Here is a 72,089-nt window from a genome sequence, read left to right as displayed (position 1 = left end):
GTTACACAGATAGTAAAGTAGTTCTGGGTTACATCTACAATGAAACTAGGCCTTTCTATTTCTATGTCAATAACAGAGTGTTGAGGATAAGGAGGTCCCCCCATCCAGAGCAATGGAATTTTGTGCCTACAGACTGCAATCCTGCTGACCTAGCAACCAGATCTGTTGCAGCCAGCCACCTCAAATGTACTTTATGATTCACAGGTCCCACCTTTCTGCGCAGTCCCGACTGCAACACTAATGACCTTGCCACATTTGATTTAATAGATGTAGACAAGGATCAGGAAATCCACCCTCAGGTTTCTACCTCAGTCACAACAACCTTTCTCAACCACTTTAATACCCACCGTTTTAGCAGGTTCTCCACCTGGAAGTCACTAGTTTAAGCTATTACTTCCCTAATCCACATAGCTCAGTCAGGGCCAGATTAACGTAGGGGCTATTGGAGCTGCAGCTCCAGGCCCCTACCTTTATATAGGCCCCAGGTTGGCCATATTCACTGTTACCGCTCTTCTGTCACTTGTAAACACAGAAGTCTGGCTTCTATGCTCGCTTCCCCAGGCAGCTCCCTCAGAACCTCCCCACACAGCACGAAGGCCAGACAAGGAGGGACAGTTGCCGATGCATGGATGTGTTTATGGGCTTCAGAGATAGCATCCCATGTGGAATTAGGCATGCATGGCTGCACCCTTCCTCCTCTGGGTGCATGCCAAGGCACGGCCCTTAAGGCCCTTCAAAATCCTCAGCACCAAGCCCATGATGCTCTTAATCCGGCCCTGAGCTCAGTCCTACAAAAAGGAGCCACTAACTCATGACAACTGCAGAGGTTGGCACCACTGTAAAAATGTCCACACAGTAACAGACCTAGAACAATCTAAAAATTGGTTAATATCTGCTGTACAGAGATCTTTACCAAAGAAATCAATTGCATTGTTAACCAAAAACCTGTTCCTAAAGACAGCGTTTTAAAGAAACTTGATCCAATCCTTGATGTAAATGGCCTGTTGAGAGTAGGAGGCCGTTTAAAACAAGGCAAGTTAGAGTTTTCAGAGAAACATCCTTTAGTGATCCCAGATCACCATCATATAGCCTACTTACTTATTCAACACTACCATGACCAAACCAAACACACTGTTTACTGAAGGAGCTTTACGAGATGCTGGACTGTGGATAGTTGGAGCTAAGAGATGTGTGAGCAGGTTCCTTTTCAAGTGTGTCATCTGCCGTAAACTTTGTGGAATGTTACAGACACAAAAGATGGCCAACTTACCATCTGACAGACTTAGCATTGATCCGCCTTTCACAAATGTTTTTGGTCCCTGGTCTGTCACCACCCGCTACACCAAAAGGAGACATTAAAACAGTAAATGCTGGGCAGTCATATTCACCTGCATGTCTATCCGAGCTGTTCACATTGAAGTGATTGAATCAATGACCACCTCAAGTTTTATTATTGCTCTTAGATGTTTCATTGCAATTAGAGGCCCAGTGAAACTCATTCGCTCTGACAGAGGTTCTGACTTAGTAGGAGCAGTAAAGGAACTGCAAAATCCTTCCAACTTAGACATTCTCAGTGTAGAAAGATACTTGAGTAACCAGAGATGAATAGTAACGAAGTAGAACTACTTAAGTACTGTACTTAAGTACCGAAATGCGGTATCTGTACTTTCCTAGAGTAGAATTTTTTTCTCCTACTTCTACTTTTACTTCACTACATTTTTTCGATGATTTCGATACTTCTACTCAAGTATTTTTTTTTTGTGCTGCATAGTTACTCGTTACTTTTAAAAAAATTACCACTGCCAGAACAGTAGATGGCAGGTTGCATAAAGCTCAAAAAAGTGTGTATAATGTCATTTGTAAATCAGCGCATACGAAAATAAAGGCTGTGTATAATAAAAGCTGCTATACCAAATCTTTCCAATAAAAAGAAAATATGAAACAAACAAATAAATGGTGCTACAGCGCTTAAAGTGCATCAAGAAACTACTAACAAACACAGGTTAATCATTTGAATAAATCATTTGAAATAATAAAAACAATATGATGTTCAAACTTTTGACTTATTTCTTTAATAACTACATAACACAGTACTTGTACTTCTACTTTCAGTACTTGAGTAGAATTTTTTTTTCAAAACTACTGGTACTTTTTACTTTTAGTACTTAAGTAGCAAATTTTTTGAAAAAACTACTTGCAATACTTAAGTAAAAAAAATGTTGAATACTTTAGTACTTCTACTTAAGTAACTTTTTCTGCTAGCACTTCCACTTCTACTCAAGTAATTTTTTGATCGAGCACTTGTACTTTTACTCAAGTAGAAATTTCGAGTACTTTATACAAGTCTGTGAGTAACCAAGGCTGCACACGGACTTTCAACCCACCTCACTCTTCTCACATGGGAGGTGTTTGGGAAAGGATGATAGGCATAGCCTGCAGAATTCTGGCCTCTATCTTCTTGCAAGTAGGAACTGCAAGGCTTACCCACAAATGCCTAGTGACCTTTATGGCATAGGTCACAGCTATCATTAATGCCAGACCTTTGATGTAGATTTCAAGTGACTCTGAGGATCCAGTAACTCTCACACCTACCATGCTACTCACTCAAAAGACTGGCCTTGTTGGTGCTCCATCTGGGGAGTTTTGTGAGAAGGACCTTTACAAACGTCAGTGGAGACAAGTACAAACCCTTGCCTATACCTTCTGGAATCGGTGGAGGAAACAATATATCTCTACTCTTCAACCAAGGAGAAAGTGGCACATTAAAAAACCTAATCTTAAACCTGGTGATGTTGTGTTCATGAGAGATTGCCAGACACAAGAGAATCAGTGGCCTTTTGGTCTGGTCACCAGAATACTTCCAAGTGTGGATAAGCGTGTCCATAAAGTTCAAGTCAAGATCTTCCAACAGAATGAGACTAAAGTATTTTTAAGACCAGTGGCCCAAATTGTACTGTTGCTTTCTGCAGAAGACTCTTGTTAGTGACGTCACATGACGTCAGGCGGGGAGTATTATGCCCACCAGACTTCTATTCAGAATACTTGTGTTTATGTTACATGTTGGGTTTTCTTGATTCACACAAGTTAGTTATATGCAGAGCCCAGGCGCCACCTACTGTTCTTTTATGGTATTCCTTCAACTTTTCTGCAATAACTACATATTGTAAGCTCAGAATGTGTTAAATAAAGTTGTTAGGAACCAGAACATTGTGGGGAGATTTCCACAGGATGTGAATCAGCCACCATTTTGAGAAGATACAGTGGGGCAGCAAGGCATGTTTTCTCAATCTCTCACCATCACCCCTGAAAGAGCTTAAAAAGTGAGTTCTTTTTATTCCATCCTGTATTATAGATCATTGTTCTTTGTCGTATGCAATTTTGTACTGATTGATGTTTATTTTTATCAATTTGTAGTTTCACCTGGCTTGTTCTAATAAATTTAAGATCAAAGAAATATAGTATCTGAAGTTTATAGAGCAGGAAGGTATAGCTCTCTGTCTTAGAGACAGAACACAACCCCCCATCCCAAAGCACCTTGTCCCCATGTTGATAGGGACAAGGGCCTGCCTCTTCCTGACAACCCGGGGCTGTGGTGGTCGGGGTCTGTGGGTGGGGGGCTTAGCGGAATCTGGAAGCCCCCTTTAACAAGGGGCCCCCAGATCCCGCCCCCCCATGTGAATGGGTATCGGGTACATCGTACCCCTACCCATTCACCAAAAAAAGTGTAAAAAAATTAAAAACCACAGGAAACAGCTTTTGATAAGTCCTTTATTAAATAGAAAAAAATAGTGTACCTCAATGTAAATCCATCATTAAAAAATGCTTCGCCTCTAAAGAAGCTACCCGCCATATGCCTGATCTTCAGCTTTGACAGTTCTTTTATAGGCAAATGGAGGAGGCCACACGTTGGCACCCTCCCCTTCTGACATCACATGACATCATGTGACGTCAGAAGGTGCGGTGCCACCGGGTGACGTAGGAGTGACGTAAGTGTCTTAGGAGGCTAAGTCCGGCAGGGCGTCGTATTGTCGATGGATTTACATCAAGGGACATTATTTTTTTTCTTTTTAATAAAGGACTTGTCAAAAAACTGTTTCCTGTTTACTTTTTTACACTTTTACGATGTACCCCATACCTTTGGCCAATAATGGCTCTCACAGTACATTGTGCTGTGACCTGCAAAAGCATACAGGTCAGTTGCATGTTTTGGCCAATCATCAGCAATCAATTCACTGCAACAGTGCAGGGCATTATGGGGCGTTCATCGGCAGGCGAACTTCCCGCCAAGCGCCCCAATTATTTGAGTATTCAGCAAACACACGAACAGCTGATGTTTGAGTCGATCCCTAGAGGAGATCAAACAGGTCTGGAACAAGCCGGTGTTAAAAAACCCTACCCATGAAAATTCCCAACCCTCGTCATTCATCAGCTGTGCCGCATCCCACTGTGCATGCTCAGCCAGCAAATGATCTCAGGCTACCCGTGAAAAAACTCTACCCTCGTTCCCAGTGCGCATGCCCAGCCAGCCTGTACATATACAGTCATAGCAAAGGACAGCTGTTGTCCTCATTAAATCTAAATATATATATATATATATATATATATATATATTCCACTCCTTGACATACAGCTTGAACTCCCTCCGAAATTAGGTGCACCCAGTCACTATCTTCTCCAACTGAGGTATAAGGTCTCCTGGACAAAGCATCTGCATCCAGTTTCCCTTTCCCTGGCCGATACTTCAAACTGAACTGAACTGAACTCAGATAAAGCAGCCAGCCACCAATGTCCAGTAGCATCCAGCTTAGCCGTGGTCAGCAGATAAGTCAGAGGGTTATTGTCTGTCTTCACCACGAAAAAGGCCCCATACAAATAGTCTCGCAGCTTGTCCACTACTGCCCACCTGAGAGCCAGAAACTCCAACTTGTGTATAGGGTAATTCTTCTCAGAAGGTGACAGACTACACCTTACATAAGCCACAGGACAAAGCTTCCCATCAGTTTCTTGATACAACACTCCACCCAGACCGTCCCGACTGGCATTGACATGCAACTCATAGGGTTTGGCAGGATCAGCATAAGCCAAAACAGGGGCCTGGGTGAGACTCTCTTTCAGCTTACAGAATGCATGCTCACACTTTGTGGTCCACTGACCTTGAATCTTGGGATCCCCTGGGTCCCTTAGGACGTTGTTCCTTCACACTTGGCTGCACTCCTTCTTTGCCACCTTCCTTCTGTAAAAGTTAATTCAGGGGTTTTGCTATCTGAGCAAAGTTCTTCACAAACCTCCGGTAATAGGAGCAAAACCCAAGGAAAGAGCGTAGTTCAGTAACAGTTCTTGGTCTAGGCCAGGTGGTGACAGCCTCCAACTTCTGGGGATCAGTAGCTACCCCATCTGCTGAAACCACATGCCCCAAATAAGTGACTGACGTCTGGTAAAACTGGCACTTCTCCAATGACAGCTTCAGTTGTTCTTCATGGAGTCTCTGGAAAACCTTCTCAAGACAAGCTTCATGTTCTTCCAAAGTCTTGCCAAACACAATGATGTCATCCAGGTATACAAGAACCTCAATCATATTCAAATCACCCACAGTATTTTCCATCAGTCTCTGGAAAGTAGCAGGGGCACCCACCAGTCCTTGTGGCATACGATCAAATTCAAAGAAATCCAACGGACTAATGAAAGCAGTCTTCTCTCTGTCCTGAGGGTGCATGGGTATCTGGTAATAACCACTCTTCAAATCCAGCACATTGAACCACTTGGTTCCAGACAAGCACTGCAGGGCATCTTCAATCCTAGTAGTCGTATACTGGTCAGGTATGGTTCGCAGATTCAAAGTTCGATAGTCAATACTCATCCTAATAGTCCCATTCTTCTTCCTAACAACTACGATAGGGGAAGCATATGGGCTTCGGGACTCTCTTATGACCCCAGACTTCTTTAACTCAGCCAACTGTTCCCGAAGATCTTCCAGGTCACTCAATGGGATCCGCCGAGCTCTTTTTCAGAAGGGTTTGTCTTCACTCAACCAAATCCGGTGCTGAGCACTCTGCGCATCCCACATCAAAATAATTCTTTGAAAAGATGTTATTCCATCTGGCCAATTGATCTTTCACCCACTCCCCCCCACTTAAAAGAGACTGCAGGGCATCAAATTCAGACCATTTTCCTCACTCTTCTGGACCAGATCCTTCAGGGTCACCGAGGTGGTGACACTCACCTGCCCCAACACGATTTGAGGCTTCAGGCAGACTGGCTGCCCAGTGATGTTCCAAATGCTGATAGGAACTTTTCCTCCAGTCCTCCACAGTATGTTAGTGGGCACTATCCATGGAACCAGTTTTAGCCCTGTATCTTCTTCTAGTGGATTTCCTTCCAACATCACAAAAGGACCCGGCTGGTCCCAAGACAGCTTTACTGTGGCCTTCATACATGTCCTCTCTCCGGGTTGCAACACCCACTCCCAAAGCTTTCCTACCCCATCGGCTGGGGCCTTCTGCTCTTGAATCCCTTGTTGAAAGGCCTTCCTTAACTGGGGATGCACTTCTTCAACAGCTGAACCCCTTATAGCCAATGGAGTGAGCATTCTTCTCACCAGGTCTGTATTTGTTCTGATTATCAGGGAATTCTGCTTCATTCCAGGAGGCCGGGAACACACAACTGCCAAAGTGTCAAAAACTTCCATCTTCCCCACCACTGAAGGATCGAAAGTGATTTTGATGGGTATATACCCGTCATAGGGAAACTCATGGGGTCCAAGCCCCCAAATATGCAGCTCTTCCAATTTGCACAATGGAATGTGCTTCAGATGATTGTCATAGAAGTCTCTGTACAACAGGGTTACTTGAGCCCCAGTGTGCAACAAGGCCTTGGCTAGAGTCAGCCCCACCTGCAGTCCAAGTGCATCTCTCCAAGGGAAATCAGCAGATTGGAGACCAGATCCTTATCTTTTTCCTTGGAGGAGAAGATACATTGACCCCCTGTGTCTTTTCCTCGAACCAGGTGGCCCTCTTTGTGAACTGGGCATAAAGAGAGGGGACCAAGTGGAGGACCCCATCCCGCACCATTTTATTTGAGATTTTACTAGCGTTGGAGCTCTGTTTAATCTTGGGATGCTCAATTGGCTCCTCCACTGAGGTTCCCTGAAGTTGTCCACCTTCTTTGAGAAAGGAATTTATGTAAGGCTTTCAGCAGCTCTTCCAGCAGTCCAGGGCTAAAAGTTTGGGGGACTTAGCCTGGAAGTGTCCCACTTCTCCACACGCAAAGCAACCTCTGTCTCGAGAGGGAGAAAGACTCGGTCCTCTTGGACTCCCCTTTGGTTCTTGAAATTTACCTTGAGCTTCCATCACTTGCATTCGAGCCTGGCACATCTGGGTTTGGGCCTGCGCCACCTGGATCATTAAATCAGATGAGTTTGAATTGTCCTCAGGTTTCTTTTCTCCCGAACTCTCACAACGACCAAAGTCAACATCCGCTTCACTTTCTTCATCTGAGAGACTATTCTCCACCTGAGCCAGACGGGCAGAAGCCCTCTCTCCTCCCTTTACTGTTTAACAGTTCTCTAACACCTTAACTCTTCTCTTTCAACAAGGCCTCTTCCTCCCTTACTTCTCTCATCAGCTTAGGGTAAGTAGGGGTAGCTCGAACTCCTTTCAATAGCAACTTCAGGACTATGGGGTGGGTTTGGCTGAGCCCCTTGTAGCACTCTATCCAGCCGCACTTGATCAGCGTCCTTATGGTCTATGCCCTTCAAGAGGCACTGATGCAACATCTTGTCCACTCGGAAGACATAATCAGATAGTCTCTTTTCTCATTGTTGTATGATTATATTTATACAGCAGAACAGAGGTCCTTTCCACTCGGTCGAAAGCGGTGAACAAGGCATCAATATAGTCCATGGGCACACAATCCTTGTTGCCAATCCTCAAGTTCCTGATCACCGCAGCGGCTGGACCTCTCAAACCCTCACTAAGTCGTTGCCTCTTCACTGCCTCTGGCACACTCCATTCTTCTACTGCTTTAGTGGCCTGACTCATCCAATTCTCAAAGTCCTCCTCTCCCGCTAGGAGTTGATGTCTGGCCGGAAAAGAACCGCAGCCTTCTATAACCTTGCCCAGCACCATTGGAACCATTCTTGACCAAGATCTCAACTTAACGGCTCATATCTGTATAGAAGGAGACAGGGGGAACACTGAGCCCACTGGCATCAGAGCTTGCGGGACCAGGGCTGGCTGGCAAGGGCAGTGGCCCCTCTTCTAATGCTTCCTTTATCTTCAATTGAGAGAACACTCGGGCCTGGATCCTCTCTGTCAGGGTTACCTCCTCTACCTGGAAGCATGCAGGTACGTCTTCTTGTCATTCCAGCAATTCTTGCACGACGTCCAACTCACCATCTGCCCATGCATCCAATAGATAGGCCCTTTTTTCTGGTACCAGGGTTCTCACCCACTTCCGGATCTCTCTTTCCGTGCACTCACTCTCAGTGACTTCCAGGACTATGCTTCGCCCTAACCGGGCCCCTTGGGATCTCCCCCAGGCTCTTGCGGCTGCCGAGTTCATCGACTTTCCTGTCATTGGCTTGTAATGGGGTTGGCTCAGGGTTGGAGTAGCAAAGAATATCCTGCACGAGCCCCCAAATGTAGCACTGCCCCCTTGAGGGCTGCTGGTTATCGGGTGTTCCTCAGCACTCACCTGACCCTGTAAACGGCCTAACCCGCCTGACACTGCAGGTTCTGACATGGCAAGTATATTCTCCAAAGACACACTGACACAATTGAAATAACGTTTTGTTATTTTACTGAAGAGATAAACATGTATAACTCAAAGGGGAACAGGTATAACTTTGTGATTAAAGAATGTACCAGTGTCAGTCAGCTAATCCCCACCAAACTCAGTGAGATTCAACAGAATGACACCAATTTGAATGTAAATAGTTAATAAATATCAAAGATCATTAGTAATGCAAAAAACAGGATATCAAACAATGACTCTCAATACTTATGGCAATGTGATGACTATGGCCTAGAAGAAAGGTCTTAGAGATGTACTAAAGATACAATTGGTCCTTACTAATAGCAATTCAAAGTAATATAAACCTGTCCCCTTTAAGGCAAAAATAATTATGGGATCCCCTCTCCTAACAAGGCCTTGCTAAGTCGTAACCGGCAGTTGGAGCTCTTATCACTGTTCAATGTGATATTTGTAATCCTAAAGTTGTGATATATGCAATACTGACACTGCGGTCAGTGTGTTGATGAATGAGGATTATACTTGTGATTAGGATTTCACACAGGCACCCTTCCATTCTTTGATGTCTATATGTGATGATCCTGTAACACAGGCGATGCTCCCTCTCACACTCCTGCATCTGGGAGTGATCAATATTTGGCTGCCCCGGTCAGTTGACTCAGCCTCCGCTCGCTCTCTATTCAGCTCCACTGGATCAGCCACCTCTGTGTAGTCACCAGTATCCGCACCGCTGAGGACAAGCTCCAAACTCATTAGCCCACGTGCACTAGGCCCCAATCACCGACAGTGTCTGGAACCCCACTCAGGCTGGTCTGCACTCACTGAGTCCCGGAAGCAACGGAGTGCACACCCTGTGAAAGAGATAGGTTTATAGGCATTCTCATGGTCCTTCCCCAATGCTTCCTGGAACTATAGTTCCTTCGGCCATCCAAATAACAGTCTGCATCCAGTATAGAACCATATCTCCCACAATCCAATTCTTCCACTTACTGTGATAAACCGATCCTCCACTGAAAGCAGCCATAAAGGGGCAGTTGGATAACATCAATAATAACGGTAAACCAGAATATGTAGATATATTATGGTAGTCTGATCCCGGCTACACGTACATTTCCTGGTGGGAATTGCTGCAGCTGCACCCTCGCTTGTTTTCTATAGCTAGGGTTTTGGCCTTTCTACAAAAAATGGGTTGAGCAGTGGTTGGCTTTGGGCACTATCAAGTGCCAAGTGTCGGCCTTGGCCATTTGCTTCCAACGTCCATTGGCTGCTAATGCCCTGATAAGCACCTTTGATTCAGGGGGTGCGTCATCTGGCTCCCCCGCGCAGATCCCGGTTGCCTCCTTTGGATCTCAATCTGGTTTTATCCATTCTTCAAAAGCCTCCTTTTGAGAACATTAGGGAGATTTCTCTGCTTCTTTATCCAAGAAGGTTGCCTTTCTGGTGGCAATTACTTCTGCCTGCAGAGTGTCTGAGTTGGCGGCTCTGTCCTGTTGTTCGCCTTATTTGGTGGTCCAAAGAGATAAAGTGGTACTCCGACCTAATCCGTCTTTTCTTCCTAAGGTGGTGTCGGCTTTTCATCTAAATGAAGACATTGTGTTGCCTTCTCTGTGTCCTAAGCCTCAGCATTCCAAGGAAATTGCCTTGCATTCTCTGGATGTGGTTCTGGCGATAAGGGTTTATCTGGCGGTAACTGAGTCTTTTAGAAAATTGGACTCTCTCTTTGTTCTTACCAAAGGACCTGGCTGTGTCTGCTGCGACCATTTAGAGATGGATCAGGCAGACGGTTGTTCAGGCTTATTCACTGAAGGGTCAGGTTCCTCCTTTCCCTGTGAAGGCGCATTCTACTCGAGCGCTGAGTGCCTCTTGGGCTTTTCGCCATCAGGCCTCCGTAGTGCAAGTTTGTAAAGCAGCGACTTGGTCGTCTGTGCACACATTTACAATATTCTACAAGGTAGATTTGTTGGCATCTTCGGATGCTTCCTTAGCAGCAAGGTTTTGCAGGCTGCTGTTTCATAACAGAATCGTTTATTTCTCTTTAGGGTTTTTTTTCTTTCATGGGTGAGCTCCTGTTGTTCCTGGTTGAGCTTCTTATTACCTAGTTGGCTAAGTTTAGCCTTTGGAGTTTATATTTACTATCTGGTTGCGTTCTCCCCACCCCAAATGCCTACACTGCCTACACTGCTTTGGGACGTCCCAATGGTCTAAGAAGTATGAGAGCTGCGTCTGTCAATGGACGATAGAGAAAACTGGATTTTTGTAAGAACTTACCATAAAATCTTTTTCTCTTGAGTCCATTGACAGACACAGCACCCGCCCCTCTGATATGGGGATGGTTTTGTGTCTTCTTTCACTGCTTGCAACAAAACTTTTTTGCTGGAGCAGGGTGTGTGGGGTTTTGCCTATAAGGAGACCCCCCGTGGGCATGGTGAATTGCCTTTTTGTCCTGCCTAGTACTACTCCTGCAGGGGGCAGCATAACCCAATGGTCTAAGAAGTATGAGAGCTGCGTCTGTCAATGGACTCAAGAGAAAAGGATTTTACGGTAAGTTCTTTTTTTTTTAAAACTCAAAAAAAAAAAAAAAAATATATATATATATATATATTTTAGAGGGCCCCCGTCCCTCTGCACAGTGGGGAACGCACATATCGGTCCCACACTCATGTAAACAGAGCAATAATTCTAGCACCAGACCTATTGTGTAAATCTAAACTTGTAACCTGTAAAGGCTTTTAAGGCATCACCTATTATTTTAAAGCGTGACATGCTAGGTATATATTTACTCGGTGTAACATCATCTTTCACATTATACAAAAAAATTGGGCTAACTTTACTGTTTTGGTTTTTTTTTTGTAAATTCATTAAATTGTATTTTTTCCAAAAAAAATTGCGTTTAAAAGACTGCTGTGCAAATACAGTGTGACATAAAATATTGCAACAACCGCCATTTTATTCTCTAGGGTCTCTGCTTAAAAAAAAAAATATCATGTGCTGCCCACTGGAGTCCCACGAGCAACCCAGAGTGAGTGGACACCTAATTATAGGAACCGCTGCTGCTGTTTTGCATGTTGCTATCACTGGAGACTGAACCCTAAGGAACTACCTGAACAGCTACTTTATAGCACCATACTGCCTGCAGGCCTTGCTGGCTGTCTACAAGTGCACTGCAGTAGACATTTTCAAGTCCTGTTGTTCTTAGGGAAAGAAGGCCATGAATGCATATGCAGAGAAATATTTCAGTGAATATTTCTGGTTTTATTACAATGTAGCTGTTGTTTTATACACTCTTTAGAAATGGATCACAGTCAATAACAGATAAGAAGGATGGTAAAGTATCTAATATTTGTCTGGTAAACAACATTCATTCTGGATTAGTGTATTTCTAATCAAATTACATTTGTTTCATCATGCAGTGTTTGCAAGAGGCCCTTTGAAGACAAAAGGACAACTGCATAGTATTAGATGTGTGTTTACGTACTGTAACCTATTGGCATATATTAGGAATTGTTCCTATTAAGTTAGAGAAAACATTGGATTAAACATTGCTAGATGTCTGGCCTTACTTCCAGACAAGAGTACATATCTTCAATGCATAGTGACACTTTTTAGAGCAATAGTTGTAACCTTGTCATCTGTATAAACTTTTATACCAAGGGACAAGATGGATAATTGAAGAAAAAACATAGCCAAAGCTTTTTAGCTTATTCTTCTTCTATGGATCACAGGAGTGCAGTTAGTTCTGTGACCCATTTTCAGCTGACAGTGGGCTAAAGCTGTCGGCTGACGTCACAGACCCGGTCTAGATTCTGAAAAGATCCCAATCCCATATGGTTGGGATTCACCCAGAAACCTGAACCAGCAGCTGGCTCAGCCTCTCAGCAAGCTGCTCAGTGCCTGGGCCAGCTGCTCCCGCTCCCTCCACAGCCCAGTGCTCCAGTGAGAGCAGGAGGAGCAGAGCAGAGTTGGTGACTGACAGTCGCTTGCTCATTGAAGACCAAGAACTCTTTGAACACTCAGTTCTCAGTCTCAGGTGGAGGCAGGGCACAGCTGCAGTTGGGATTGGTGCTGCAGCCATCTAGGTGAGTATGATTGTATATTTTTTTTCTAATCCTATACTTCTCTTTTAACCACTTAAGCCCCGGAAGATTTTACCCCCATTCCGACCAGGGTTTTTTTTGCGATTTTTTACTGCGTGACTTTGACGGACAATTGCGCGGTCGTGCGACGCTGTACCTAAACTAATTTCACGTCCTTTTTTTCCCACAAACAGAGCTTTCTTTTGGTAGTATTTGATCACCTGTGCGATTTTTTGATCATGCGCTATAAACAAAAAAAAAGCGTAATTTTTGCAAAAATAATATTTTTCACTTTTTTTTATATGAAATTCCCCCCCAAAAAAATGTAAAAATCAAATTTTTTTAACATTTTCAGCCAAATTGTTTTACGCTACATATGTTTGGTAAAAAAAATCGCAAAAAGCGTATTTTGATTGGTTTGCGCAAAAGTTATCATGTTTACTAACAAAGGGAAAGATTTTTGGTGTTTTTTTTTTAACGAGTAATGGCGGCGATCTGCGATTTTTTTTGCGGTACTGCGACATTGCGGCGGACAGATCGGACCCTTGACTGACATTTTTGACACTTTTGGGGTTACCAGTGACATTACTGCAGTAATCAGTGCTATATATATGCACTGTTACTGCAAAAATGACACTGGCAGGGAAGGGGTTAACTGTATTGGACAGGGAGGGGTTAAGTGTGTCCTAGGGGCGTGATTCTAACTGTAGGGGGACAGGTCTCCTAGTGTAAAAACAAAGATCAACGGTTCTACATAGTAGAACCGTCTGATCTTCATTTTTACACAGGGGAGAATGACAGGCGGCTTGTTTACATAAGGGGTCCGCCGGTCACACGCCCACACTCCTTTGTGAACGAGCCGAGGCGGGCGCGCGCCTCGGCGGGCGCGCACCTGCCCGCTATTGTCTCTAAAAGGAGTGACAGGCGAGCAACGTAGACCTACGTCACTCTGCCTGGCCGGGGCTGACTGCCGCAGTAAATATACTGTGAGCAGTCGGCAACCGGTTAATTAGTAGAAATACTTCTAGTACAGTGCCAACGGTTATTGAGCCCCAATGTTTAGCCAGCTGAAAAGTCAGGACTAAGGACTGCATCTTAACGGTTTCTACCCAGAGACCTTCGCCCCTTTAACTTAGTTGAAGAGGTGACTCTTAGGAAATGCTGCACCATACCCCAGCCAATCCCTTAGAATCCACTCTAATCCAATTGTAGTGTTGCTACCTACATTACAGTTAACATTTATATGCACTGTTTATTGCTGAATTTGCTGATTAACATACTGATCCCAGTTTAGTGGCATAGAACCTGATACTTTGATATAGTTATTACTCTGTATAGCAGACTGTGTCCACATTTAACTACTGTGTGCTCATTTATGTTCAAACTGAATTTTTTTCTAACCTAACCAGTATCAAAAGATTAATTGCACTTACCAATAACGGGTGTGTGTCTATTTTCTGGTAGTAGCCCACAGCCAGGTTAAAGGTACTTACACTTGTGTCTTTTTACAGTTCATGCTAGCAGTAATTTTTTATTCAACCAGGTATGTCAGAGGGGCTGAGGTTGTTCTTGGAGTCAAGGTGCAGAAAAGAGAACCCCAAATTACCAAGCAACTCCTTCTGGGCTAGAGCTATTGTACATGTATTTTTATCTTTATGGATCTAAACTACAGATTAAAGCAGTCATTGCTTTGTGACCTCATCCAGGGCTGGGCAATAGCCTTGGGGGCTATGCTGTGGAGGTGCAGCTCGGACAAAAGCCTCTCCTCCCTCTGCATCACCCAGCTCTCTCCTGCACTATTCAGAACTGAGCTTTAAATCTGAAAGCTTAGCGTTTCAGACTACCATGAAAGATTGTTGCTTTCCATGTACAACAAGCAAGCATTCACTCCACTGTCAGTGTGATGGCCGTCCATTATATATCAGACTTTCAGTGTGGTTATCATGCATAGAAGACACTTGGTGTCACAGAGCTCTGATGATTACACAGCGAAAGCCCCTTTCTCCCCAAAATCTAGGTTCACACTAATGCAGTGCGATTTTGATCTGGTTTTAAATGTGATTTCCTAGTGCAGCTACAGTGCACTTTGGATATGTTTTAAATGCATGTTTTTACTACTGGGGCTCACCCCTGCTGTCAGCCAACAGGGTTAAAGGAGTTGTAAAGGCAGAAGGTTTATGCATGAAGATAAAAAGCCTCGGCCCTCGGCTCTCCCTTCTGATTGGCTAAGACACAGTCGTGGCTCCACTGGCTCCTGCGGCTGTCAATCAAACTCAGTTAGCCAATCAGGAGAGAGAGGGAGGCGAGCCGAACGCCAGCTCCGTGTCTGAATGGACACACAGAACTGCAGCTCAGCTCGGGTGCCCCCATAGCAAGCTGCTTGCTGTGGGGGCACTTGAAAGGAGGGAGGGCTAGGAGCACTGAAGAGGGACCCGAGAAGAGAAGGATCCAGGCTGCTCTGTGCAAATCCACTGCACAGAGGAGGTAAGTATAACATGTTTGGTATTAAAAAAAAAACAAGATTTTACAATCACCTTAAGTAACTGGTTGTTAAGGAGCCTGCACCTGCTGGTGTCCCAACAACCAGGGACTTAACCCCGCTTTCAGCAGCAGGAATGGGTCATCGGTTGCTAAGGAGCCGGTACCCGCCGCCTACCTAACAACAAGTCATTTCTGCTGGGGCCTCTCTGGGCCCCCCCCCCCCAATCCATACCAGGCCCTGGGGTCTAATATGCAATGGTGCAGCAGGGGGGGGGGGGGGGCAGCTGGTGGTATTGCCCTGGACGCAAATTTCAGGGGGGCACCATCCTGAGTGTGCTGCCAAAGCAGTTGCCTCTTGTCATGTCAGCAGGTTCGGTAGTAGCAGGAGCGCGGCGCAGCAGCGTCCTCGGGGTGCGGGCATCCATCCCCACACAATGAGATGGAGGCCACACGGCAGCTAGGCCTGGAAGCTCAGGAGGAATAAAATCTTTGCAGCCTCCTTGAAACCCGAAGAGGCGTGCAGCAGCGGACACAGCATCACTGGCGTCTCCCAAAGCCTTGACTCTGTCTCCTCCAACTTCCTCTCAACTCCAACATCAGCACTGATGCCCGGAGGATGAGGAGGGTGGGAGGTGAAGGCTGTCAGGAAGCCTCTGGAAGGAGCAGAGCACTGAACACCACTGGATCAAGAAAGACACTGGCATGGAATGTACCATGCACGGATACACAGTGACAGCCCTCCACAGTGACACAGACTGGGATGGGGGACAGAGAAGGAACTGCAGATAGGGACAGGGCTAGAGACAGGGGTCTCTCTCTCTCTTTCTCTCATCTTCCCCCTCACCTCCTCTCTTTCTCAGCCCTCCTCTGTCTCTCAGCCCCCCTCTCTCTCTCTCTCTCTGACCCCCTCTCTCTCTCTGACCCCTCTCTCTCAGACCCCCTCTCTCTCTCAGCCCACCCTCTCTCTTTCAGTCCACCCTCTCACCCGCCCTCTCTCTCTGACCCCCCTCTCTCTCACACCCCCTTCCCCCCCCTGTCTCTCTCACCCCCTGTCTCTCTTTCCTGTGAACTGGACTGGTTAAAGCGGAGTTCCGGCCACAAAATCGACATAATCGATTTTATGGCCATCCGCTTCCTATTTGTCACCTGAAAAAGAAATGGATAGTTATGATTTTTTTTTTTTTTTACTTACCTTGTTATTGTAGAAAAATATACTCACATTCCCTGCTAAACAGCTTCTGGGCATGCCCCCCCTCCTGAACCATATCAGGCCACATGCCCTCAGCATGGGTGAACACTTTGCTTGGGGGGGGCTTGTTGATGAGGAAAAAGGCCTCTTCCCAACAAACGAAAATAGTGATGCTGAGCACCCTGCTCCTGCGCTCAGAACTAGGTCCTCAGGCTGCCTCTATCACGGAACTCAAACTTGGCATCCACTATGGCTAAGCTTTGCTGCCCTCTACGACCGGGGTGGTCAACCAAACACTGCAAATAAAAAACAAAGAAAGGGGCGCACCAGCCTTGCACATTATCCTCAGCGGGCTTTTAATAGCATAAATTTAAAATCAGCTACTCACAAACATGCGCAATAATCCAGCATTTCAATTCCATAGAGCAGCATCTTTGTAAGAGTCCAATGTCTCGTAAAGACGGAGGGCTGACGCGTTTCGAGGCCGTGCTAACTCAGCCTGGCCTGCTGATTGTGGGGTGCCCCCAGATCCCGGCTTACCACATGTTATTGAGTAGGGTAGTAGTATGTATCTTTACTCATTAACCCCAAAAAATTCAAACGTCGCCGCCTGCCAAAACATAACTGTCCCATTGCTAGACACTAGCCAAATGAAAGCACTGCATCCCTGGCGGAATCACCCAGTAAAGAGACTCAACCCCCTATGATGTTTCAGGGGCAGGGTCGCGGGGGACATGTGTCATTATAGAAGGCAGAGCCACCTTGTGATGTCACCGGATGACCACGCCCCTATGACATAATGGGACAGAATCTCTGAGTGCTATCATGGGGATGCTACTGGGTGACCTTGCCCCTGTGTTTACCTATTGGTGGGAAACAGCACTATCATTCATCAAGTGTCTAACGACAAGATGGTTATGTTTGGCGGGCGGCAAGTTTTTTTTCCGTACGGGTTGGCGGGTGTCGTTCATTATGATTGACGATGAATTTAAATCAGGGGGCATGTTTACTTTTTTTTAACAAAAGACTCTTTCCCACAACCCTGACCAGTGGTTATCAGAATCTGAAAGTTTTTTTTAGGAAGGGAGCACCCAGATCCTTCCCCACCCCCACTCATTAACCCAAAAAAATGTCAAAAGAAAATAAAACACGTTTTTTAACAAAACTTCATCTGAACTCATGCGATTTCAAAGCTGCATTTCAGTCCAACTTCAGGGGCGACTTGAAAGACATCTGTGCAGGTTCATGCACAGATGTCTATTGAAGTTGCCCCCGAAGTCACAAAAAGCAGTGCAGGAACTACTTTTGGAAATCAGTGCAGTGCCGCAAAGGCGGCGTCGCACCGATTGGGACAGTGCCATTGCCAGCAAAAGGCTGCGGTTTGACATGCGATTTGACCTGTCAAATCACATGTCAAATCCAGACGATGTGCACGGGGGCTAAGTGTATCTTTTGAGAAAAAAAAAAGAAAATGAACTAGCACTCTGCATCCTCACGTCTCCCTAGGTCCCCGAAGCACTTACCTGTGCATGATAAGCTGTCAGTACCCACTCAGCTGGTGTAGCTGTGTGGGGTTTTATTCCTTGCTCTTCTTTTGATAGGGCTTCCAGAGTGTTTCTGATTGATCAAAGCAGAAAGAAGGGGAAGAAGAGTGGACCGCTACACCAGCTGTGTGGGCACTGACAGCTCATCACCCATGGATGTAAATACAGCTGAGACCAAGAGGGGTGGGGAGGGTGTGCAGTGTTTCATTTTTTTTGAAAAGTGAACTAACCCTTTAGAGTTCATTCACATTTGTGGGGCTCAAAATTGTGCGATTTCCATTGCAACTTTGAATTTCGACTTCGATCAATGTGATTGTTTGTCTTTTACAAAGTCACACTCATATTTATTTATTACAGGTACTTATATAGCACCATCAATTTATGCAGCGCTTGACATATATAGCACATTAACATCAATCCCTGCCCTCAAGGAGCTTACAATCTAAGGGTCCTTTCACATGGGCTTTCCACCCGGCGTACTACGTTTTGCTCAGCGGGGATCGATCTGCTGATCCCCGCTGAGCAGGCGGATGACAGGCCCGTCTCCGCTCACTGTGCTGAGACCGACCTGTCAGAGCCCCTCTCTCCTCTGTGTGAGGAGATCGGATGAAAACGGACCGCCTGTCCGTTTTCATCCGAACCTCCAGACTCCAGGATCGGATCGAATAGCAGCGGGTGTCAGCGGACATGTCACTGCTGACATCCACTGTTCCATAGGGGTGCATGGAGCATCCGATCAGGTCTGCCTGACAGGCAGACCTGATCGGAAAGCCTATGCGAAAGGACCCTAAGGTCCCAGCTCACATTCATACATACACATACTAGGGCCAATTTAGACAGGAGCCAATTAACCTACCAGCATGTCTTTGGAGTGTGGGAGGAAACTGGAGTGCTCGAAGGAAACCCATGCAGGTACAGAGGGTACATGCAAACTCCAGGCAGGGAGTGTCGTAGCTGGAATTCGAAATGACAACCATAGTGCTACTAAATGGAAGTGCTAACCACTTCTCCCCACTATCTTCACGGTAGGATCAGGCACCCGGAAGCTGAGAACATACACTGAAAAGATGTTTTTTATAAATGCCTTTATTAGCTTTCTGGTAACCAAAGTGATAATACCGGCCAGGCGCATGGGGGGGAAGGGCACATGATGTGACCCATGTATCAAAACTACTAAGGTAGGTGCCATAACCACCAAAATGTTGCTGTGGCATTCGTATTACAAATGTGAAGGCGTAGTAACTGGCACCTGCATGCATAATGAAACCACTTATTCAATGTGTACTGAAGGGGACCAGGTAACCTGTTATGACCCCACTTTTGCACCCTCGAACACGTGGTTAGCCGTTCGGAGCTTTGGCTCCACAGGCAAGCTGATAAACCGTACCCTGATAACTAATCCCAATACAGCAGCGAGCTTGATTTTTGATGTGTGTTCTGCCATTAACCTCAATAGCTTCCCCCGGGAGGTTGCGGGGGATTAAAAATGGGAAAAAGAGTACCTGACGAATTACAGATATATCTGTTCAGGGCAGTTGGGAGCAAGTTGCAATAACAAGGACTGGAACTATTGCCCCCAGTGGGGGTGTTTTGGTTGGGGAACATGGGGAAAGAAGACCTTAAAGAAGGACGCTATCTTGCAGTCCCTGCCTGGTCTGTCTACCTGTTCAGTAGGGAGTTGCACCTATGTAAATTTCACCATGTACAACCCCGCAAAATTCTTAACCCGTTTGGGGTAATAACTTCGGAGTCAACATATATGGGAAGGGATCAGACCCTGGGACAATTGTACATATATCCATGGAAACAGAAACTACCAAGAGTGCCACTCACCGAGTATTCCATTCCCTCTATGAAGAGCTAGGCACAGGCATAGAGATACCCCCTAGCACAAAGAATTATTTTGTAGAGTTGGCAGAGAAAGTAGCTGATAACTTAAAGGTATCAAATTGCTATGTGTATGGGGGAACTAACACGGGAGACTAATGGCAATGTGGAAGTATCAACCGTTAGCTCCCCGGGATGAACTAGAACTACCATAACTCCTTCCCGCACCCCAGGGTTTTACCGTCTGAATTTAGTGCTTCTCCATGATGCTATGTGATAGTCTCCGCTTAAAGAGGTTGTAAACTCGTTTAACTTTTTTTTTTTACAACCTGAAAGACAAACACATAATGAGCTAGTATGCATCGCATACTAGCTCATTATGAAATACTTACCTTACAACGAGCCCCCGCCGTGCCGCCCGCTCACCTGTATGACGGGCGACATGTCCAGCGCCCGTTTTCCGGGATCGCGGCATCCGGCCATCTGATTGGCCGGAGCCGCGGTGACGTCACTCCCGCGCACGCGCGCGGGAGTCAACGGTCACGGCACGGGACTCTGAAGGAACGGCACCAGCGGATACCGGAGATAACAACAAAATTTATGTTATCATCTAAGGACATTTTGTATCCAAATAGAAGAAAACTTTATCATCTATACACTTTTTTTTAAAATGCAGCTTACATGTTCCAAAGTCTAAGAAATGAATGATTGAACATGGTTTTTGGAATTACATTGATATATTAACTATATAAACAGCTGAACATATCCAATCATTGCACACAAAGCAATGACCGTGCATATTGATATCCTGTCCACACGGACAAACTGCAGCTGATACAAACATTTTTGTCATAGTGGACATCAGGATTAATAGCACAATCTATGTTATTTCTCTAAGATTGTATCCACTCAGAAGCATATGATACTATCTTCATATTCTTTCATATTCTTCCGAATGTAGTTTACACATCCAGTAGTCCCTGCAGTGCAGGATTGAATGCGCCTTTTGGATATATACCGGCATGTAAATTACATGGACAGCTGTAGTTATTGAACCATCGCAAACCATGCACATGAACATGTATACTAACATTCTGTCCACACGGACAAATTAAGGTACAACCTTTACAATGATCAGTTTTCAGTGGTCACGATTGAAGATCACACGAGACCCATTTATCATCTACTACTACCTTCAATACTTATGTGACTATCATTTTCATCTCAAAGATCTTTTTTATTCCTAAACCCACGGATGATTCAAATGTCTCCTATAGACACTGTTGAAATCCTAACATTATAATCAACGGGTTTAATTTCATGGGACTACATGCTCATCATAGGCATCTACAGGAATATCAAGAGAGACATTTAGGACCTGGTTTTTCAATCTATGATGTGACAAGCAATTATTCTAACAACCCATAATGTCATTTCCTTACTGAAGAAATATGTTTCAGAATCTCTGCACTTTACTTGATCCGAGCTTCCAACAGGAATTAGCATAGACAGACACATATTATTCGATCCATTAGTGATCGATCGATTAGGGAAAATTTTCCAGTCTATGCTCAGATTATTTATTTATGTTTACACCGGCCGGTTTTTGTTATTATTTTCTGTTATGTCAGTTTGTCTTGACGTCTGTGTTATATGTCGCAAATTTGTATTACACTATTGATGGTCCATGTAATATATGTCTAAATTTATCAAATAATATTGAGGTAATTGCTATTAAGATTAATTTCCTTTGATATCCACCATAAAACCTATCTTTTTTTTCCACGATCTATGTGGAATACTTGTAGTCTATGCAATTTTGATTAGGTGGATTATCCATTCTACTATACATTAAGTGATTTTTTCACACCAGGCAATGACTCTATATAATTTCTAGCATCCTCAGTCTCCCTCACCCAAACCATTTTTTTCACATCAGTACTGGTAAGCTCTCCAGCCCATGTGAGCTGTGACCCTGGGTGTGAAAACTGAAGCAGCGACAACTCCAGCATCTTTATGGATTTTATTGTATTTAAGGGGATGGGAGAAGGGAACGAGTGGGATACTCCTTTACGCTCCAGCTAATTACACTTTGAGACTTTGCTTCTGAATAATGCCCGTTGGCGCTTCCTTGATGCCAGCTGGCGCCAGCCAACGCTCACTAACACTGAGAACACTCTGTAGAACTAAGCAAGTGCTGAATCCTCGACTTGTAGTCCAGACTATCTAGGATTGAAAACTGTAGAACTTCTGACACTGTTGTACTGCAAAAGTCACGGAATACTTTCCCCGCCTTGGCTGGCTTGAGGTAGTATTTTGTAGAATTCCGTATGGCTGTAACTTTAATTGACACTCTCTGTACAATTCAGAGCCCAATTGCAGGCGCCCCCTTTGACCTTGAACTCTTCAGGGTCCACTGACTATGTACCCCCTCTGTAGCTTCAGGGTCCTCAACCTAGATACCCCCTTTACAGCTAGCTGACGCTGGATCCCGGAACCTCTTCTGGAGTGGTCCCCTCTAACTTCAGGCAGACCCCCAGGGGCAATCCGTAGCACTCACGACCTGTGTAGGCTTTCCTGGGACTGGACCCCTCTCTCTCTCCGCAGGTTCTCGGCACACCGGATCCCCTCAGCTCAACTCAGCACTCTCTGGATACTCAGGCGACACACCCAGACATCCACCTTCCTCAGACAGGAGGAGAGACAGCCATCCTCTCCCTACTGGGACTCTGTTCCCACCAAAGACACTGTGCCACGTACTCCCCCCCAAACTCATACCCACTCCCAGAATCCTTTGCAGCATAATCTGCCTTCTGGGGTAGTTACAAGCTTGGATGTGTCTCCTGATTGGCCTTCCTCCACTGTCCTATGAGAAGCCTCTCACAGGAGCCAGTGGGGATACTTCTCCCCTCAGCAGGCAGATCTGGAAGCCCCGACATCCTAGCTAAATAAATCACAGCCCTGCTGTTAGACAGACAAGGCCCACTATACATTTACCTAGCACCTACCTGTAGGGTGCTACAGTAGGAAATGAGACATATATCAATATTTGAATTAGTCATGCCAATTTTTAAAGCCCCGTACACACGATCAGATTATCGAACGATCCGTCGTCTGTTTTTTGTGGCATGCTAGTCTGATGTGGAAAGTGAAGAGGTTATTTTCATACAAATTTTCCCGTACGACAGAATTCTACTTCAGAAGTGATGTCATGTGTTGGATTGTTTTGTATGTGTTCTTTCGTCTCTGAGCATGCCTAGTCTTGCTCTTAAGATTTTTTTCTGTCGAAATCTGTACTAATGAGACGAAAATTGGACTTTGTATTACGGACAACAAAAATTTTATAGCCTGCACATCAGGATTTTGCCAGCCGAAAAGTCGGAGTCGGCTGTCGAAAGCACCATACTAACAATCCGAAAATCGGCAGATCGGTCGTCGGACAAATTTTCCCTACAGATTTTCTTATCGTGTGTACGGGCCTTTAATCGCAGAAATACAAGCGGTACTCATTGGTAAACTTTGGGGTCCAAAGTCACATGACAAGTCGCACGACAAGTATGGTTTATAAACTTCCCATAGCTTCTTTTCTAGTGCCGAAAAAAAAAGAGAGAGGGGTTGCAGTTTAGCATACTAGCCTTGGGTGCCAAAAGAGCAGTGGTGCTGATCTTATCTCTAGGGGAGAAACAGAAACCAAGATGCTGATTTAAGTTTCTCTTTCCTCATGAATTAAACCAGACTGCTCCACCCCTTCTCATTTCTCACATCATCTGCTGCTGGGAGGGACCCTCTATATAAAGGAGACAAAGAAAGGCAGTGAAGAGGTCAGAGAGGAGAGAGGCAGACATGAAGAATAAGATGTATGGTGTGAAGACACTGGTGCTTCTACTGCTGCTGGGCTGTCACTTAGGTAAGTGTGAGAATGCAGAGAGATGAATGGACCCCCCACTGCAGAGGAATTCCCTGCTGCAGGGGACAGGTATAAGCTCTAGGAAGACCTTGCAGATGGGTTGGAATTCACTGCTGCAAGGCACAGGTTTGCTCTAGGAAGACCTTGCAGATGGGTTGTGGTATCACAAAGAATCCTAATTGATGTGTAGTTGTGCTGCTTAGAAATCCTAAAAAATGTTGCAAGAAATTCAGGAAAAAAAATGCATCTTGAAGGGTTTATTTTAGCTCCATGCTAATAAAAAAAAAAAAAAAAAAAAAAGATTTAATTTTTTACGGGGTTTTTTTTTTTTTTTTTACCCTGTAAAAGTCACACAGCCCATGGCTCCATATTAGCAGTTGATCCTTTTGTATGTGGGTTTTTTTTCCCATATCAATTGTCAAGAGACCGAAAATAGACTATTTATTAGCAGCTGTTCTCGTAATTAGATATGTAATGCCGGCTTTAAATTAAGGCTTTTCCCTAATTAGATTCCTCTTCCTCTTATCTTTTCATTTTTTTCTTTTGCTTTTTTCTGCCTGGAGATATGATTTGGGCCACATGCCAGCTAGAAAATGCTTGTCAGGCAATGGTGAAGGGGAATTTGCTTTCAGCAAGTGGTTTGCTCAATTTAGATAAGTGATATTGACTTTTTTTTTTTTTTTTTTTTTTTTTTTTTTCCTTCAGACAGCACACTAATATCTGCACATTTATTTGTTTTTAGACCTTGTGTTCCGGGTCTTTTTTTAGTTGCAGCAGTCTTCATGTATTTATGGCTGGTGCACCTTTTTTCTTATTTATGCTATATTGATGCCTAGGGCTACATTGGTAATTCACCCTTTGTTACTGAGTGATTTAACTGTTGGCTGTATTATCTTAAATGTGCTGCAATTGAGATGATGGGCAACCATAAGTGTGCACACAGCCTATTGCATTAGGACGTGCACCCCAAAGCTCAAACACGTGAACGCCCCCCCCCCCCTGCTGTCACAGAGGACGCTCTGGTTGTGGTAGGCAGTTGATTAGGAGTATGTTAGGTCCCCCCCCAAATGCAGGTATAACATGGTCCTAAAGTTAAACCTAGTATTTAATATAATGGGGGCATTCACACTGGCACCCCCTAACCACCCACCTGGTGCCACCCCTGGCTAATGCACATGGGGTGATTAGGGTGTGCCCAGGCATACTCTGCACGCCTATGTGGGCAACACATTGTTGAGGTAAAGATTTAATGGGTTGTTTAGCCCTATAGTGTCTGTGTGTGTGTGTGTGTGTGTGTGTGTTTTTTTTTTTTTTTTTTTTTTTTCTTGGGGGGGCCACAAACTGTTCCATATTTTCACGACTCTAACATCGTGCACATTTAGTAAACCGTGTTAAGCCTTATCACAGAGAATCAGGGTGGTAATTTCCTAAGAGGTGTTTAATAAACTGTTAAAGAAATTGTAAACCCACTTTGTTTACATTTACCTATAGGTGCTATAAACATCTCCTAAACTTGCACCGTTTAGGAGATATTTACATTGCATGCGGCCGATGATGTCATCGGCGCATGCGCTCTGAAGGAACGGCCACCCGTACTGTTCCTTCAGATCCCAGTGCTGTGAACTGTGGCTCCTGCGCGCATGCGTGGGAGTGATGTATTTGCGCCCCTGGCCAATCGGATGGCCGGAGGACGAGATCCAGGAAGCAGGATGGCCGGACATGTTGGCTGTCCTGTCCGCACTGAGGGGGCTTCGTTTTTAGGTAAGTACTTCATAATTGGCTAGTATGCGATGCATACTAGCTCATTATCCCTCTTGTCTTTACAGTTTTTTTTTTTTTTTTTTCACATTTTTTAAACCGGTTTACTTCCTCTTTAACTAAGGCTCCATTCACATGTTGGCGTCTTGGATCGCGGGCAGAATCGTGGCGATCATGCCCACGATCTTGAAATGTTGCAAATCGTGGAACACCTGTGCGATTCCCGTGACTTGCAATGGCACCCCAAATGTGCGATTTTGCTGCGATTGTCGACTGACTAATCGTAGTAAATCGCGCACACAGAATCACGGGACGCCTGTCACCCAAAAAAGTTATTGTAGTCGGGCAACAATCGCGGTGAAATCATGCTGCATTTGGGGTACTATTGCAAGTCATGGGAATTGCACGAGTGTCCCGCGATTTGCAATGGTTCAGGATCATGGGCAGAATCGTGGTGATTCTGCCTGCGATCCAAGATGCCAATATGTAAACCGAGCCCAAGGTAGGAACCAAATCTCCTCTCTTCACTTTCACTTTACTGTGTTGTCTCTGTGTTAGTATAGGAATGTACCTGTTTAATAAACTGTGTAAGCTCAGAAAAGTTTTTTTGTAAACTTGGTGCTAAATCCAGGGGATTTAACACCAAGTCAGACAAGGTGTAACCCCTTCATGCTTAAGCCTTTTTCTAAAATTTGTTGCCTACAAGGTAAAACCTGTATTTCGCGTTCATTCGTTGACTGACACCGCTCCTGATCTTCATAACCATTGGGTTAAATTGCCCCCTATAGGAAAAGGACACTAGTCAGAAAGGAATCTGGCTACGCCTATGGGCAGTCCCAGGGGGTATACTCCCTCTCTGCTATAGGTACTTTTTTATTTATGCCAGGTCAGGAGTAAGGACCTAGTTTCTTGCTGGGATCTCTGGTCCTGGCAAATTTTTTCCTTTTTAGATAGAAATTTCCTTCTCCACAGTCTGGCCAGTGAGTGATAGCAGACCTCGCCTCCGCGCTAGGGAGGCCGCGACACAGCTCCACTGAATGGGGGCTGACCTGCATGTTAAATGCTTCGAGGTTGCATATGACTGGGTCTCGGCCCGAGTCGCAGCATTCCTCCTGGCCGACAGTCCCACATTTAGATGGCGAGGGGTTCTGTGGAGCGGTGCCCGCCTGGTTCCTGGTATGGCGAGTAGCTACCCCCGTCTCCCCCTGGAGGGTTTTGGGGTGGATGTTTGCCCCTCCTTCAGACAGTTGGGCCCCCGGGTTCCCCTCCTTCCCGTCAGGCACCCATTTTTATCTGTCCCCATTCTTCCCATCTTCCCCCCCCCCTCCACTTATGCTGGGGCTGTGTGGGTGGTCTGGTCCACCTCCTGGGGTGGGGGCAGGGTGCTAGGCTGGCGATGAGGGCCGAAGGGTGCGCCGCTGATCGGCTGTGCGGGGGGGGGGGGGTGGTCCTGCCAGGGCCCCCCGTCCTGCTTCGGCCTATCCTTGAGGCCAAGGGATCCCTCTTGGAGCCTCACGGTGTCGCACAGGGCTGGCATTTTGCTGCAGCCTGTGTTTCTATGCACGGCGGCCATGTTTGTGTAGGCCATTGAAAATGTTGGCGGCCATGACAGTGGAACCCTGTGGCCAGCGATTGCAATGGTAGAATCTGCTCCTCATCCCCTGGTGCTGACTCCTGGATCTTTTCACTTCCTGATCGCCGCATGTAGAGTGCAGATTATCCTGGTGGCTGCAGGTGCCTGCTTCTGCTGGGTGGTGAGTCTGGTGGGGTCTTCTCCCTCCTCTGCTGAGGGTTGCTTGGTACTTTGTGCCTAGCGACCGGGTAGTGCTGCCAGCGCAGTGGGGGTTGTCCCATTGCAGTGTTTTACACTTTTTGTGGGGCCCCCCTGGTGACTCATAGTCTTTGGAGCACATCTCCTCACCTTTTCCCCTCTCTGAGACTGCAGGGCCCTCCGGGTCCCAACTATCCATCGATGCACTGATGGCCGTCCTGGAGTCATTTGTTTCCCGGGGAGGTGGCTTTCGGGTGGGGCGATGGGCTAGAAAAAGCGCCCCCTGCCTCATCTGTCTCATCAGATCCTGAATCTGATTCGGCGGACATGGGTCACCCTACTGGGTCTGCGACCACACGCCCGGAATCCTCAGTGAGGACAATTCCTCACATCTGCAACCGCGCACAAAAAGGCACTGGTGGAAGCACTGTGCGTGAGACCTCAAAGATGGAGGATGCAACTGCGACGGAGGCGCAGGTTCCCTTTGGCACTCACAAGCCATCCAGAGTGGCAAAGGTGTTTCCTTTCCCTGCCTATTTTGACAGAATTGTCACTAAAGAGTGGACACGACCAAAGTGTCCCCTTGTGGTCCCTAGGCGATTTACTAGGCGTTACCCCTATGAGGAGTCCCTTATTAAGAAGTGGACTGTTCCACCGGTGGTGGACCCTGCTGCAGTTTCCAGATTGAACAGGGCAACCATGATTCCAGTTGAACCCAGCCTTTAGAGATCCGGCTGACAGGAAGGTCGAGGCTGTGGCCTGCAATATGTACACTCTTGCCATGACCTGGAGGGAGAACAGCTCCTCCTGCCTTTGCTGAGCTGGCAGACCAGCTGGTCCAGGGGCTGCAGTTTCTGTGATGGCTCCTTGGCTGCAGTTCCCTTAGTGGCTAGGCTCTGTTTCGGCAGTGATCCTTTGGTTGTCTTTTGGCTTAAATGCTGGTCTGTTGACTAGAGTTCTAAAGGCCTTAACTGATCTCCCTTTTCAAGGCGATCTCCTGCTTTGGGGCTACCCTCTGGATGACATTAAAGGTCTCACTGGGGAAAGAGGGTTTTTTTTTTTTTCTTCCCCAGGCTACTAAGGGGCAAGGAACCTTGTCATAGACATAGGCCCTACTTCTCTGCTCCTAAGAAGTTTTTTTTTTTTTTTTTTTTTTTCATCCCTTAGTAGGGTCGACTGACAATGGCTCGCAGCCTTTCAGGGCCTCCTCTGGAGGATCCAAACTAACCTGGTCTGGCAAGCTGAGAGCGGGCTTCTCCAGACTCGCGGTCAAAGCTCCTTTAGCATGAAGGTGCGCCCTCATCCGTATCGGGGGTTGGGGGCGTCTTCATTGGTTTCCGGACTTGTGGACTTCCCTGGTACAAGACAAGTGGGTGGCCAAAGTCATTCGGTCTGGCTACAAGATCGAGTTTCACTCTTGTCCCTCAGCAAGGTTCTTTCCTTTTGAACTTGTGCCTGTCCCCTGACTGTTTACAGGGTCTGTTTGGGGCAGTACAAGACCTGTTGCTTCAAGGGGTGATTGTGCTGGTTCTGACTTAGGAACAATTTCAGGGTTTTTACTCAAACTTGTTTACATTTCCCAGGAAGGAAAGGCAAGGTGCATCCAATCCGCTCAAGATGGAGTCCATTTACACGGTGGTGGCATGCCTGCATCAGGGGGATTTTCTTGCCTCTATCGACATCAAGGATGCTTGCCTTCACATTCCAATTTGTGCAGTCACCAGCACTTCCTCTGTTTTGCCGTGGGAGAGGAGCATTATCGGTTTGTGACGTTACCCTTTGGTCTCGCCGCTGCTCCTCGGGTTTTCACAAAGGTGTTAGCCCCGGTGCTAGCATTGTTACGCCATTGGGGAATTGTGGTACTGGGCTACTTGGACGACCTCATTCGACGACCTCCTGTGAGTGGCATCTCTTATTGCTTTGGTGGAAAACCTAGAAATCCCCATATGAACTCTGCAGCAGTGCGACTGGATTCTGAATTTTCAGAAGCCTGCTCTGGGTCCGTCCATAAAGCTGGACTATCTGGCTAAGGCTGAATCCACAGTCAGACCCAGAGTGCTCCTTCCTCTGGACAAACTTCAGAAATTGCAGGCTGCAATTCATCTCCTGCGGTCCAGCAGATGGTCATCCCTCTGGACTTGCATGTACAGTAGGTGCTGGGCCTGATGGTGTCTACCTTTTTTGAGGCAGTTCCGTTTGCACAGTTCCATATGAAGTTCCTGCAAAGGGAGGTTCTGTCCAAATGGGACAAGACTCCGCAATCTCTGGTCAATCAGATCCGGCTGAGCCGGGAAACTAAGGAGTCCCTGATGTGGTGGCTTCATTCTCCAGCGCTTTGGCTGGGAAAATCCTTCCTCCCCTTGTGTTGGACAGTGGTCACCATGAATGCCAGCCTGTCCGGCTGGGGAGGCATCATTGGAAAAATTCTGGTCAGAGGCTCTGGACACGAAGTCCAGATTACCGATCAATGTCTTGGAACTCTGAGTGATCAGACTGTGCCTGGACCATTGGACGGATCGTCTCCAGTCCAGTGCGCATTTAATCAGACAATGCCACAGCTGTGGCTTATGCAAATCACCAAGGGGGCATAAAGTGTCCCGGAGGTAGCCGGCATTCTAAAGTGAGCAGAACAGTTTGTTACAGCCCTCTCCACCATACACATTCCTGGGGTGGAAACCTGGCAGGCGTTGGACCAAGGGGAGTGGTCCCTTCAACCTGAGGTGCTTCGTTAGTTGTGTCTCCGGGGGGGCATCCCCAGGGTGGATCTGTTGGTGTCTCGGCTCAACAAAGGTGCAGAGGTTTGTGGCTCGGTCACAGGACTCTCTGGCAGATGCCACAGATGCACTGGTGGCCCCGTGGGGCCAATATAGTCTGATTTACGCCTTCCCTCTCAAGCTTCTGCCAAGACTTCTATGCAGGATTGAGGCAGAATGGATTCTGGTCAACTTGGTGGCTACTGACTAGCCTCACCGGGCTTGGTACACCGATCTGGTGCAGCTGGTCGTTGACGTTCCTTGGAAGCTTCCTCCTCAGGGAGGATCTGCTGTCCCAAAGACCAATCTTCCATCCTGCTTTTACAGTCACTGGGTTTGATGGCTTGGCTGTATAACACCAGGGGTTGATGGATCAAGGTTTATCAGTCGGTGATTCCAATGCTGGTAAAAGCTAGGAAATCTTTCTAGGAAGATCTAACCTTGTACATGGAAGACGTTCATTGCGTGGTGCGAGTCTCTTGAGGTTCATCCTCGCTCTCTGTGGCTCGGAGTTTGACCTTCCTGCAACAGGGGAGTTGGCCTTTGAGTACCATATAAGGACCACATGTCAGCTTTGGCGGTCCTCTCTTCCAATGACCCTTGGCCACACACTCCCTGGCGCGTACCTTCCTTCAGGGTGTCTGAAATTTTGGTTTCTCCAGTGCATTCCCCGTTGCTGCCTTGGGACCTCAATTTAGTGCTTTCGGTCCTCCAGAAGCCTCCCTTTGAGAATCTTTGGGAGATTCCCTTGCTTGTGCTGTCTCAGAGTGGCTTTTTTGGTAGCTTTTGCCTCTGCGTGCAGGGTGTCAGAACTGGTGGCGTTATCCTGTCCACCATGGTGATTCAGAGATTAGGTGGTTCTTTGCCCCTGTCCTGTCGTTCCTCCCAAAGGTTGTCTTGATTTTTATTTTGTATGAAGTTATTGTGTTTTTCTTCCCTGTGTCCCAGGCCAAAACACCTGAAGGAAATTGCCTTGCATGCCTTGGATGTGGTCCTGGCAATTGGGGTACTCACTATTTGTGCTCAAGGATGAGCCTCGGAAAGGGTGGTTCGCTTCCTCTGTGACCATTTCCAGATAGATCAGACGGTTATTCAGGCCCATTACTTTAGGGGTCAGATTCTTTCCCTGTCAAGGTGCACTCCACTCACGCATTTGTGCCTCCTGGGCCTTCCGTCATCAGTGACACAGGTTTGCAAGGCAGCTACTTGGTTGTCGGTGCACACTTTCACTAAAGTTCTATAAAGTGGATGTGTTGGCATCTGCAGACGCTTCTTTTAGCCACAAGTGTTTGCAGGCTGCAGTTTAGAGGACCTGATCCTCTGAGGGTGTATTGTTTGTTTTTGGGTGGGCTCTGTTTTTTGGTTGAGCTCCAGTTGGCTACTGTTTAGCCTTGGGAATTTTTTTGCTGTTCCCACCCCTCATGTTTAACACAGCTGCCTGTCAATTAACAAAAGGGAAAATTGGATTTTTGACTTGCCGTAAAATCCATTTCTCTGATGTTCATTGACACAGCACCAACCCCTCTGTGGAGTTGTAATTCTTCTGACACTGCTTGTAACAAAACTGAGCACCTATAGCAGAGAGTATACCCCCTGGGACTGCTCATAGGCATAGCCAGATTAATTTTCTGCCTAGTGTTCTACTCTTTGTAGGGGTAGCATAACCCAATGGTTAAGAGGATTAGGATCTGTATCAATGAACATCAGAGAAATGGATTTTACCGTAAGTCCAAAATCCCTTTTCATTTTCTAGCAAAAAAAATAAACTTGGACTCCCCAAACATTTTTATATATAATTTTAGCAGAGACCCTAGAGAATAAAATGGTGATCATTGCAATAATCTGTCATAGTATTTGCGCAGCGGTCTTTCAAACGCAATTTTTTTGGGAAAATATACTTTTCTGAATTAAAAAAAAAAAAAAAAAATCAAAACCGTAAAGTTTGTAAATACCTACATGTCATGCTTTAAAATTGCACACTCGTGGAATGGTGACAAACTATGGTACAACCTCCATAGGCGACGCTTTAAATTTTAGTTCAATATTAGAAAAAGTACACATTTTTGTAGTACAGGGCAGAGAACAAGAATAAAGAATACAAACAGATACGGCAATCTCAGCATACATCAGTAGTCATCAACAATAGCGTGTCTTCCCAGAAAACCTCCAGGCCCATAGGGACCCAAGCAGAGTGAAGCGGCACATGAACAGACCTGTCATATCCCAGGAGGGTACCTGGCGGCTGTAGCAGACATGTAATAAAAGAAAAAAACAGTGGTATAACTCAGTGCAGCAGTTATCTAAACTAGAGAGGCTATCAAGTGTTGAGGTCAGAGAGCCATGACAAGGCACTAGGTCGGGTAATGTAGAAGAGTAATAGGTGAGAACAGAGGAAAGACCACAATCGTGGTCAATGACCTATCTGTAAGGACAGAGAAAAACGAGAGCGAGGGGCAGCAGAAGCAGAAAGAGGCGAGAAAGGACCAACAAGTACAGGTAAAGAGGAAAGATCAGAGAGGGGTGCTGCGCACATCTCACTACGTTCCACCGGCTCCAGGTAACACTGCGGCATCAATCCAGGTCTTGAAGGCATCCGAACACCGGAACATGTCCCAGGGCATCCATGTGGTGGAGAAACGCTCTTCTCTGCCCCCCTCCCCTGCCAACAAGTTTTCCAGGTCCCTAATGACGCTTTAAATTTTTAAGTCTTTTAATTCCAGCTTCGTTCGGGTCTGCGATCAGTCGGTAGATGTGCCGGCTGGTTGTTTGGGCCTCTTCCTGGTGGGATGAGAGCCTGGGTGAACCATGGGGGGAACCTCCTTTCCCTTCCCCTCCTGCTTGGGATAACAGCCAAGCTTCTTTTTAGCTGCATCGTTTATCCAAAAAGTTTTGGAAACTTTTTTTTTTTTTTTTTCTTGCTAGTAAATGCCTTATATTCTGCTTTATTCATCCTCTCTTCACTTCCGGGTCCGGTCGGCGATTACATCATTTGGCGATTCGCAGGGTGTGCTGGGATGCACCTCAGGGCATGAAATCTCGCATTATTACACAGGAGATGAGCTGTACTGCGTGCTCTGCCCCGCCTCCTCTCAGTGAGCTGTACTGTATGTATTGTATTGAGGCCCTGCTCCGCCCCGCCTCATCTCAGTGAGGATATAATGCTTTCAGTCCTCGCTCACTGAGAGGAGGCGGGGCGGAGCAGGGCCTCAATACAATACGAGTACAGCTCACAGGGGGGCGGAGGCGGGACAGAGCACGCAGTACAGCTCATCTCCTGTGTAATGCGAGATTTCATGCCCTGAGATGCATTCCAGCACACCCTGAGAATCGCCGAATGACGTAATAGCCGACCGGACCCGGAAGTGAGGAGAGGATGAATAAAGCAGAAAATAAGGTATTTACTAGCAAAAAAAAAAAAAAAAGTTTCCATTGGTAAAAGTCGTTTTTAAAGGGGATTACATACATCTAAAGTTACTAAAATGGGTGGAACTCCACTTTAAGTGGTTAATAAAGGGGTGTGTGTCTGTTTTTCTATTTAACCCCATATTTTTTTATTTTTTAAGGGAAATAGTAGTTTAAAAAGTATAATTTTTAGTCAGGGTGTGTATGTGCTTTTTGCATGGGTTTGTGTGTTTTTTTTTTTTTTTTTTTAAACATTTATTAGAAATCGCAATCCTTTTTTACTGCGGATCGTAGGCTTTCCCACACAGGATGGCTGTTGTGCAGATAGTTAAACCTGCCCCACATTTCTTTCACTCTAAAGGCCCGTACACATGATACGAAAATCGGAAGTAAAATTTCGTCTGACGAATGATCTGCCGATTTTCAGATTGTTAGTATGGTGCTTTCAACAGCCGATTACAAATTTTCGGACGACAAACTGGATGTGCAGGCTATAAAATTTATCGTACTTCAACACAACGTCCGATTTTTCGTTTAATTGGTACAGTTTTTGTCCGAAAAAATAGTAAAAGCAAGACTAGGCATGCTCAGAAATGAAAGAACACCTACAAAACAATTCAACACATGACATCACTTCTAAAGTAGAATTCTGTCGTACGAGAATTTTTCGTATGAAAGTAACCTCTTCACTTTCGACATTAGACTAGCATGCAACAAAAACGGGACGAAAGATCGTCCGATCTGATCGTGATCGAGGCTTAACACTGCTAGCTAACAAAGCTCATCACAGGCCTGGAGTTGCACTACAGTTTATAAACCACTTAAGGCCCAGGCCTTACATAATATAATTTTTTTTTTTAAGCAGAGACCATAGAGAAAAAAATGGAGATGGTTGTAATACTTTGTCACACCGTAATTTGTGCAGCGGTCTTCCAAACAAAAATACTTTTTTTAATTAAAAAAATAGGAAAACACAGTAAAGTTAGCCCATTTTTTTTCTATGTTACATAAATAGATGCCCAACATGTCATGCTTCAAAATTGCACACGCTCGTGGAATGGCAACAAACATTGGTACTTAAAATCTCCATAGGCGACCCGTAAAAATTTCTATGGGTAACAAGTTTAGAGGAGGTTTAGGGCTAGAATTATTGCTCTAACGATCGCGGTGATACCTCACAGGTGTGGTTTGAACACCGTTTACATATGCGAGTGCGACCTGCGTATGCGTTTTTCTTCTGCGCGCAAGCTCTGAGGGACAAGGCTCTTTAAATTTTTTTTTTTTTTTTTTTTTTTTCATTTACACTGTCCCTTATGGTTAATAAAAAAAAAAAAAAAAAAAAATAAAAATGTATCCCGTTTTATTCCTATTTCAAGGAATATAAACATCCCTTGTAATAGAAATAAGCAGGACAGGTCCTCTTTAATGTGAGATCTGGGGTCAAAAAGACCTCAGATCCCATATCTACACTTGGGAGGAAGCGACTTATGGCGTCGCTCCAGTCCTCCAAGGCCATAGTCGAGTGGGGGCCATCTTACCCTCTACTTCTTGCCTAGGACCAGAGCATTTTTCCTCGCTACTGACCGCTCTGGTAAGTGGGGAAAACGACCGGGAAGCGTTGGGAGGGGGGCACCTCTCCAGCCACCCATAAAAGTGATCCTGCGGCGAATCTGCCACTGGGGCCACTTTTATGTGAAAGACTATCACCCACCCTGTAAGAAAATACCAGGGTTATGTCAGCTAAAAAAAATCACGCCCACCAAAAGGCCCCCACATCCATTATTTTTATATTATGAAATTTTGAAAATTATATATACTGTTATCTTCCATAACTCGCCACTGGACCGGTCTACTAAACACCCACTCTCTGTCCTCAGTCCTCCTGTCACTCCTGTGTCTGCCGTGGCCACCACCCTAGAATATCAAGCCGGCCCTGCGTGAGATGGAGTGTGCTGATGTCTGACATCATTGTGCTCACCACGATCATGCAAGGGACATTCCTCAGACACACTGCCTCATACTCATCAGTTTGCACTACGAGCGGCAGTATGAGATGGGGAAATGCCGCTAATAACGTGCCGCAAACTGATGACGCACAACTGCTGGAACAAAAATCTTGGGCGTCAATTTGCTGCTCCTCTCAAAGTTCTGCCTGGGTCCAATGGATCCGATGACAGATGAAAAACGGACATCAATGCATCTCTATGTAAAAATCGCTGACAACGGATGATCATCCGTTTTCATCTGCTTCCGTCAATGTCCATTTATTGGAATGGATGAATGCCCTATTTTTCATCCGTCAAAAAAACGGATCGGATGTAAACGTACAAATGGTCTGCTTTTTTTTTTTTTTTTTTTTTTTCCATCCGTTTTTGCATTGGTAGTGGATGAAAAACTGATACATTTTGACGTAACTGAACAGACCGTATGTGGGAAAGGGGCCTAAGAGTTTACACATTACTTTAATGACATTGGCTGCATCAATGTCCTGCTTCAGAATAAATTTGGGGCCGATTGCACACCTCCCTGATGGTATGGCATGATGGATAAGTATCATCCTTAACCACTTCATCCCCGGAAGGTTTTACCCCCTTAATAACCAGGCAATTTTTTTGCAATTCAGCACTGCGTTACTTTAACGGAAATTTGCGCGATCGTGCGACGCTGTACCCAAATACATTTGATGTCCTTCCCCCCCCCCCCCCCCACAAATGGAGCTTTCTCCTTTCACCCTTCCAGGACAGCCTACATATGAGAGATTGTGGCTCCACCCCACAGGAAACACAACTAATTTGCAGCTGTTAAAAAGGTCCCACCCATCCTTGAGCTTCAGTTCAGTTGTGTTTCCAACCTCACACCGGAACGTGTTTTTTTTTCGCTGACCTAAAGGCAAATGAGTGTCTGATGGGTAACCCTGGAAGGCAGGTACGGACGGCCTATGAGAGGTTCCTCCCTATCTGTGTCCTCAAAAACAGGAACTTACAGGTCGCCAAACATGCCAGGTAGTCGGTCAACTTAGAGGGTCCCTCCATACCTGAAGTCCTGTTGTCTCTGCAGGAAGAGTCTCCTCCATTGCTCCTCTATTGCGGGAAGGTAAGGATTTTTAATTTGCTGCCAAGGAGCGCGCCTCAAGCCTCGCTGTGAAGACCGGAAGAGGAGGAGCGAGCGATACCCGGGAAGAAAGTGCAAGTTGGAGGAGACGCCGGGTCCACAAGTATTCATGGCAGAGTCTCCGGCTACGAAGGGGCTGAAATACCCCAAAGAGACTCGAATGACCGCACTTCCCGTGGAGGAGAAAGCGGCGGTGCAGGTGGTGACAGGACCGGGTAAGTGACTACGCCGGTGGCGGTCCGACTGCTGTCTATTGGAGACAGGCATGCCTTGTCCTTTCCTGAATTGAGCAGCCGCAGTGGTAGACTAAATGTCTGTTACACACAAATGTGTTTTTCTCTTCTTGTGTTTATGCACAGGTCTTCCAGCGGCACAGGAGGCCCCTGCCAAACCCCCTTCTAACACCAACACTAGCTTGACTAGAAAGTGTGGGAACTGTGGGGATAAGTTGTCTGTCTTACTTAAAACCTTTATGCCATACATGTGTTAATAAATTGGCAGGGCAAGAAGCATCAATTCTAATGAAGGATTTCCTTAACCACTTTACAACCGGAGGATTTTGCTGTCTTCCGTCCAGGCCACTTTTTGCGATTCGGCGCTGTGCGACTTCAACTGACAATTGCGCGGTCGTGCGACGCCGTACCCAAACGAAATTTACGTCCTTTTTCTCCCACAAACAGAGCTTTCTTTTGGTGGTATTTGATCACCTGTGCGATTTTTACTTTTTGCGCTATAAACAAAAAAAGAGCGTTTCTTTTGAAAAAATAACAATATTTTTCACATTTTTTTATATGAAATTCCCCCCAAAAAAGATGTAAAAACCAATTTTTTTAAAAGTTTTTGGCCAATTTGTTTTATGCTACATATGTTTGGTAAAAAAAATCGCAATAAGCGTATTTTGATTGGTTTGCGCAAAAGTTATTGCGTTTACTAACAAAGGGAAAGATTTCTGTCATTTTTGGTGTTTTTTTTTTTTAACGCGTAATGGCGGCGATCTGCGATTTTTTTTTTTTTTTTTTTTTTTTTTTTTTTTTTTTTTTTTTTTGCGGGACTGCGACATTGCGGCGGACAGACCGGACCCCTGACTGACATTTTTGACACTTTTGGGGGTACCAGTGACATTACTGCAGTAATCAGTGCTATATATATGCACTGTTACTGTAAAAATGACACTGGCAGGGAAGGGGTTAATTTTATTGGAGAGGGAGGGGTTAATGTATGCCTGGTGCTTACTGACGTGTAGGGGGGGAGGTGACTATGTGATTCATGGACAGATCGGATGTCCAGCTATGCTGAACAGTCCGATCTGTCACTCCCTGTCACTATGGAGATCCGCCCGCTGTGTTTACACACAGCGGGCGGATCTCCAGACTCGATCCCCGACGATCGGGTAAGAGCAGCGGCGATCGCCGCTGCTCCTCCCCTGGCCCGACTCCCGCTGTGAATGAAAACAGCGGGAGCGAGCCTCCGGCGGCGCGCAAGCGCCGCCCAGAAGGGGAGGAGTCCAGTCACGTTAATACTACGTGACTGGACGGGAACGAGCCACTCTGCCGCAGTACTATTACCGTGAGCGGTAGTAGAGTGGTTAAATCAATGCAAGATGAGATGTTAGCTACTATTCAGTCATTTAGGACTACAGCAGCTATCCCTCAGACCCCAACACAGACAGAGGAAGTATCCAGGGATAACTTATCCTCCCAGGATAGTGGGTGGTCAAGAGGACCCTCTGGTCAGGATCACAAACCATTCCCTCATCACAGGTTAGGGAAGAGGGAGGACCCAGGGGAAGGCACTAGTCACATTGGATCTCCATCCAGTTCAGATAAGGAGTCAGACAGTGAGAAAGGGATAATTTCAAGAGAAACAAGAGCCTCTTTCCTTTGGAATGTATGGAGAGTCTCCTTAAAGTAGTGCATGCCACTGAAGGAATCCCAACTCCGGTAAAGGAGTCTTCCATTAAGGATAAAGTGTACAAGGGCTTGGGAAGAGCCCAGTACAGAGCAATTCCCATTCACCAATCTTTAAAAGACATGATTCACCAAGAATGGAAATTCCCTATGAATGCCTTATCCAGACCAAAAAACTGGAAAAGAAGGTATCCCTTTGAGGAACAGGATTTGGAAGAGTTTATAAAAAATCCTAAACTAGACGCTGCTCTGGCCCAGCTATCAAAGAGGTCAGATTTGTCCTTTGAAAATGCTGGTCATATTAGGGATGACATGGATCGCAAGATCGAATCCCTTCTAAAGGCTTGGGCTTCTAACTCTTATGACTACGGCTCTAGCAGATGCCTGTATGGCCAGAAATGCAGATTTCTGGATCAAGGAACTGTCAAAACATGTCTCTACAATGGAGGGATCACAAGACCTACTAGATTCCCTATCTGTGATTGGGAAAGCAGTGTCTTACTTGGCAGACTCAGCGGTAGAGTCAATAGTAGCCTCGGCAAGAACAGCAGCTCTGGTGAACTCTGCTAGAAGGGCAGTTTGGGTCAAAGAATGGGAAGGAGATATAGCTTCAAAATTAAGGCTTTGCGCATTACCCTTTGAAGGGTAATTTTTGTTTGTTTTTTGGATGATGTTTTATCCAGATCCACAGAAGGGGAAAAAAATCCCCACTAAGAGGAAGGACAAATTGGGGAGATATTCCTTTCGGAACTTCCAGGACAGAAATCAAAAAAGGCCTTTCAGGGATCAAGCCAGGAGAGATGGTCCTGCAAAGGGAAAACAAGGAACTAACCTACTGTTCCTTAAACCTGGACCCAAGCCTAAAGAGACCAAGTGACGCCAGCGTCAGGGTAGGGGGCAGGTTGGCCCATTTTACTTCCCAATTGGAAGACATCTCAGCCAGCCCCTATATTCTCCAGATCATCCGAGAAGGTTACCGACTGGAGTTTTCCTCTCAGCCGGTGACAGAAATAACAATGACTTATCCCTCAAAAGTAGAACAAAAGAGGAAAGCACTGCTAGAAGGTATTCTGGAACTAGCAGAACAGAGGGTGATTTCACCTGTACCAATAAGTCAGGTACTCCAAGGCTTTTACTCCCACATATTTGTGGTGCCAAAACCCTCAGGGAAATTTCTGATATACAAGAAGTTCTCTATGGAGAACATTTATGCGGTCAGAAAAAATCTGTTTCAGAACATCTTTATGACCACATTGGATCTAAGGGATACTTGCCTACATGTCCCAATCCATCCGGAACATCAAGCATTCCTCAGATTTGCAATTGTGACAGAAGAAGGAACTGCGCATTGGCAGTTCAGAGCTCTTCCCTTTGGCTTAGCAGCAAGTCCAAGGATCTTTACGAAAATCTTGGCAGAAGTAGTAGGCCATCTTCACCTGCAGGGCCTAAGTTTGATCCCTTATCTGCACAATATGTTTGATCTTTGCAAGATCAGCAAAACAGGCCATGGCAGACACCCAAAAAGTGATGTCGGTCCTACAGACAGTAGGATGGCTGCTAAATGTGGAGAAATCCTCAAGACAGCCAGCACAGGTTCAAGTCTATCTGGAGTACAAAATAGATTCCAGAGTAAAGACCTTTTTTCTCCCAGAGGAAAAGGTGGAAAATATCTGTTCTCATCCTCGGTGTTCCAGGAGACAGATCATGAGAATTTTGGGGCTGATGACGGCTTGTATCCCAGCTGTAGAGTGGGCCCAACTGCACTCACGAGACCTCCAATTTTTCCACCTGCTCTCTTGGAACAAGAGACAGGAGTCCCTAGATGAGAAAAATTATGCTCTCCCCTCTAGTAATATCACTAAAATGGTGACAGTTCCCCAAAACCTGAGGGAAGGTCGACTCTGGGGTCAAGAGCAACCTTTTAAAGATCACCACGGTTGCAAGTTCAGAAGGGTGGGGAGCTCACCTAGAGGGAGCTCATGCCCAGGGCACCTGGGATATACAGTTAAGTCAGGCCTCATCCAACTACAGAGCTGAAAGCGGTGGGGAAAGGCCATAAGAGCTTTCGAAAAGGATATTCTTTTTTTTTCACTTTTTTTTTTTTTTTTTTTTTTTTCAACAAGTTCTTTATTGTAATAAATCAAAGCAAAAACTATACAACTTTGTACAATACACATCTTGAAATTTTAAGGAATGAGTAAACCAAACTAATTTTCATATATCAAACAAGGGTTCATATAGAGGAACCTGTACTGCAATTAAAGGAAGCCGAGGAACACAATACAAGTAGACTGATATCTGTCATTTTGTACATACTACTAATATGCATTACTAATACGTCCCCTCCCTAGGGAAGGAAAGGAAACAGAGGAAACACAAAGAATGAAAACAAACAGCTGTACCACTCCCTGAAATTAGAACGATCTCTTATGTGGCTTTATTCAGATGGCATGCACGTCTCTGGGGCCTGAACCCACCTATCCCATATCTTATTATACTTGGATACACTTCCTCTATGGGAGTAGATCAGTTTTTTATAGGGCAAGGTTACATTGATCTCCCGGAGCCAGTCCTGTATAGATGGAGGTGAATCTCTCATCCAGCGGCGGGCCAAACACTTCCTAGCGAGAAACAGTGTCTCATGCAAAAACAGTGTGGTATATTTATCTATATTAATATCAGGGGGTATTCCTAGTAAACAGAATTTCGGAACCAGGGTCAAAGGAGACCCCATGGTATCATGTAGAAATCTAACCACCTGCTCCCAAAAGCCCTGGACCTCGGTACATGTCCAGAGCAAATGGTAAAAGGTGCCACGCTCCACCCTGCACATGGGACACTGGCCAGTAGCCTCGCTACTATAGGTAGCCACCACAGCCGGTGTCAGGTAGGCTCTATGTAGAATATATAATTGAGTCAGGCGATCCGAGAGTTTCGGAGAAACCAATTTGCAGTTATCTAAGGCTTCCCCCCATTCCTTATCCTCAAGCGTCCCGATATCTCCCTCCCATTTAGTCTTGATGGCATACGCCAAGACCGTTGATTCTGGCAAAAGGAGTGCATTATACATATATGAAATAAGTTGTTTAGATTCAAAGCCCATTACCACCTCCAAGACTGGGATTACGGTCAATTCTTGAATAGGACGGGGAAATTGAACTGCGAAAGCGTGCCTAAGCTGCAGGTACCTAAAATACATATTCGAAAAGGATATTCTAGGGAAAGAAGTGCAAGTCCATTCAGACAATGCTACAGCAGTAGCTTACTTGAATCATCAAGGGGGAACCAGATCAAACATCCTGTTAAAATTATCTCAGGAGACGCTGGGCAGAAAAGAGTGATTTCTCTTTCAGCAGTGTACATAAAAGGGAAGGACAACTGGGAAGCAGACTTCCTCAGTCGTCATTCCATCAAGCGGACAGAATGGGAACTGAATCCCAGAATATTTCAACTACTAGTCCAAAAGTTTGGTCAACCGGAAGTGGACATGTTTGCCACTTGGCAGAACAAAAAAGTAAGGCGGTTCTTCTCCCTGACACATCAAATGGGTATGTTGGGCCTGGATGCTCTAGCGCAGCCTTGGCACTTCAGGCTAGCCTATGCATTTCCTCCTCAAAATCTAATTTCGAGAGTTCTACAGAGACTCAGTCGATGGCCCCAACTACGTCTCATCTTGATCACGCTTTGGTGGCCAAAGAGAACGTGGTTCGTGACCTTGGTATCCCTATCAGTAACAGCCCCTTGGAAACTACCAGAGGTTCCGGATCTGTTACTACAAGGGCCTCTTATTCACCCCAGACCAGTTTTTTTCAGTTAACAGCCTGGGTAGTGAGCACCAAATTCTGAAGGGGAAGGGTTGTTCAGATGGGGGCATTGATACCCTCCTTTAAGTAGAAAGCCAATGACTAGGAAAATTTATTCCAAAATCTGGAAAAAATTCTGTACTTGGCAGAGTCAGAAGAAGAATTCCTCTGCCTCAATCCTGTTATCCTGGAATTTTTACAGAATGGGGTAGATAAGGGGGTGGCAGTTAACACCCTTAGAGTACAGGTAGCGGCACTTTCTGTTTTTTTTTTTTTTTTTTTTTTTTAGACAAAAGTCTGGCTAAAGAGCCTTTAATTAAAAGATTTTTGTTAGCTCGGGGAAGAGCGTCCCCGATTACAGAGCTAATGTTCGTTCTAGTATGGAATTTAACACAGGTACTACAGGTACTAGACGTTATCTAGTGAAACCATTGGACAAGGTTAGCCTGAATATTTTGTCAATTAAGTTAACTTTTCTGTTGGCAATTACCACAGCCAGAAGAGTGGGAGATTTACAGTTTGTCCCTAAAGGAGCCCTTTATGCTAATTCTCCAAGACAGAGTGATTCTTAGACCAGACCCAGTGTACCTACCCAAGGTAGTTTCTTCTTTTCACAGAAATCAAGAGATGGTCCTGCCATAATTTTTGTGAAAAACCTAGCGGTGCAAAGGAACGAAAATTCCATTGCCTGGATGTAAGAAGGTGTCTTCTCGCATATTTATAAAGAACCAAAGGGTTTAGAAGGTCTAGTCACCTGTTGGTTCTACATTCTGGACCAAAAAAGGGATTACTTCTACATTCTGGACCAAGAAAGGGATTACAAGCATCAAAACCCTTGATCTCTAGGTGGATTAAGAAATCCATTAGCATGTCATATAAGGTGTCAGGTACCCCCACACCAGCAAATCTAAAGGCACATTCCACAAGGGGCATGGCAACATCCTGGGCCGAAAGAGCCGGAGCATCCTGGGAACAGATCCGCCATGCAGCCACCTGGTCCAGTCAAGATACCTTCCTAAAGCACTATCGTGTGGAAGTACTGTCTCAACAAGACCTTGCCTTTGGCAGAAAGGTTTTTACAGGCAGTGGTCCCGCCCTAAGGTAAGCCGGTATGGATTCCTTTATTATCCTCTCATGTAGGCCGTCCTGGAATGGTGAAAGGAGAAAACTTACCGTTAGTGTACCGGTCTTTCTCTTAACCCTTCAAGGACAGCCGGCCCACTTCCCGCCCAGAGTTGGTGGTGAGTATATGTATGTATATGTATATAACTTTTCCTTTCTATTACTGAAGCTCAAGGATGGGTGGGACCTTTTTAACAGCTGCAAATTAGTTGTTTCCTGTGGGGTGGAGCCACAATCTCTCATATGTAGGCCGTCCTGGAAGGTTTAAGAGACCGGTACACTAACGGTAAGTTTTTTTTCTTTTGGTTGTATTTGATCACCTCTGCGCTTTTTAGATTTTGCTCTATAAACAAAGAGCGACAATTTTGAGAAAAAACGCCATATTTTTTACTTTCTTCTATAAAACATTCCCAATAAAAAAAATTTTAAAAATGTAATCAGTTTAGGCCAATTTATATTCTGCTACATATTTTTGGTAAAAAATCCCAAAAAGCATATTTTAATCGGTTTGTGCAAAAGTTATTGCGTTTGCAAACTACGGGATAGATTTTTGGCACTTTTTATTTATTTATTTTTTTTTATTAGTAATGGCGGCAATCTGCGATTTTTAGTGGGATTGCGGCACACAGATTGGACCCCTAACTGACATTTTTGACACTTTTTTTTTTTTGCGGCGACGAGTGACACAATACAATCAGTGCTAAATAATATGCACTGTTACTGTATAAATGACACTGGCAGGGAAGGGGTTAAATGGGGTGATCAAATGGGTTAAATAAGTGGGGTACACACTAGTAGACAATCTGCCGAAAATTCCCGTCCGAGGTAAAATCGTACGATTTTCGGCTAGTGTGTACACAACTTTCAGCAGCCGATGCCGACATTTTCAATGAAAAAAAAACGGAGGGACAAACACCAAAATTTTTATCGTCTGTCCCCAGATGACCAATTTTCATTTAATGAGTATGCAGTACGTCCATGAAAAATCGGATACGAAAGACCGCGCATGATCTGAAGTTGCTGACAACCCGGATGTCTGGGAACAAATGTCCCAAAAAAAAAGTTCGGACGAGAAATTTTTTGAACGTTTATGCACTGTCAACTAAAAACTGTTATGAACGCTGAGCAAGAGGGAAAAATCGGAGGATATTTCGTCCGATTTCTGTCAAGTGTGAAACTGCTGATCTGTCCCTGCCTGTCTTGACAGAAGATCCGCCTGCTTTGTTTACATAATCAGGCGGGTCTTCTCTCGTTTTTTCGGACGATCACGGGAGGGCATCAGCAATCGCCACCGCTCCTCTTGTGGCCCGACTTCCGCTGTGTCCAAACACAGCGGGAGTGTGGCTCCATCGGCACCCACGCCTCCGAAACCACATGCACTCCAGTCACGTAGAACTACGTGACTGGATGCAGCCGAGCGGTAGCGGTGGGCAGTCAGCAAGTGGTAAAAAAAAATTTAATTTGCCTGCATTGAGGATACAATTAATCCCGACCAAATCTCTAACTCAATTTGCAGAAATTCAGCCCCAAACTTGTAAGGAAACTCCACCATGTTTCAATGTTGCCTTGCAGACACTCATTGTATGGCTCTCCAGCCCTTTAGTGCCTCCTGCTACAGCCAAATATTTAAACTTTATTTTTTTGACTTCAGTCCAGAGCACCTGCGGCCCAGTTCTGTTTTTTGCGCTTAGTTGAGTCACTTACTATGTGAGATATTTGTTTTGCTGAAATGCTTCCACCAAGACCACTTTTGGCCAGACTCCTCCAGGCAGTAGATGGGTGTACCCGATTCTCACTGGTTTCAGCCAGTTCTGCGCTGATGGACATCTCCCAGTGTCGAAGGGAAGTACGCATAATGTGTCTTTCATCTTCTGCATGGTTTCCTGCAGCCAGTCCTTGAAGTTGAAGTTGCACGTTTCTATGTGCTTCTTCCAAAGAGCCTGAACAGCACAACTTTAAACCCCAGTCTTTGCCAGGGAGAGACCTTGCTGTTGCAGTATAACTACCTTTTTTCTTGTGATAGATGCTTAAAGGCCCCCGGGTCAGGCTGTCAAGGTCCAATGAGTTGAATGGCGCTGACTAGTGAGGGTGCAGGCTAGAAAGGTCCATTCAGACCCAATTTACGCTGCAGAAATCGGAAGAGTAGTTGGCAAGTAAAAGCAGCCTTCCTTCGGTTCATCCAGGCCACGCCTCCAACATTTTACCTTGCCACCAGGGCTTAATTATGGAGGTCCACCTCCTTGATTAAGCCCTGAGGATGGGCCAAACATCTTGGGGGGGCGGCCTGGATCATCTCAGGCTGGACAAGATGTGTGGCAGCTGGGCTATCTTCCTATTTAGGTCTTGACATATTGTATGACCTGTGACCTGAAATGGTCTTCCACAACTTCTGCTTAGTAGCAGAGTTTGGCTGTTCTCATCCAGTTTCCTACACCACTGTTTCTGTTTAAGGTAATGACTTTCAACCTACATATGAAATTGATGATCATTGGCAACTGCTTGGTATAGTTATCTTCACTTACCTCACAATTCGATGCGATTACGATTATTAGGGTCGCGATTCGATTCCACAATGCATCACGATTACTATGGGGACCCTTCTCTAAAGGGGATCTATGGGACCCTTTAAAGGGGATCTATGGGGACCCTTCTCTAAAGGGGGATCTATGGGGAGCCTAGGCCTGCCCTAAAGGGGATCCAGGGGAACTGAGCTCTAAAGGAGATATATGGGGACCCTGCTCTAAAGGGATCTATGGAATAGATCCCCTTTAGTGCAGGCAAGGGCAGGTCTCCCGTAGATCCCCCTTTAGTGCAGGGAAGGGCAGGTCTCCCGTAGATCCCTTTAGTGCAGCCCCCCCCATAGATCCCATTCCCCTTTAGAGCAGGCGACCCCCCCCCCCCCCTCCATTATAGATCCCCCTTAGAAGAACACTGCAGCAGACCAGGGCCCAGCCCAGTCCCCCCCCCCCCCCAGGGTGGATCCCCCACTCCCCCCAGGCTCCCTCTTCCATAAAGAACCCTTAAAACAGGCTAGGCCCCAGGGCCAGAGCAGGTCCCATCCCTTCCTGAGGTGGCTTACTGGCCCCCCTCCCCCAAAGTTAAAACTTTAAAAACTTCTTCTGTTACTGTACCTTGTGTAAGTTGTCTCCCCTCTGGTCCCCTGGTCAATCCGACTTCGGCCTCTCTCTCTCCACTGGCCATGCAGTGGGGCCCCCCAGCTGCATGCAACAACACGATTCTTCCAGTGACCAGACTCTGACTTCCACTGTGCACAGTGTGCTCGCCTCGGCTCCTTCGTCTGCTCTGACTGAGCGCGCGGTCTCACAGGCCGTCCACAGCCACAGTGCCACTCTCCATAGTCCCTCCTCCAGAGTGAGAAAGTTCTTCTCTGGAGTCTCACCGCCGCACCAATGCCACAGTCCATCCCCCAGCCAGCAGAGAGATAATCTCACTGGCCAGCAGGACTCGGGAGACTGAGCGGGACTGTCTGCAGGGGGGGAGCGGCGACTCCGGCCGGCGAGGCAGTGTCAGTGAGCACATGATGATCATCTCTGGGTGTAAAAATCAATGATGGCAGGGCAGCGTGGTGGACCCGGCAAGAACCACTCACTGACACCGGTGTCCGTGAGCGGACACCTTGCCGATCCCGGGGCCAGAGAGCGCGATGGCTCCGCTCTCCTCTACCGCGCGCAGAGGAGCTCCGAGTTCCACAAGCTCGGCCAGCGGCGTCACTTCTGTCCCCGCCCCCGGAACTGACGTCATTAGTAATCGATTTTTCAATCACCCCGAATCGATGCAGAATCGCGAAGGGTCGCATCGATTCGGCGATTATATTCAGCAGGCCTGATAGTTATATGCCTGTCCTCCTACAAAATCCCTGACTTTGTGCAAGTAAGTTTTGATGTTGGTTTGAAGCCAAAGAGTAGTAACACCACATTTTTTGATTTGGGAGTGTTCTGTTATATATTTTTGAAAGCATTCTTTCTTTACAGCATTTCTTCACACCTGCCTAAAGTGTTTGCACAGTACTGTATATGTAAAGCACTGCGTAAATTGTTAGCACTATATAAGTACCTGTAATAGTTACATGTGACTTATGGCGCTTTTCCACTGCATGGAACCGAACGGTTCGGCTCGCTTTCGTGCTTTTCCACTGCTAGTACCGCATGGTACGGTGTAGGAAAGGTTAGTTACAGCTGCGCTTTGCCACTGCATGGAACCATACGGTACGGCTCTCTAAAACAGTACCACCTCGATTGTGGTTCCAAGAGGTACCATATCCCACAATCCTTTGCATGCAGTCACTACTAGCTACTGATTGGTCAGAGAATCGTTGTTATCCCACCCACTTAACTTTAGTACTACTTTAGTGGCAAGGCAAACCATACCATACCGAACCGTTCCAACACCGTACCATGCGGTACCAGCAGTGGAAAAGCAAACCGGCTGAGTAGAGCCGAGCCGGTACTTGCAGTGGAAAAGTGCCATTAGTGGTCCATAAGGATAGAATTGAGAGAAGCTACTAAAACTTAAAGGCAGCTCTTTTATTTTGAACAGAGTGGAGAGGGGTTAGAAACCCTGTCAGGTTTTGTATTGCTGCCTGTGACCCAAATCTGAGACATTTTGTCTGTTTTTTTTTTTTTTTTTTTTATTTTTGTCCTTTGGGACACAGATGGTTAGTGGTTATGGCCCTCTTACTCTTTCCAAACATTTATTTTGCCTTGGTTCTGTTTAAAATATCACTGTAACCTGTGTTTGTGTATAGTGCTACCCCCGTAGGAGCCGCTGGAGGATGCTTGTCCTCTGGTGCCTCGCCAACCTTGAATAATCTTCCTCCCTTCTGACACTCTAGGTTCAGCCATTGTTATACCAATAATGGTCATAATACCTAGCACAGAATAAAAGGACAACAAACAATAATTAGCCGCAATTGTATTGAATACCTTTTTCAAAAATGGCTTACTACTTAGGGGTTTACAACTAGTTACAGCAGTACACACAATTCAATGGACTTTTAACAGTAATAAGGGATGGATAACTATACAATAGTATCAGTAGACTGAACACTGCTTGTAGGGAGGAGTGTCAGCCCTGCCCTGTGGCAAAAAAATCCAGTGCTCTTGGGTATGGTGACATTACAGGTCCTCTTTCTCTTATCTCCATGGGAATCTGCGATTTAGGTTTTTTGCCCAGACTGGGTTTGTTTTTTAACATCTCTCTAAGTGGCACAAGCTGCAGTGCTGGGAATGGTCTTTAACATCTCTCTAGATGACCTAAAAAAAATGCTTACCTGTTCTTTTTACTTAATCAATTTAGAGGTCAATCATGCTTATCAAACTTTTTAGTGTTCATGGGGTTTTTTTTTTTTTTTTTTTTCTTTTCAATCACCAAATACAGTTTTATTTTTATTTTTTTTTTATTCCTTAAAAAATGAAGGAATGGGAAGGAATTGTAGCAGCCGTTTCCTAGCAGCTGTTAAGTAAATTAATGAGGACATAGCAGCAGTCCTTGAGAAAAGGGCTAGGCTGCATTGCTGGTATGCCAGCGGAATTGTGAATTCAAAGCATGCAGCTAGTGTCTAAATCTGGCCGACTTACTAAAAGCTCTCAATAGACCATAAGCTGACATTACTGAATAAGTGTCATCTTGTCTCATTGCATGGGAAATGGGTGACACACATTAGGTGTCTCTTTGCGAGTAAGCATTTGAGTAAGCATTTGTGTGCTGTATGTCAGCGTTTGAGCATTTAGTTGAGGGAGGTACAAACCCTATTAATCAATAACTTTATTAGGTGGATGAGCTGCACGTGTGTCTGCAGTATATTGTGCTCAGAAAAACAAGGCTTGTTTTCCTAAGATAGCATCAGCTGTTTTTACTCCATCCTCTGTACAAGCTCATGTTTTTTTCTTCACTGTAATAAAAACCATAAGGACGGGTTCACACTCATGTGGTGCAGACACCGCATGTAATTCGCACAGGAATCGCTGCACATTCCTGTGCGAATTACATGCGTTGTCTCTGGGGTATGATTTTTAGCCATGGATTTGTGTAGCTCAAATCACAACTCATGTAGGACCCTTTTGTCCATACCAGAGTCGGATTACATTGGTGTTCACATCTAGTATGAATTGCGGCTCAGGCTACATTCACATGGACAACTCACTGGTGCAAAGGACAGCTGCAGGAATGATTCCTGCAGCTATTTCAGCCACCTGTGGGCACCTAGCTGTGGCTGCTGAACAAGGGTGTAGGAACCCACACAAGTCTGGGGGGGGGGCAGCATTTTTACTCGCCAGGCATATGCTTTTTCAGTAAACTGCGAGAGTGCATGATTGCAGAGTACCCCAATGATTGCAGAGTGCCCCACAGCATTGTACCCCAATGATTGCAGAGTGCCCCACAGCATTGTACCCCAATGATTGCAGAGACCAGCGTGCGTGCTCCCTTCAACCCAATGCACTTACCTGGCGGCGGGAAGGTGAGCGGCTTCTCCCTCGTCGTCTTCTGCGGCGGGAACCGGTGGGCGGCCTCTCCTCTTCTCTGCGGCGGGAAGGTGAGTGACTGACGCACGCACCGGCACCGCCCCCATTGCGACATCAGCGATCAGATGTCCTGGATTATGATTGGTCCAGGCTGGAGACTGGACCAATCACAGCCAGAACATCACGAAGATGGGGGTGGCCAAGCGCTCTTTCCTGCACCCAGGTTATGCCCCCAGAAGGCAGCCAATCGGCGCCTTTCTGGGTCGTAAACCCCACCCCCCCCCTTTAACCACCACATAGGCCGTAATCAGCACTTTCCAAGTACTAAACTGGGGGGATTTCACCATACCTGCCCCCCCCTGCATTATTTCCGGGGGATGTGTTCCCCGTCCCCCCCGGTTCCTACGCCCATGCCGCTGATCCCTGTACACTTGAATGACAAATCGATGGTGGGTGCAGCAATCTGTTGCTGTCCACTCAGCCAGAGATTATCTGCAGTGATCGCTGCTGGAAGAGCACAAAATGCATCCAGCAGGTAATTGCTGGCTAGGCAGACAGCAATGGATAGCTGCCACTCACAGGTGGCTGAAACAGGTGCAGAAATCACCCGATTCCTGTGGCTATCATTGGCACCAGCGTTTGTAACCTGTGCAAATGTAGCCTAACTTTTTATTAAAGTGGTGTTCCAGCCTTTTCTGTGTTTATAGTCCACTGCTAACTTTTAATGAGCACTCACCTGTCCCAGGATCCAGTGATTCAGCCACCCAAAGCCTGGATCCTCTCCCTCTGCTCTCGGCTTCACAGCTGGGTGCGCACTGCACATTCCAGTCACGCTGCACATCTTGATTGGCCAGCAAACTTCTGGGACCTCTGACATGTCCCAGAAGATTGCAGGGAGAGAACTTCCCACTCAGGGCAGCGCTCCAAGCAGAAGTGGGAGCGGGTACCTGTCAAACTACCCACTCCCTCCCCCAAAAAATGACATGCCAAATGTGGCATGTCAGGGGGTTAGGATTACTTAAAGCAGAAGTTCAACTTTTGGGTGGAACTCCGCTTTAAACTACAAAAATTGTCTTAAATAATTCCTTAATACTGCCAGTAGAAGTATAGCATCCTATATTGGCCTCTTGTAGTAAACAACTTGAAAAGGTACCAACTGTTGGCCAAACAGATTTATTGTATTGAACAGAGCTGTCAAACTAAGACAGAACACTTGCTTAAAGCGGAGCTCCATTCAAAAGGAGAAGCTCTGCTTTTTTTTTTTTTTTTTTCCCCGCACTGGAATTGGATCTCATGTGATTTGATTCCTGTCTGAATTCAGTTCGCGCTGCGATCTGCGAACCGCTCTGGGGGTGTCATTATCTTTTTGTATTGACACCCGCAGCTGTTCGCAGAAGGCAGTGGAAACTGCCTGCAGGGAGATGCGATGAGGGAACCCGCACTAGAATAGAGCTGGTTCCCACATCGCAGTAGTGTGAATCCAGGCCTAAGCACTACTTGTAGACATAATATTCTAGCAGGGCTCACCCATACCTGGTACTGTATACCTCAATGGGTGTCCAAAAGTAGAACTGAAGTGCCAAAAAAAGAGCAGTTGCTTGGCACATTGATGGACTTTTTAACCACTCTTCTGTCTTCCCTGACAGGTCATGCCATAGATTGCTATTCCTGTGACTTTGGAGTTTGCATACTCCCTTCTAAGGAGTCCTGCAGTTTTGGACAAGTTTGTGGCACTGAAACTGCAAAAGATAACGCCGGTAAGTAGTTATAGTTGTGTAACCTAAATGTGTATCAATCTGGCCTGCTGTAAACTATTGTCACAAGAATATTCTGGTAGAATCTTCTTAATATCCCTACAATCAGCGCTCTCTCCCTTTATAGGGTTGCTACCTCATCCCATTAACCCAGGACACACATTAATTACACAGGTTTTGTGGCTGATTAAGGTGGGAATTAAACTCGCTTAGTGCCTTATGTGCATTATATCAACCTGTGTAATTCATATGTGTCCTGGATTAAAGGGATGAGGTGGCAACCCTACTCCCTTAGGGCTCTTTCACACGGACGTTCCGTATATCATCCTATATTTTTGCCAATGATATGCGGACATAATGTATGTCAATGCCATTGCGGATGACCATCCGCTGACATCCGATTTTCGTCCTTTCAGTTCTGTTACGTTTTTTGGAACAGAACCCTATTTTTTTTCTTCCGTTCAAAAAACGGAAAGGACGGTAAATCGGATGTCAGCAGTGTCATCCGCTGACATCCGGAATTGCATTGACATACATTATGTCCGTATATCATCCGCAAACGGATGGGATGATATACGGACCGGATGACACAAGTGTCCGTTAAAAGCTGGAGCGGATCGCAATACGGTCCGCTCTGTGTGAAAGAGCCCTTTGTGATACCTAAAGGAAAAATGGTTTCAAATCTCAAACCATACAATATCCATTGCCCAGTCAAAATCTAATGATTATTCACATCAGCATGGAAATATAAAAAAAATCCACAGTATAAACCAGATGTTGCACAAGAACTATAGAATACCACACACTGGCTGGTCTTTAAAATCCATTCAGTAATCCTAAATGTTCTTGTTGTGAGTAACCTTGTATTAAATGTATCCCCAGTAGTCATTGCGCCATCAATAATCAAATATATTCTAGGGGAATACAGTGCCTCTGCAAACACTAGGAATGGCATTTGTAAGTAAATATATTTTTTAGTGAGACAGGATGCCATCATTAGTCTTTGCTACTGCCTAGGGTTGCCACCTCATCTCTTTAAACCAGGACACACCTTAATTACACAGGTTCTGTGGCTGATTAAGGCAGTAATTAAACTCGGGGCCTAAGGCCCCTTTCACAAATTCCGTCCGTCAGACGGAGTCCGTTTTTTTTTTTTTTTTTCTCAGCGGGGGATCGATCCACCGATCCCCTGCTGAGCAGGAGGAAGACAGCTGTGTCTCCGCGCTGTGTGTAGTTGCCGGAAACTGATAGATGTCAGCATACTAATGAATAGGGATGAGCTTAAAAGTTGAACATAAGTTCGTCTCGAACATCGGACGTTTGTGCGTTCGCTGAACAAACGTGGCCGTTCGCGGGAAATTCACACACTATAATGCACTCTGCAATTGCAGTGCATTAAGTGCTTGTGATTGGCCAAAGCATGCACCTTGACCTGTGTGCTTTGGCCAATCACAGCACAATGTCCTGTCAGCCATGATTGGCCAAAGACAGGGTGCCTTTAGCCAATCATGGCTCAGAGGCTAAGTCCACACCCCACACTATATAAGGCTGCTTACATGGCAGCTGTGTGTAGTGTGAGGATGAGATCGTAGTGAGATTAGGCAGGTAGTTAGTGGATTGTGCATTTTTATATTAATAGATTGCCGGCGTGTGTGTGTGTGTGTGTGTGTGTGTGTGTGTGTGTGTGTGTGTGTGTGTATATATATATATATATATATATATATATATATATATATATATATATATATATATTTATTATTATACACACTATGATCAAATAATTCAGGTGACTCCTCCGTGCATGATGGTGAGGCTACGGAAGGAGTAGCTGTATACAAGGAGCCAGTGCTCGGCTATCTGACATTCAACAGGAATTTGGCCCGCCCACCGTCTCATTGGTGACGAGCCCACCAGGTGGAACTCAACCTTGGCAATGCTGCAGCAGCTGCACATGCAGCAGAGGGCCATCAATGAGTACCTGTGTGAGTATGGCACAAGGACAGGCTCAGGGGAGCTTGGCTTCTTTTCGCCATGCCAATGGCTGCTGATAAAGGAGGCATGCACTGTCCTGTCACTATTTGAGGAGGCCACAAGGATGGGGAGCCGCGACAATGCATGCATCAGTGACACTGTCCCTCTAGTCTTCCTGCTGGAGCACATGCTTTGTGGAATCATGGGCAGGGCATTTGAGGCAGAACAGCAAGAGGAAGAGGAGGACTTCTTTCTTCACAAGGCCCCCTTTATGCGGGCCACGAAACACACAGGAGGAGGATTGTGGCAGCATGGATGTAGAGGATAACATACAGCAGTCTTCAAGGGATGGTTTTCTTTCCCCAGAAACCCCAGGAGTTATACGTGGCTAGGGAGAGGTTGCTCCTGACAATGTCATCCTTAGTGACCCAAAGGACTCAGAATCTCATGCCTCCTCAAACTTGCGCTGCATGGGCTCCTTGATTCTGCAAAAGAAACAGGATTTGTGGCATCAAGGAGAGGGATTACTAGTTGGCAACCCTTGATCTACGCTACAAGGGTAAAGTTGCAGAGCTCATCCTGCCTTCATAGGATGAAACATCTTGAGGACGCCTTGAAGAAAAATTTGTCTAACATTCTCTGGACGGGTTTCTGAGGCATTGTTCAGCCAATGGAGGAGCGGTGGGGAAGGTGGCCGGCTGACCGATGCTTTTAAACAATTCTTTAGTCCTCAGCACCCAGGGCTGTTAAGTTTAAGCAACCATCGGCAGCATCTCCATCATATGGTGCAAGATTATCTAGGGGCAAGAGCAGACTTGGAGACCTTTCCAACTGAGCATCCACTGGGTTACTGGGTCTTGAGGATGGACCACTGGCCAGAACTTGCTCAACATGCAATCGAGCCACTCACCTGTCCTGCTTTCCGAATGGACATTCAGTGCTGCTGGAGGTTTTGTGACAGACAAAAGTGTCTGTCAACACTCTGACCAACTGACATTTATCAAAATGAATCAGTCCTGGATCAACAGCAGCTATCAAGCCCCTGATCCTGATGTAACTGAATTTGCTAGGGGTCTGGCATCCCATGAAGACTGCATTTGCTGCCTATCCTATTCCTGAATCTTGATTATGCATCTTGATTATGCTAACTTCCAACAATGTTTTTGGTTTAGGGCACCACCAACACCCAAGGCCCAATTTTTCTGCACCTGTATGACAAGTGCATGCGATTTTCAATTTTGTATCAAATTTTTAACAGCAGGGCCCATTCCTTCGCCCAGCAAGAGTAACTGCGAGGAGTTGCTGTGTCCAGGCACCACCAACAACCAAGGCCCAATTTTTCTGCACCTGTATGACCAGTACATGCAATTTGAATTTTGTATCTTCTTTTTTTTTTTTTTTTTTTTTTTTTTTTTTCTTTATAATTTTGGCGTACCAAATCCATACCCTACCCGAAGAGACTGGGGGACACCCTACGCCATTTTATTACTGTATTGCCAGGAGGCGACAAATTACAGCCGCAAGCAAGTTTAAATGACATTTTTGTCCTTTTATAGAAATGTCAGTATTGCTGCAGCAGGCTACATGCATCGTCCAAATGTGCCACTTTACAGGCACATTAAGGAGGGGATCCCCTAAGCATGATATTGAAAGTAATTTTTTGTTTCACTTTTAAGCATCATTAAAATCACTGCTCCTGTAAAAACATTTGTTTAATAAAAAAAAAAAATCTGCATTGGTACATGTCCCCCAGGGCAGTACTTGGACTTCAATTCACTTTTTTGGGGCAGAAACTTGCATTTAAGCCTTTAAAATAAGGACTTTTGATTTTTCATGTTCGAGTGCCATAGACTTTAATGGAGTTCGAACAAACTTTCCCCAGTTCGCGGTGTTCTGTTGTGAACCAATCAGGGGGGCGTTTGGCCCATCCCTACTTAATCTGATGTATTTCAATACAACACATGAAAGTAGGGCAGAACATAAAATACCTTGAAGTGTTCTTACACACCTTATGGTGCAGGCACCAATTAATGGTTATCGGTATCTCGATATTTAGAAAAATGTGAGGGGTTTACTCACTTTTGTGAGGTATGTCTGCATGTAAAGATGTGTAGTGGAAAACTGTATGCACTATGTGAAGGGGAGCAAAATGAAAATGTTAGACTATTTTTCTCGCAGGTTGAATGTTCTTCATAGAGCGACATCAGGAAAATACCATATTATGACCATTAGCTGAGTATTCTTCAACCTGTTACGAAAATAGCCTTATAACCTTTGATTTTGCCCCCAGTCACAAAAAATGATTGTACATGCAGTTTCACAGAACATAGTGTGGTTTGTGTGTGTTGGTTTTTTTTTTTTTTTTGGATACACCCCAGTATTATAGTTATGTAAAGCAAAACCTTTTTTAGTTTTTGATAGTGGAGAGGGATTAGAACACCTTTCAGGTTTTTATTGCAGTCTGTGCTCCCATTGGGGAGATTTGCACTTTTCCTATTTACCATGATCATTGAAAGTAAAAACCAGAATTTTGGGTTGTCTCCAGAACGGTTGGGGGGGGGGGGGGGGGGGAGTCTTCCAATTGGGATACTAGTTCTGGTGACCTGAAGGGCCCCCAAGTATTCCCTTAGCAGGGGATTTCCTCATTTCATGTTTTGGCTATGACGGGAAGTGAAGGTAAATCTCCCTAAGAGGACACAGATGGCTAAAAACTGACAGGGGTTATAACCCTCCCTCACTCTATACAAAATGGTTTTGCCTATAGTTCCATTTATCTGTATGTACTTTTTTATTTGGCAGGTTTACTCAACATGAAGAAGAAAGGATGTACAAGCCTTACGGACTGCTTAGGTGAATCCTCCGTGACCTATCTGGGCTACACAGTGACTACCTCACGCTCCTGCTGCATTACCAACCTCTGCAATTCAGCTGCCACTCCAAAGGTGTCCATAGTCACCGGGGTAGCTGCGATGATGGCCCTCCTTTTTACCAAGTTCTTCTAAGCCTGATCCAACAAGACCAATATTTAGAAATGATCTTGCCAGGATAGTGGTTACATGGGTTAAAAGGTAGATTAGTTAAATGTGAGTCACACTAATTTATTTTGGGGGGAAACCAGACCCAAGTAAATTATACAAAGAGAAGGCTAGGGGGATAGATGCATCCCAAGCAAAACGTTGGTCTTTTAAATGGAAGCTCCCAAAATCGGACATTATTTTTGTATAAAAATATAAATTTATTATACACCCCCTTCTATATTGCACAGATATGAACAAACACTCAAAAGGGTAGAAAAAGCCACTCACCCTATGAAACCACCCAGAGATATATATAATACAAAATCCTAGGGTGACTTTGGCTTTTTCTACACTTGTTTGAGTGTTTGTTCATTTGTGTGCAGTATAGAATGTGTGTATAACAAATTTATATTTTTATACAAAAAAAATGTCTGATTTTGGGAGCTACCATTTTTTTAAAAGACCCACTTTTTTTGCTTGGGATGTATCTATCCCCCAAGCCTTCTATTTGGTTACATAGGATAGCCGAGTCTCCCATTCAGTCACCTAATGGTTCTGGATGGGAGTCACAGCTCAGAGTGACACCTGTCCTGGATTCTTAATAATTAAACTAATCTCTGTTTCAAGTGTCCTCCTCCAGTCTGTAATTGTCGTCCTGTATACCTGAGCTTTTACAGAAATTACTGTGTGCCTGCGCTATATTCCCCCTCATCTAAGCTGCTGAAATGTCTTCCACTTTTCAATAAATTTTTAATATGTCTTCTCATTTACTATCTTTTAATGTTTCTTTAGTGTATTGTTGGTTTTCTCCTCAGAACTTTGAACTCGGGGGGGGGGAATTTTAATATATGTAAACCTGAAGCTTTTTAATTTAAAACGCCTAAAGCTGTTTTGCTACCTGTGTCTTTGGGGAGACTTCCTTTCACTGCCTGTTATGGAGAGGAGATGCAACAGGAAATCAAGAGGAAAACTTCCCCCGAGTAAGGTTTCTGTCTTGGAGAGTTACCAGAACAGAGGTTTTGGATTTGTCTTCACTTTGGTCTCTGATAAGTGACAGTGGTTACAATCCATGGTGGATCCTTTTTCAGAGGGCAGTAGAACAGCAGCTGGCACCTCTTCTGCCTCCTGAACATCATTCCCTTTTTATTTTTCTGGGATTTTGTATTAAAACCATTTTGGCTCACCATTGCAGTCTGCTCCCATTGAACTTTAATCAATCTCTTCTAACAGGCACAGTGTCCCATGACTGGCAGGCAGCTAATATAGTACCTATCCACAAGAGCAGCAAGGTAGAAGCTGGAAATTACAGGCCAGTGTGTTTAACATTAATTGTAGTCAAAGTTATTGGAATCACTACCAATGTGTTGACCAGGGGGATGCTGTGGACATAGCATTTCTTGAATTCAGCACAGCTTTGATGCAGTTCCACATAATCTAATACAAAAGTTGTACAAGCTAGGACTTAACCCTTGGGTGGTTCAGTGGATATGCAGTTGGCTAAAGCAGCCTTTATCAACCAGGGTGCCTTGGCAAAATGCCTAGAAACTGTCCAAAAATGATAGACAAGCCTGCCTATTGCATAAAGCCACAGGTTTTCCTTGTGCACAATTACAACTCTCTTTAGCTGCCAGTGTCCGAACAACCAATGATGGCATTGGTTGATAAGGAGGACGTTGGGCTCCTGCACAGCATTCTTGTTTTCCCTTGCCCCTCTCCATCAGCACTGGGGTCACATTAGCTGAGTGAAGGAGAAGAGGCACATTGGAATACTAGTTAGTACCAGTGTGCAAAGGTGTTTGCTTTGGAAGAAAAAAATCACCATTAATGTTGGGTGTCCTAAACATATGGGTGTTGCTGCATTATGTAAAACTCTCTACATTTCGTTTTTTAAATCTTAAAATATAGTGCCTCGATTGTTCAGAATTGTTAAGGGTGCCTTGACTGATAAATGGTTGAGAAACTGGGCTAAAGGATAAATGGGGTTCACTCAGAACAGAGACCAATCACTAGGGATTTACCACAGGCCTGTCCTGGGTCCTGTTCCATTTTATACTTTATGTAAGTACTCTAACTAAAGGTTTGTTGAGGAGGTATGTATTTTTGCTGATGATCCAAAGGTGTGTAAGTGTTGAAATCCCCGGAGGTGTCAATAACATGGAACATGATTTGGCATTACTGGAAGATTGGTCAAAGCAGTGGAAACTGCAGTGCAATATTTCTAAATGTAAAATGATGCATCTAGAGAAGGAATCTCCTAAGAATACAACTTTGGGGGTGCACTGTAGAAGAAAGATTTGGGTACTTATGATTGCAAACAGTGACCAGGCAGTGGGGAAAAGCGACTAGAATTCTAGGATGCATCACTAGAGGGATCGCCAGCAGGAGGAAGGAGGTCCTGATTCCAATATATAGATCTTTAGTGAGACCTCCTTTAGAATATTGTGTCCAGTACTGGAGGCCCCACTTACCCTTCTATATCCTATCAATATCTTTGTGTAACAAATGGGTAAAACGTTTTGGAGGATAAAACAGATCGAGAGCAACTTCAGGAACTTAAAGGATGTAAAGGCAGAAGGTTTTTTTTTTTTTTATCCTAATGCATTTTATGCATTAAGATAAAAAGCTTTCAGTGTGCAGCAGCCCCCTCTTGATCCAGCGATGTCCATCTCTGCTGCAGCCATCGGGGACTCTCCCTCCTGATTGGCTGAGACACAGCTGTTGGCTCTTGCTGCTATCAATCAAAGTCAGTTAGCCAATGAGGGAACAGGGCTGAACCGCAGGTCCATGTCTGAATGGATACATGGTGCTGTGGCTTGGGTGCCCCCAAAGCAAGCTGCTTGCTGTGGGGGGCACTCAACAGGAGGGAGGAGGGGTAAGAAGCATTAAAGAGGGACCCAAGAAGAGGATCTGGGCTGCTCTGTGCAAAACCACTACACAGAGCAGATCAGTATAACATGTTTGTTCTTTTTTAAAGAAGTAAATGGCTTCAAATATGCGGAGGATAAACATAAATCAACAAACTTACGAAAAAAACTGAACAAAAACACCCCCCCCCCCAAAAAAAAAAACAAAAACACAAATGGGCTACCCTCTTTTCCATTTCTATGTCTAACTTAATAATGAGTGACTTGACAGAGGATGCTGAGTGCTGCAGCATGTGTACAACCCTGTCAGGCTGTAATGTTAGCATTTGGGTGGTCGGCCAGGGGCAGTAAAACCACAGCTCAGCCACCTAAGTGAAAAATAATTTTCTGTCTTGGTAACCAAGATCACCAGAATAAATTACATGAATCTCCCAGTGGGGGCACAGATGGCAATTAAAACTAAAAATGCCTTTTACATACATTTTAAGCACAAACGGCTGAAATGATTGCTTGTAATGGATTTGCGGCTGGCATAGTATATAGCAAAGGATATCCTAATCCCTAAACTAAAAGGCAGATCACGGAGTTCAGTACCCAGTCACTGTATCATTAGTTACTATGACCAATTATAGCAATTTTACATGTTAGCAAAAGTGTCATGAATGGAAGCAGTTCATAAAATTTTGCTTACTATTGTGATGCTGTGCAGCACACCTTACCTACCCCTTTACAATATTCATATTACAGCTCTCCCACCATGATTCTTGGGTGAGCAGAAATCCTGAAACAAGACCTGCTCAAAGACAATTGGAGTGGTAAACGCTGATCTGCACATACTTACAGTATCTCACTCCTCACGTTTTTTTTTAAATATTTTTTTATAGCTTTTCATGTGACAACACTGAAGAAATGACACTTTGCTGCAATGTAAAGTAGTGAGTGTACAGCTTGTATAACAGTGTAAATTTGCTGTCCCCTCAAAATAACACCTAGCAATTAATGTCTAAACCGCTGGCAACAAAAGGGAGTACACCCCTGTGAAAATGTCCAAATTTGGCCCAATTAGCCATTTTCCCTCTCTGGTGTCATGTGACTCGTTGGTGTTACAAGGTCTCAGGTATGAATGGAGAGCAGGGGTGTTAAATTTGGTGTTATCGCTATCACTCTCATACTGGTCACTTGAAGTTCTACATGGCAAATAACTTTCTGAGGATCTGAAAAAAAGATTATTGACATGACCCAGAAACTGGGCTGCAGCATGGTGGCCAAGACCATACCGTGGTTTAACAGGACAGATTTCACTCAGAACAGCCTGTCAGTGCTCAGACCATACGTCGCACACTGCATCAAATTGGTCTGCATTGCTGTCGTCCCAGAAGGAAGCCTCTTATAAAGATGATGCACATGAAAGCTCGCAAACAATTTGCTGAAGACAAGTAGACTAAGGACATGGATTACTGGAACCATGTCCTGTGGTCTGATGAGACCAAGAAAAACGTATTTGGGTCAGATGATGTCAAGCGTGTGTGGTGGCAACCAGGTGAGGAGTACAAAGACAAGTGGGTCTTGCCTATAGTCAAGCATGGTGGTGGGAGTGTCCTGGTCTTGGGCTGCATGAGTGCTGCCAGCACTGAGGAGCTACAGTTAATTGAGGGAACCATGAATGCCAACATGTACTGTGACATACTGAAGCAGAGCATGATACCCTCCTGTTGTGGAAATGGAGTTTGGAGCATAGAAATTCGCTCGGTGCACTGAAAAGCACACTTGTGGATATTAATACATTGTTAGGTTGAAAAAAGACACAAGTCCATCTGGCTCAACCAATTAAAAAAAAAAAGTAATGAGAACCCAACCATACAATCCTATACCCGCAGTTGATCTAGGGGAAGGTGAAAAAAACACAGCAAAGCATGATCCAATTTGCAACAGCAGGGGAAAAAAATTCCTTCCTGATCCCCAGAGAGGCAATCTGATACTCCCTGGATCAATTTTACCTATAAATATTAGTATCCACTTATATTAAGTCCACCCAGGAAAGAATCCAGGCCTTTTTAAAAGCAATCTAGTGAGCTAGCCAGAACCACCTCTGGAGGGAGTCTATTCCACATTTTCACGGTGAAGAAACCTTTCCGTATTTGGAGACTAAATCTGTTTTCCTCTAGACGTAAAGAGTGCCCCTTGTTCTCTGTGTTAACCTTAAAGTGAACAACTCAACACTAAGTTCACTATATGGACCCCTTATGTATTTATACATGTTGATCATATCCCCCCTTAATCTCCCCTTCTCAAGAGAGAATAAATTCAGTTCCTCTATTCTTTTTTTCATTGCTGAGCTCCTCCATGCCTCTTAGCAGTTTGGTTGCCCTTCTCTGCACTTTCTCCAGTTCCCCAATATCCTTTTTTAGAACTGGTGCCCAAAACTGAACTGCATATTCCAGATGAGGTCTTACTAATGATATGTACAGGAACAATATGATATCTCACTCTGGAGTCCATGCCTCTGTTAACCATTTTCAGACTGGAGGATTTTGCTGCTCAATGACCAGGCCACATTTTTCAACTTGGCACTGCGGGACTAACTGACAACTGCGCGGTCATGCAATGCTGTACCCAAACGAAATTTACTTTCTTTTTTTTTTCCCACCAACAGACCTTTCTTTTGGTGGTATTTGATCATCTCTGCGCTTTTTTTTTTTTTTTTTGCGATATTAATAAAAAAAGAGTGAAAATTTTGAGAAAAAAGATTTTCTAATTTGTCTTTTAAAAAATATCCAATATACTCAATTTTTGCCATATTTTGGCCAAAATATATTTAGCTACATGTCTTTTGACAAAAAAAAAATCTCAAACATATTTTTATTGGTTTGTGCAAAAGTTTTATAGCGTCTACAAACTATGGTGTAAATACTGGAATTTATGCAGCTTTTACTTTCTGACTGCCTATCTCACTTCATGAAGTGCTAAAATAGCAGGGCAATACAACCCCCCCCCCCCCCCCAAATTACCACTTTTGGAAACTAGACTTCCTAAGGAATGTCCTGAGAGGCATGTTGAGCTCATTGAATATTTTAATATATTTTGTCACAGGTATTTAACAAATGACTAAAAAAAGAAAAAATTTTTTTACACAAAGTTGTCATTGAAATGGTATATTGCTCACGCATGCCATGGGTATATGTGTAATTCTACCCCAAAATACATTCTGCTGCTTCTCCTGAGTACAGGGATACCACACGTGTGAGACTTTTTTTGGAGCCTAGCTGTGTACAGGACCCCGAAACCCAATCACCACTTTCGTAATTTCAAAGGGCATAAATTTCTCATTGCACTTTCTCACTACCTATCACGGTTTTGGAGGCCCTGAAATATCAAGATAGCACAAATCCCCCCCCCCCCCCAAATGACCCCATTTTGCAAAGTGGACACTCCAAGCTATTTGCTGAGAGGCATGGTGAGTCTATGGAATATTTTATATTTTGCCACAAGTTCCGGGAAAATTATTATTATTTTTAATTTTTTTTTCACAAAGTTGTCACTAAATTATATATTGCTCACACATGCCATGGGTATATGTAAAATGAAACCCCAAAATACATTCTGCTGCTTCTCCTGAGTATGGGGATACCCCATGTGTGAGACTTTTTGGCAGTCTAGCCGCGTACAAGACCCCGAAATCCAATCACCACCTACAGGCTTTCCAAGGGCATAAATTGTTGATTGCACTCCTCACTACCTATCACAGTTTCGGAGGCCATGAAATGCCAAGATAGCACAAACCCCCCTTTTCTGAAAGTAGACACCCTAAGCTATTTACAGAGAGGCATGTTGAGTGTTTTGCAGATCTCACTTTTTGTCACAGAGTTTTGAAAATTGAAAAAAATAGGGGGAAAAAAAACATTTTTCTTTATTTTCCAAAATAAATAAGAGCTGCAAAAAACTCACAATGCATCTTAACAAATACCCTGGGGTGTCTACTTTTCGAAAGGTGGTCATTTGGGGGGGGGGGGGGTATTTGTGCTATCTTGGCATTTCATGGCCTTCAAAACTGTGATAGGTAGTGAGGAGGGAGATCAACAATTTACGCCCTTAGAAAGGCTGAAGGCGGTGATAGGTTTTCGGGGTCTTGTACGCGGCTAGACTGCCAAAAAGTCTCACACATGGGGTATTCCCATACTCGGGAGAAGCAGCAGAATGTATTTATACCCATGTGTGAGCAATATATCATTTAGTGACAACTTTGTGTAAAATAAACAAAAAATAAATAAAATAATTTTCTTGACACATGTGGCAAAATATAAAATATTCCATGGACTCACCATGCCTCTCAGCAAATAGCTTGGAGTGTCTGCTTTTCAAAATGGGGTCATGGGGGGGGGGGGGTCTGTCAGGGAGCCACTGCTGTTTACAGGCTCGTATACTAACCCTGATTCTGCCAGTGAGGCTTCCCCATCGCTCTCATCTGACATGGTCAGTGTGCTGTAGGCCTCTTCACTAGTGTACCTCCGTTTGGACATTTTAGCCACTAAATTTACAGGTACATTAGTGTGACTCTCAGGCAAAAAAGCACCTGGTTGTCAAGGACTATTTCAAAAAAGGACTACCAAAAAAACTGCTAGTGCTAGCAGGGATCAGGCCTGACTCTGCTAACACAGTGGTTTTGTTTGTTGTATTGTTTGGAAGTGATAGTAATCTATTGATTACTGCACTTGCCTGGGTGGAGGGGCTAAACGCAGGTGCTGGCAGGTGTCGTGACCGATCCTGCTAACAATGCGTTTTGGGAACCCTAAACTATTGGGGACGCTAGTATAGTTCTGATCAGATCAAAGATATTGATCCGTTCAGATACTATACTAGTAATGGAGGTGTATGTGTGTGTATGTGGTAATCAGGGGGTTAACTAATATTTCTAACTATGCGGCGGGAATCTGCGCTGTCCTAGACTGACGCTAACGCTAACTAATGTCACCTGTGACACTAATAATAGTGATCAGAAAAAAAAATTAAAGTTACTTACTGGTCTTTTCCAGTAGTCTTTCAGGACAGGTACTTCTGAGAGAACCTGGCTCCTCCCTTCATAGGAAACACCGCCCCAATCAAATAGATTTAAGCCTCCCTCCAGCTGGCTGCCTCAGTTCTTCAAGAGAACCTCCGGCCACCCGGGAGACACAAAGATATATCATACTAACCTCCATCCTCTGATCATCTTATATTCAGACCTTCTTCGGGTGGGTATTAGTGCTGTCCTGAAAGACTACTGGAAAAGACGTTACCAGTAAGTAACTTTAATTTTCCCTTGACGTCTTTCAGGACAGGCACTTCTGAGAGGATAAGCGAGTGGGACTACCGCTTGCAGGACTTTTCGCCCAAAAGCCTGATCACTAGCGGATAGTAGGTCCAGTCTGTAGTGTTTGGAAAAGGTTGTATAGCTAGACCAGGTTGCTGCCCGACAGATCTGCTCTGGGGTAGCCCCAGCTCTTTCCGCCTGAGAGGCCGCCATCGCTCTAGTAGAATGTGCCTTGATACCCATAGGAACCTCCTTCCCGGAAAGGCTATAAGCCTCACTAATGGCTAGTCTAAACCATCTGGCTATTGAGCGTCTGGACGCTTTAGTACCCTTATTTGAACTAGTTAACAAAACAAAAAAGGAATCTGACTTCCTGAACTCCCTCGTGATCGTGTATTGCAGAACACATCTTCTGACATCCAACTTGTGGAAATTAATTTTCTGTTCCTTCGCAGGGTTTGAACAAAAAGTAGGTAACACTATTTCCTGGTCTCTATGGAACTTAGAGACCACCTTAGGAAGAAATGCTGGATCGGCCTTAAAAAAAATTTGATTTGCAAATATCTGTAAGAAAGGTGCTTTAATTGAAAGGGCCTCTAGTTCACTGACCCGTCTAGCGGTAGTGATTGCCACTAAAAAAGGGTTAAGGTTCTCACCGAACAAGACTCCAATGGCTCAAATGGTTCTTTAATGAGAGCCTGCAAAACTACGGACAAATCCGACATTGGAAATGGGAGATTTCCTGCCGGTCTTTGTCTATTCAAAGCTTTAAAGAAACAGATCACCCAGGGATCCTTTCATAAGGGAATTTCTAGGAACACACTAATGGCTGAAACTTGGCTTTTCAGGGTGCTGACGGGTAACCCCTTGTTTACCCCCTCTTGCAGGAACTCAAGTACTGACACTGGGCTACCTGCGTCTAAAGAGCTTGCTTTGCACCAACCCTTAAAAAACGTCCAAGTTTTTAGGTAAATGCTCCGTGTCTCTTTCTTTCTGCTTTTTAGCAGATTTAGCACCAGCTGGTCCGAGAAACCCTTGCTTCTTAACAGTTCTTTTTCAGAAGCCAGACTGCAAGGCTCCAAAGTTGCACCCGAGGACAGAGTACTGGGCCCAGATAGAGAAGATCTTTCCTCACAGGTAATAACCAGGGGGGTTCTACTGCTAGGTGTTTTAGGGTCGAGAACCACGGCCTCTTTGGCCAGTGTGGCGCTATGAGGATTAGCGTAGTACTTTCCTCATGGAACTTTCTCAGGACCGCTGGTATTAGCACCGACGGAGGGAAGGCATAAGATCTGGGGAAAACCCAAGGTTGAGCCAGAGCGTCTACTCCTAGAACTCTGTCCCATCTGCTCAGACAAAAGAATTGAGGTGACTTTGTGTTTTGCCGCGAGGCAAAGAGATGGATGTTTGGTATTCCCCATCTCTGGGTAATCCAATTGAACAGTCGCCCTCCCTTACAGTTCTCCTGCTGAGAAAGTCAGTCAGTTGGTTTACCTCTCCCTTGAGATGAACCGCCGAAAGAGAGAGAACCTGGACTTCGGCCCATTGAAGGATCCTTTCTGCCAATACCCACAGGAGATTGCTCCTGGTTCCACCCTGTCGGTTGACATATGCCACCTCTGTGGCATTGTCCGACCGAACCTGGATTCGGTGTCCCTGTAAGTCTTCCTGGAAGGCTCTGAGGGCCAGCTCTACTGCCAGTTCCCTCCAGTTCGCTTCTTCCCGTCCCCAAGCCCCCTGAGCTAGCTTGGATTCTAGATGGGCCCCCCAGCCTGTGCCGCTTGCATCCGTGGTGATAATGGTGGAAGCCATCTGAACCCAATAGAGGCCTTGCGATAGGTTTGAGGACTTTCTCCACCACCACAGAGATCTTTTCACTCCGGTTGGGATGTGGATTAGAGCATCCAGGGAGTCCTGACTGCGGTCCCAAGCTTCCAGGATGAATAGCTGTAAGGGACGAAAATGAAGGCCTGCCCACTGAACTGCTGGGATAGCGGCTGTTAGCAACCCCAGTATAGACATGGACTGTCTGACCGAGATTGCTTGGTTGGATTGTAACTGACCTATCGCCCTGTCTATCCTCTGCTTTTTGTCCAGAGGTAAGAAGACTTTCTGGACAGTGGAGTCTATTTTGTAGCCCAGGAACAATATCCTTTGCGTTGGTACTAGGGAGGATTTTTCTAGATTTAGTAGCCAACCCAGACTTTCCAGGATCTGTGTTGCATCTCGGAGGTCCCTGGACAATTGTTCTCGGGAATGGGCAAAAAGTAGCAGGTCGTCTAGGTAAGCGATGACCGACAAACCCTGTAGGCACATGAATGCCAAGGTTTCCTTGGTAAATATTCGGGGGGAAGAGGATAGACCAAATGGGAGGGCCTGAAATTGCCAATGATGTATGTCCTCCCTTGTTCTTACGGCTAATCTCAGGAACTTTTGGCTTCCCTCTGCAATGGGAATGTGCAGGTAGGCGTCCTTGAGGTCTATCGAGGCCATATAACAATCTGGGGGAAGGATAGCCCTTATCGAATAGATAGTCCATCCTGAACTTCCTGTATCTGATTGAACGATTCAGTGGCTTAAGATCAACCTGTAACTGCCTCTCCTACTTCCCCTGGTGATACCCTCTTGATGACCCTCTGTTTCTTCAGGTCTTTGAGGGCCGTGGCCTTCTTCTCGCACCTTGGCAGATGGGTAATTAACATCCTGGGAGGGGGAGGGCTTGAGAACTCCTGCTGATAGCCCTGTCTTACGATCTCCAAAATAAAATGGCTGGAGGTGATATCTTCCCACCGTGGGAGAAAAGCCCCCAGTCTCCCTCCCACTGTGGTGATGCTGTCATTGTGACTTCCTGGGCTGTTCAGGAGGGCGAAAATAGCCCCCCCACGGCCCTTACCTTTTTGACTCCAGGATTTCCTCTGCCCTTCAGATTTTCTTGGAGCCGAAAAATAATTTTAGGGATATGATCTTTTATTGAACCCCACCTTCTTCCCCTGTTTTACCGCCATTTGGTCCAGGATGGTCTCTAACCCTGGACCAAATAGATGGTCCCCTGTAAATGGGATCCCTACACAGCTTAGCTTTGGATCCCCCCTCTCCCTGCCAAGTTTTTAAGCAGAGCGCTCTCCTAGCCGAATTGGTTAAGGCAGATGACCTGGCCGTCATGCGCACAGACTCCGCGGAGGCATCCGCAATGTATGCTACTCCCCGTAGCAGCATGGGAAAGGAAGAAAATATGGCCTCCTTGGCAGTACCAGCCTCATGGTGCGCTTTTATCTGTGTTAGCCAATACTCCATGTTTCTGGCTACCACAGTAATTGCCATGGCAGGTTTTAGGTTTCCTAAAGAAGAGTCCCATGCTTTTTTGAGGAGGGAGTCTGCTCGCTTATCCATGGGATCAGGAAGCGACCCCATATCCTCAAAAGCCAGATCCGTATGTCTGGAGACTCATGAAAAGGCTGCGTCCAGTTTTAGTGATTTATTCCAGACCGCCGAATCATCTTCGGAAAAAGGAAACCTCCTTTTTAGAGCCCCGGAAAAAAGGGGTTTTCTTTCTGGGTCCTGCCATTCTTCCTTTACGGCATCTATCAGGACCTCATGCACTGGGAAAACCTTTTTCTTAAGTTTGCCCAGACCCGCATACATCTGGTCATGTAGGGATACGGTTTTCTTTTCCTCTTGGATTTCCAAAGTGGTGTGGATAGCCAGTAGAAGGCCCTCCACCTCTTCCAGAGACAGTTTGTATCTAGAGGTTCTGTTGGATTCCCCATCTGACCCCTCTGCCTCAGATTCACCTTGGGAATCGGGGGGTGTGCTGTCGCATTCTTCCCCCTGATATTCAGAAATCGCCGGTGCTTCCCCACTTGTTGAGGGTAGTACCTGCGGAGTTGGAGCAATTTCCTGCCGTGCTGACTGGGGGGAACTCTGCGGAAGCTGAATGTTAACGAACAAATCCTTAAAGGACTGAAAAGTGCTAGCAAGCTCCTTAATAGATATGGCTATGTCTGAATTGTGACTTTCAGTGTGCTCCCTGACTAAATTATCCAGACAATCCTTGCATAAGGGTTTAGTCCAGGATTCCCCCATATTAGCTTCGCAGGAAGGGCATCTCTTCTTTGCATTATGGGCTGTCTTTGCTTTCTGAGAGGCCTTAATCTGAAAAATTAAAAAACATAGTAAAACATATACTCTCACTAGCGCCCCCAGCCTGTACAGCTTGCACCAACAAAGGGTGTTACTAGGGACAACCATCACCAAAAGATCCCACAGTGTATCCCTTAAGCCTCCCTAATCCCCTATATAGAGCCTCTAGGGGAAAAGAAGTGGAGCTAGTGGGAGAAGATAAGGAAGTACCACCCCAGGTTTCCATACCTTATGGTGGCTGGTGCTGTTCTCCCACGGAGCAGTCCCTGAGGCCTGTGCCTCTGACATGGCTCTTGGAGTGGCTCACTAACTTTTTCCAGTAGCTGTCCCCCAGCAGTTTGAAAGCACCAGTCTTCTTATCACCGCAACTGGAAGTCGCGGTTGCCGACGGAAGTGCCCGCCCCTACCAGAAGTGGCGTCCCCCGTCACCCGGCCCGGCTGCTCCATGTCGGCCATACAGCAGGGGGCGGTCCACAATCGTCGGACGCTCTCCCCGAGCGTGGAGAGCAGGCCCCCCAGCCTGAAAGCCCCCCTGAGCGGGGCTGGGGTGATAAAGATGTCCTTCACGGCTGACAGGTAGGTGGGTCCCCCCCCCCGGTGCTGTCTTTCCGACCACTTCAGAGAGTACCTGACTCCCCTGTAGCTTCAGCCTCCCAGCCTAAGCTATGGCTCCTCTTTAGACGGTGTCTCCCTGCTGGAGGAAACACCAGAACTGAGGCAGCCAGCTGGAGGGAGGCTTAAATCTATTTGATTGGGGCGGTGTTTCCTATGAAGGGAGGAGCCAGGTTCTCTCAGAAGTGCCTGTCCTGAAAGACGACAAGGGAAAACTGTACACTATAAAAGTGACACTGTGACAGAGCAATGAAGGGGTTAACTGGGGGTGATCAGGGGGTTATATCTTTATTGGGGGGGTGGCGGGTATCCTAAGCCTACTTGGGACAGAAACTAACTCGCTAGCGCTAACTGAAGTCGCAATCACACTAATACAGAAATACAGAAAAACGCTATATACTGTATATAGTGTGCAAAGTGACAGGGGGTGAAGGGGTCAACTGGGGGTGATCAGGGGGGATCAGGGGGTTAAATCTTTATGGGGGGGTGGCGAGTATCCTAAGCCTAAAAGTAACGGTTGCAATCGCTAAACCAAGTCACACTATTACAGAAATATAGACAAATGCTATATAGTCAGATCAAGATCAACCAGATGGTTTTATTATATTACAAGCATTTAAAGTCCAGATAAGATTAACCCTGTAAGTGCTCTTATTATATTCCTCAAACACAATGTGTCAATTATATGTATAATTTAGATACAAATCTATATTACATGGCATTCATGTTCATGTTTTTCTATTGATAGAGCACTGCTAAGAACTACCCCTGAAGAAGAAGAAAATTTGTATCTTCGAAACATGTCGGGTTTTAGGTTCTAGTGCATGGTTGTATATCTTATATCTGCTCTATGCTTGCATATGTTTTTATCACTATTTTTTCCACTATGTATTTAATAAAATAATCTTTTGAACATTACTATATATATTTTTTGATTGGTTAAACATACTTCTGTGCCTAAAAAGTCCCAATTAGGGGAACCCCCTTCTTTTTATACTGTCTATAGTGTGCAATGTGACAGGGGGTGTAGGGGTTAACTGGGGGTGATCAGGGAGTAAATCTTTATTGGGGGGGTGGCGGGGACCCTAAACCTATTTGGGACAGAAACTAACTCGCTAGCGCTAACTGAAGTCACAATAAGACTACTACAGGAATACAGAAAAGCACTATATTATCTGTATATAGTGTGCAATGTGACAGGGGGAAGGGGTTAACTGGGGGTGATGGGGGGATCAGGGGGTTAAATCTTTATTGGGGGGGTGGCGGGTATCCTAAGCCTAAAAGTAACAGTTGCTAGCGCTAAATGATGTCATAAGGCACACTAATACAGAAATATAGAAAACTGATATATACTGTATACAGTGTGCAATGTAACAGGGGGTGTAGGGGTTAACTGGGGGGGAGGTGATCAGGGGTTAAATGAGCCTATCTACCTGTGTGTGGGTGTGCTTGGTGCAGTACTCATGTTTTGATCCTCTCTCTTCTCTCAATGAATCCAAAAAGGATTTTGGGAGGAGAGAGAGGGTAATTTCTGTGCCTGTGTTTACAGTTCACAGGCACAGGTCGATCTGTGATTGGTCAGGACCGATCAGCAGGTCCAGGCCAAAAATCATTGGCCTGGACCTGATGACTGATCAGTTCTGAACCGAATCAGACCATCGGTGGGGCCCGGGAACAAGCGCCGTACGTGTACGGGGCTTTGCCTGTACGAGCCAGCCTGTCGCAGTACATCTGCGGTGGCTGGTCGTAAAGACAGGCCCGGAGCAAAAAAAAAAGCGTTACAGCCCTCCTGTGTCCCCCCGAGCTGTGCGCCATCTTGGGAGCCCACACGTGGACCCTCCAGGCTCGCCGGTTCTCCTGCTGGGGCTGGCGGGGCCTCTGGGAGGAATCCCCTGCAGCGGCGGAGCTCGGCCAGGTGGGGTCCCGCTCGCACATCCTTGCAGACCCCGCCTGCTCGTCAGATGGCTTCCGGATCTTCGGCCGCCCCGGCCAGTGTGGATCGTGCGGCCGGGACGGCTCAGTGAGGGAGGCGGCTTCCAGCGGGCGCCGGCCTATTGGAGGGAGCGGCCGGAGGCTCCGATCGGCGCACGCCCGGTGCGGTGGTGCGGTAGGAGGGAGCGGCGGTGGATAGCTGTGCGGGGCCTAGCCAGAAGAGGCCCAGGCGAGGAGACGGAGGAGCGGCGGCCGGTCGGCAGCAGGGGGGGGAGAGCAGTCGGCCTGACCCCGTGATGCCTTCCAGGATCGGTCCGGAGGAGGAGTCTGCTGTGATGGAGGAGCGTTCTGAGGGGGAGCTGTCGGGCTCTGAAGACGATGCGGTCCCTGATCCTTTGCCAGCGGGGGATGCCGGATCGGCGGCGGGGCCTGGCCCCGCTCGGCTTGGTGAGTCTTTCAATGTCACTTCTTCTGTTTTGTCAGTGTTGCAGGCTCTGTCTGGGGGGTTGGGGGCGGGGCCTAGCCGGGGGGGGGGTTCGGGGGGGGCGAAGGGGGTGCCTTGTGAGTCGGGGGCACCTGCTGCCCCTCCTCTGGCGGGACATGGGCTCGGGGGGGCTGGGGGGGTGCCTCGGGA

General features: G+C 45.6%; 1 protein-coding gene across 1 annotated transcript; it reads left to right on the top strand.

Moving 5' to 3' along the window:
- The first annotated feature begins 23,612 nt into the window (after positions 1-23,612).
- LOC309559420 (uncharacterized protein) lies at positions 23,613-56,661 on the top strand. The gene is made up of 3 exons (XM_082262678.1): positions 23,613-23,769; positions 51,525-51,635; positions 56,403-56,661. The coding sequence occupies exons 1-3, from the start codon at positions 23,706-23,708 to the stop codon at positions 56,603-56,605; spliced, it is 378 nt and encodes a 125-aa protein (XP_082118804.1). The 5' UTR covers positions 23,613-23,705; the 3' UTR covers positions 56,606-56,661.
- The last annotated feature ends 15,428 nt before the right edge of the window (positions 56,662-72,089 follow it).

The sequence above is a fragment of the Pelophylax lessonae genome, assembly GCF_965119305.1.
Source record: "Pelophylax lessonae genome assembly, chromosome: 7".
NCBI lineage: Eukaryota > Metazoa > Chordata > Amphibia > Anura > Ranidae > Pelophylax > Pelophylax lessonae.
This window is presented reverse-complemented; position numbering and strand designations above follow the sequence as displayed.

What these genes read in the sequence shown, in the direction of transcription:
- LOC309559420 (XM_082262678.1), top strand. Translation starts at nt 23,706, where the DNA reads ATGAAGAATAAGATGTATGGTGTGAAGACACTGGTGCTTCTACTGCTG. An exon ending in GCTGCTGGGCTGTCACTTAG is followed by an intron (nt 23,770 to 51,524) that starts GTAAGTGTGAGA and finishes CTTCCCTGACAG; the next exon opens with GTCATGCCATAGATTGCTAT. An exon ending in AACTGCAAAAGATAACGCCG is followed by an intron (nt 51,636 to 56,402) that starts GTAAGTAGTTAT and finishes TTTATTTGGCAG; the next exon opens with GTTTACTCAACATGAAGAAG.